Source organism: Girardinichthys multiradiatus, chromosome 13 (assembly GCF_021462225.1).
Source record: "Girardinichthys multiradiatus isolate DD_20200921_A chromosome 13, DD_fGirMul_XY1, whole genome shotgun sequence".
Lineage (NCBI taxonomy): Eukaryota > Metazoa > Chordata > Actinopteri > Cyprinodontiformes > Goodeidae > Girardinichthys > Girardinichthys multiradiatus.
Window position 1 is genome coordinate 30892800 of NC_061806.1, and position 72089 is coordinate 30964888.

Consider the following 72089-nt stretch of genomic DNA (forward strand, 5'->3'; position numbering starts at 1 on the left):
GGCAACTTCCCTTAATGACCCTGCATGAATTAAATGGATATAGAGAATGAGAGGATGAACAGATCTAATTATCCAATAAGGAAACAGTTTTGCTCCATATTTGTGTTTACTTTTAGGCTATCTCTTTACTATTTCATCTTCTAAATACATACTCTGTTGTTGCAGGAGAAGACCGCTGGCTGTGCACTCTACTACTGAAACAAGGGTGGAGAGTGGAATACAATGCAGCATCTGATGCATACACCAACGCACCACAGGAATTTAAAGAATTGTATAACCAGGTGAGTGCAGGAGGTGTGCAAAAAAAATTAATTCCAGTTATTATTATCAACTACTGATCTTGACTTGGTAGCCATTGGTAGTCACCGAAAAAACTGAATTAGAGCACGATGAATAATTACAACAGTTCATTCCCTGTTACCAGGAAGTAAGAATTAAATCCTTTGTGTGATGTGGATTAGGGTGATCTGAACACCACAGATGCTCACCTCATGATCTTAGGTTGGAAGACCTCAAACTCTCAGTTATTTTCTTCGAAGCCTTTAAAAGTTTTTCTGTGGGACTCACTGCTTTTCTGCCAAACAATAAATCTGTGAATGTGCTTGACTGATGCTCCTGTAATTGTCATCGTTGCTCATTTTAACTCTGAGTGCTTTTTAATGTAATGACTAATTTCAGTAATTGGTTAAATTATCTAAAATAATTGCATAGAGGATTTCATGTTAACAAAAATAAAAACCTGAAAAAGGACTTTTTTTAAATTTAGCGGAGAAGATGGGGGCCTTCCACAATGGCAAATGTTGTGGATCTGCTCGGCTCCACCAACATTGTTTCCAAGAAGAATCCATCTATGTCCAAACTATTCATGTTCTACCAGCTGTTTGGCATGATCTCAGCCATCCTGGCTCCAGCCACCATCTGTCTCATGGTAGCAGGTAACTGTTATTGTGTGTTTTGTGAGTTTGCACATGTAAAACCCTTGTATCCCATTAACATTTAATCAGCTTGTGAAAATATCTTAAAAAAACAATATTTCTGCTGTGTTCAGGTAGCCTGTCGTTCCTCTTCGATATATCTAGTGCTATTGCACTGGTCATATCTGTGATACCTCCTGCCATCTACTTGGGTCTTTGCTTTAAGCTCAAGGCAGACACTCAGATCACTCTTGCAGCAGTGTTGAGCATCTTGTATGCATTCCTAATGATGGTGGTGACCATGACCATTATAGGTAGCTACAATTTAATGTCTAACAAATATATTTTGTTTTTGTTGTTTTAACTCTAAAGGTTGTTATTCTTTACGTTTTCTATCAGCCTCAATGGTGAAGGAGAAAACCATTCTGACTCCCAGCAGCATTTTCATTGTGTCCATGTCCATCATTTACATCGTCACTGCACTCATGCACCCCCAGGAACTTCCTTTAGTGTTCTATGGCATTCTTTACATTGCCTGTGTCCCTAGTGCCTACCTCCTGCTCACCATCTACTCTATGGCCAATATGAACAGTGTTTCTTGGGGCACCAGAGAAACAAAGCCTGCTGCAGAGGCTGCAACAACTGCAGCCACTGTCCAACAAACTAAATCACAAAAAGGTAGATTTATACCACTCAGAGAGCACCATAAGACCAGAGTTGTTCTATGTGCAAACTAAACTACTACTTTGTTTCACCTTTGCAGCAAAAACCACCTTAAAGCGGCTCTGCTCGTGGATGAAATGTTGTAAAACATCCAACCAGAGATCAGAAGTTGAACAGCTCAGCATAAGACAGGAGAACTTAAATCCAGAGCCTACACAGCCTGAACCTCAACCCCAGAACACTATTGTGGATGATGCCTCTGACAACGAACAAGAGTAGGTTTTAAATATATGTAAAATAATTTAACTGCAAAGTAGTAGTAAAAAGCCCTGAGTGAAACTAATATTTTTTCCTTTTCTTTTAGGGAAGAGGAGACAGTTTTTGATTCTCCAGTTCAATGTAAGTGCAAGAAAATTCTTGCTTTTATACTACTATAATACCATAGTACTACACGATAATACTTCTATAGATTTTTAAGTTCTCTAATATATTTCTGCTATTCTCTGTTGTATAGGTTGGAAAACACAACTAGAAAGCATGTCCAGCGACATTCAGCTGCAGGAGGGTTTCCTTAAGGAGGTGATTGTCTTTTTTGTTTGGACAATAGAGCTTTCACTGCCAAACAATGTGCTGAAAAACAGGTTATAAATAATATAAATACTCATTTATTAAATTACCTTTTTTACCCACTCTTCTTCTGCTAGCACCTATGTGCATCAGCTGTTATTTATATATCCAAACACTTAACGCTAATTTATTTCGTATCAATGAATCATATCGCCCAGAGAGATTCTATTATAACTAGTTCTACATCTAAATCCATCAGTGATATGTAACTAATAATTATAAGAGTGCATTCACTGAATCCCATTGAGCTAAAATCTGTGAGCTTTAACTTTTAGACAACATTTAGTATTTAGCAATAAAATTAATTATATTTCTTTTTATGAACATGCATACGATTTAACAATGCCAGAACATTTCTGCACTTTAAAATGTTAAGAACAACAGTATTACTTTAATTGATTCATGGTTGCTATATTGAGTAAGCAGTAATTTTTTTTTACATCTATTAAAAATGTTTTAATTGTTATTTTCAAATCTTTATTTATGGTCTATATTTAACTTTAGTCATAGAACTTTTTTATTCCTGCAGGATGAGAACGAGTTTTGGAAGGAACTTATTGAAAGGTACCTGAAACCTTTGCAAAATGACAAAGCAAAACAGGAACAGATTAAAAATGACCTGCAAGACCTGAGAAACAAGGTAAATGTGGAGAACTTGAATGTAATGCATTTGACATTGGACATATGACATTTTTCAGGCTAACCATTGTAGGTCTTTCCCAACACAGATCAACTTTTCATTCTTCATCTTGAATGCCTTCTGGCTGGTGGCAACCTTCACCTTTCAGGCCTTCAGTGTCTTTAACATCGAGATAAATGGTGTTGACATGAACCTTAATCAAACTGGGAAAAAAATCCAAATTGAACCAATGAGCCTCATGTTCATTTTGGGCTTTGCTCTTTCAGTTTTGCTGCAGTTTATTGGGATGTTTTACCACAGGTGATTACTGATTACATATCCTTTTCTCCACAGTATTTTAATAACTAGAATTAAATAAAAATAAAGAACAGAAAATAAATCATTATTTTGCACTTTCAGAATTGTCACCTTCATTCATTATGTGGCATTTTTGGAAACTGAGCCAAAACAACAGAAATCTGCAACAAAAAAACGAAAACAGGTATTTATTATTTCTGTTGTTATTACGCAAACTTAACCTAGCAGTTGCTCATACTTCTATATGTTATATCACAAACTTATGCTCAAACAAATTTATGTATACTGGAATGCTGCTTTATTCAATTTATAGTACTAAATTACTTTAGAATAAAAACAAGTTAAAAAAAGCTGCCAAAAGTATCCTTCTGGGCACAAACAATTATTCAAATCATCTTGGGCTTATATACTTTTGCTAAAATAGTTATCAAAGATAATAATGAAAAGTTTGTGCCTCTAGTATTCTCATCTGGACACTTTGTAGGTTATGAGAATGTCCCAAACTTGTTGAGACAGGCCACTGATGAAGCTTTACTCGGACAAAATAAAAAGTGAAGTGATGCAGTTCTTAGTCTTAGACCTTCTTTGGAGACCAGGTAATTTGTGTGTCTTCAATTGAACAGTGGATTTAAAAAGTGAAATATGCTCATAGGACGGTGAACATGACTGCAAGCTTATTCAAACTCAGGATAGACATTCATGTGGAGCACTATGACCCAAACCCCCAGCAATTTCCTGCCCTACCAGTGTTCCTAAACTCTACCACTTGGTGGCGCCATTGAATAATAGGTTCAAATTTTACTCTGCATGTGTTGATGTTGATAATAATCTGTAATGTACATTTGGATTGGTTTAAATAAATACAAAACTGCCAATCCTACTTTGCAAAGTAATCTTTACTTTACTAAAACAACTTCTAATATTGATAATACACATGAAAATAAAAATAAATTTCAAGAACATTTGGTAACGCCAGTGAGCCGGGACAGGCTTACATTACTGATCTGGACAAGCATTTGTATTTGTTAGTTATTACTGAAATCTCAGGACAGTGTAAGATTTATGTTACAATTTTATTTTTTATATTTGTTATGTTAAATATTACCTGGAAAATAATTCCCTATAATTTCTTTTTGAAGAATTCATCCAGTAATTGCCTGCTGAAATTTGTGCAATGTGTTGCATCATCTTTACAAACTAATATTGCTCTGATTTCCCTCCAGAAGGACACTACATCCAATGCAGATTCAAGCTCAGGCACCAATATAGAACTGAGCACCATCACACAGGAAGAAACCGAGACTGAAATGAGTGATGAGCCGGACAGTGAAGATGAACATTCAGAGTGGGACATTGGTGAATGGCAGGCTGAGGCTTGAAACAAGACTACAAAGGTCTCAAGGTCAGGAATCAAACCTAGAATGGTTGCGTTGCGGACTATTACCTCTATATGGGATGCCTGCTCAACTGCTACACCATGCAATGCCCCTATATATTTCTTGATTGATAGATTGTTTTAAATTGTACTCCATAGTGGAGCAAATACCATGAAGGAAACCTTAATATGAAGTATTTTATTTAATCTTGTAATTTCTTTACTATTTATCACTTCTAAAATAGATTTCCTACAGCAATGTTTATGATTTGATGTTGTCCTTTTTTTTTTTTAATGAAATGTCTATGTATTATGTAATGTGACTTAGAATTAGTCATTAATATTAATTTTGAATCAGGAGTGTTCAGACAATAAGCTAGTTTATCCAATAATGATAGCCGTTGTGTGATTGATTTTTGATTTATTCTATTTATCTTTAAATTTCCATTAAAACTATAACTTCAGTTTTACCAGTTTACCTCTCCTTCAATACACTGTTTATTTTAATGTAATATCAAGGGGGAATACTCAGGGATGAATTATTCTTGCAATATGGCGTTACTGCTGTCTTAACCTAATCAATGAATTATTTTTCTTATGTGTCCTGTCCAGCAGAGCAACATTCAGTATTGTTGTCTGAGTGCCAAGAAGAAGGCCAACATATTTACTTTTACAATTGGGACATTACAGCTTTCTCTATATTGCTCCCATATATATATATATATATATATATATATATATATATATATATAAATAAAAGAAACTTTATTAGAAATTGTTTTGGGATTATTTCAAATGCTATAGAAACAGAGACAGAAAAGAAAGGGAGAAAATAATAAAAAAAAGGGAGAGAGGAGGGGCAAAAAGTTAAAAGTGAGAGGAAATAAGAATATAGGAGAAAGACAAGGATAAAGAGATACATGTCTGCTTCTACACTTGCAGAAAGGGAGAGAGAAAGAAGAAAAAACCCACAAGTACAAACAACAAATGTCACAATGGGGTTTTGGGGTGGACCGAAGCGCAGACAAGAGCTCGGGCGCAGCATTTCAATTAGTCTTCAGTTTATTCAAAAATATCAAAACGTAACAAAAACACAATGCAGGTACTGACCAGAGTCTGAATTCAAAACAACTTACTGACAATACAGGAACACAGCAAAGACGAGGGTTGCGAGCGTGAATGAACAGGCAGAACAGAGTGTGAACAAACAGAGGAACCAGCAGGAAACAAAGAGCACAGACCAACTAATATACAGGGAGACGTGAGAGGAGAACTAAGGGCAGATAATCAAAAAGACACAGAACAGGTTTGGCAAGGAGACAGGGAGGCTGAAGGGACAGGTGGAACTGATTAACCAATAAAGAGAAACAAAAACCTAAGCAGAACAATAGACTAAACCAAAACATAAGAAATCTAGAATAACCAAGAGGTAAATGACACAGAGGAACTGGAATAAAAGTAAACAATAACTCAAGCTGACCAAACAGGAAGAACTGGAACACTAGAAACTAAACATAAAGAACTAAGCTAGACAGAACAGAATAAAAACACAGAAAGGGAATAACGACGAGGAGGAAAACAACAAAACACCAGGAGGCGGTAGTGGGAGCAAAACAGGCTAATAAACATAATAGAAACATCTAGACAAAATTAAACCGTCACAGAAACCATAAGACAAGGTCCAAAATGTCACTCCGTGACAACAAACACGTTTTTAACAACAACATTACTGAAAAGTATATGGTACTAATTAATACAGGATGTATTTAGTGGCAACAACAGCTCAATATAGTGTATATCTGTGTATCTGTAAATACCTGAATCCAAACACCTGTGGGTGTGTATGTGAGCACGCTTGTGTATATGAGGTTTCAACAGCAGACCTGCCCCCCAGGATGATGAGCCCACAAGTCCTGTAAGCAATGCCAGATCAGATTCAGCCATAGATCTAGAGACCCGAGGCCCAGGGGCACACTACCCCACAGCAGAGGCCTGACAGATCCAGGAGGCCCAGGCTCTGGACACAGAGAACCACCGGCGGGCAAAAACACCAGCCACCAGCAGGGAGTGTGACCGGGAGAAACAGACCCCACATTTGATGTCACAATCACATGTTTCCACCCTCATGGGTACATACACAAACACACACACCCACACACCCAATCTAAAAACACATCAAGGAAGTTCTCACTGAGGAAAACCAATAAATCTGGTCGGATCATTACTTGAACACATACAAATCAGGTGTTAACTTGAAAACTGCTTTGCTACAAATACAAACATTGGATTAACTTTAGTGTTTCCACTTTGTTTTGTGTGACCAGGAAAGCTCACATATTGTTACACTATTTAATCCCTGCTGTTGCCAATTGAGCCTCTTCATTTTCCTCTTTAAACTGTTGAAATGTCTAATAAATATATTTATTCTATAGTATTTATGCACTTTTGTTTTTTATTTTACAACAAAAGGAGTCAACATTTGAAATGAAGACAAATTATAGGAAAGATTGGTTGACAAGGATTGAGTTATTTATTAGGAATCTGAGGGACCACACTGGTCTTATTGTTATTATAAAACATGCTGTAAATTCCTACTTATGAATGAAACATTGGGAAAACTGTTTATCGGATCAGAAAATTAGCTAAAGCAACTCTGAAACATTTTGAGAAACTTGTGAAAATTGATACACCTGTTTCAAAAAGTGTTGCAGAGGACCAGATGAAGCCAAAGGTTTTCAGCAGTATCAGTGTTTCCTGAGTCTCTATGATGTCATCTGGTCCTTTTCTTCAAAAACTGGTGATGGGCCAGAACATTTACAGGAGTCATCTGGATTAGTTTTAGATAAACTGGGAAGTCAATCACTCCTCTTGATCACAAGTTCTTTTTTTGTTTATTAAAACATAGATTCCCCCACCTTTAAGAAATTAATCCCTTTTTTTTAATATAGTTTTACGTTGTTTAAATTCTTGTATTGTTCCCCAAGAATTTTGAGTCTTTAATTGATTTGTTCTCATTCTATTTTTCTTTCAAGATAATTTGGGTTAGATCCTTTGTTTCTTTTAATACAAATGATAAATGATTTAGTAGGTTCAAATTAAATTCAGCTTTTTTTATTTGGAATGCACATGTACATAGCTTTTACACTATGGAAGCAAATCGTTACCATATTTCAAATGAAAAAGCATTTTCAGAAATGCTTTTTCATTTTAAGAATGTGGCTGCATTATTTGACCCATAAATAAAATTAGTAATCAATCATCCTATTTGCATTTGCATTTTCTTCTTCATGACTACACATTTTATGCCATAATCAAAAAGAAAACAAAGCAGACATTGCTTTTTCGTTTTCGTGGTCTGCCCGCAAAGTACTGCCCAGAACTCGAAAACAAAAAAGCATTCCGAGCGGCGGGCGCAGCAGAGTGACGTCAGCAGCCGCTCTTCCTCAGCTCTCTGCTGACCGAGCTGCCCATCTTGTTCGGTAGGGGGCGCTGTGCATGTCTGCATTGCATTACATTGCAAACGTGCTGAGAAATTGCAGCAGGGCCGAGCTCAATTTGTGGCAGTGGCAGGCAGAACTGGCAGTTCGGGTGGCAGGCAGTGGCAGCCTTATGGCAGCCTTATGGCCTGGGACATCCAGTGTGTTTTTAAGCATTTATTTATAATTTTCTGTGTGTGACAATTCAGAATAGCTGCTCGTGCTCTATAATAAACTGGTTGTGCAATAAATCTTCGTCATCCTTTCAGCACGTCACACATAGTGCTTATTATTTTCCATGTCAAGTAAATACAATCACCTTATGTTATGGGTCTAAAGCTGTTTATTAAATAATAATCAATAATGACATCATTATTTAATGGTAACAGGCTATAACAATAATGACATCCCGTTTGCCGATAATCAGCATCAGCTTCCACAAAAACAGTGGCAACCGCATTGGCAAGGTTTTACGGCCGGTCTGGCACCTTCTGGCATCCTCGCGGAATCCCCTGCCACCTTGCGCCAGGCTGTGGCAGTTCCGGTGGCAGCATGTAATGCAACGCAGACGTGCACAGCGCCCCCTACTGAACAAGATGGGTAGCTCGGTCAGCAGAGAGCTGAGGAAGAGCAGCTGCTGACGTCACTCTGCTGCGCCCGCAGCTCGGAATGCTTTTTCGTTTTCAAGTTCTGGGCAGTACTTTGCGGGCAGACCACGAAAACGAAAAAGCAATGTCTGCTTTGTTTTCTTTTTGATTATGGCATAAAATGAGCAGTCTTGAAGAAGAAAATGCAAAAGCAAATAGGATGATTGATTACTAATTTTATTTATGAGTCAAACAATGCAGCCACATTCTTAAAATGAAAAAGCATTTCTGAAAATGCTTTTTCATTTGAAATATGGTAACGATTTGCTTCCATATTACACCACTATGAATTTGAGTTTATGTGATGTATGAGTATGAAGCAATTTTATTTTATATGGACACATACTTATCAGTTAAGAATACATTTCAAATATGAAATGGTTTCAGAAAGTTGGGGTTTATAAATTCATGAAATTGTTTAACTACATGTTGGGTGGGGGATGATTAATGTAACATGCAGATATGATAATTACAGGCTGAATAAAAGATGTACTTTCTTTCAATAAGTGCATTTTAAATACACTGATATAGGTAGATCAATTCACAGACTAAATGATGGACCAGTGGAGTTAAATCAAAGTCTCAAAAAAGTATTATGATTCTTAACTAATGCTTGAGGTTCTTTATTACACCTGAACATAAAGATAAACTTGAAGAAAATGTAATTACCATGTTTTTATTTATGCCCTAAATAAATGATGATGTTCAACGATGTTTAATAAACACATCATATTCTAATGTTGTCTAAGTTACCAAAAGACCAATTCTTACAAACACCTAATCAATGAACAAGGGATTTTGTATAACGCTGTTGGATTGTCATGTAGTTGCATCGTGGTGCATACATCTAAAATAGTTAGGAAAGCTATTAAATTGAACATAACTAAAAGAAAAAAAAAAAATTTTAAACGGAAGTGTTCACTGTAGCAATCCACAGATGTTTCTTAACAAGTCTCCACTAACTAACCTGCGCTTGGATTGCCTCAAATTCTAAATATCTTACCCAATTACTATTGCCTTAGACCACAACAAATATATCCAACAAGATATTCTTACAAAATGTGGACAAGATGATGCTGCATTCATGGAAACCCAGAAAGGTGGGTCAAACAGGTGAAACTGTATAATTCTAGAATTTCATTGGCAATCCTATTGGCAGTAGATTTAAGTTGTTATACCATGATGAAGGTAGGAAGAGGAATGAAGTACAGGGAATCCAGAAGAGCATGCAAGAGTCAGTAGCTTTGGCAGAGATAATTTGGCAGGTTTTTCATTAAAACAACCCACATACTAAGCCCTGTTGCTCAACCTAAAAATGTAATTGGCCTGTACTTGTATAGCGCTTTATCAAGTCCCCAGAGACCCCAAAGTGCTTCACACTAGTTTCAGTAGTATTTATGTAAATGGAAATAAACATTCTAATGGTGCAAGCATTATAGCCAAGAGGCACTACTACAAAAAAAAAAAAAAAAATTTATATATATATATATATATATATATATAAAAATGCATTCTCATTTTTAAAAATATTTGGATGTATTCCATGTTACCCTTGAAAAAGAGCATTTCAAATACATTATTAAGCCTTAAAATTATTCTGATTCTCATGCCCACAAGGAGTGAATGTAAACGTCTGACCTCAATTGTATATTTGCATAAAGGTTCAAATTTACTTGCAGGCTACAATACAAATGTTTCTGCATGAGAGAGCCTTTAGAGCTGGTAGAAAGTAGGAAGAAGGAAATGTTGTTACTTTTCTATTTTAACCCCTCCTTTGGTCAGATAAACATTTCACCCTCCCTTATGAAAGGATTATGTTATAATACTGTCAAACAATAACCATGTGGCTACTGTAAACTATTTATTCTCAAACTAAAGCTTTAAATGCTATTTTAACACAGTTCATATGATGGCCAAAACAATGTAACAAAACCTACTGGTTGCCTAGCTTGTAGTTGGGTATGATGTCAGAGCCACTTGTCAGTTTCAGTGCTGTGAAATAATTGTTAAATATGTATTTTTTCCAACTTTTTCAAGCTTTCTTATTCCATTCCTGTTGGCTAAATGAGATGTCAGGGATTTTAGACATGTTTTGCTTGAATTCTTTTTAAATAATTGTTTGCCCTGAGAAAACAAAACAATACCAATATAATACACTTTTACAGTATGTATAAACATTAACATGAAAAAGTCCTTTTTTTGTCTTATCATTCCAGTACTAACTCAGCACTTTGGTTGTGATGTGAAACCCTGTTTTAATTTCTAATATTGGCAAAGAAACTTCTCAAGGGATTATAATTAAAAGGCATAACACCTTATGATAGAGTAATGAATTCCAAGAGTTGGTCACAGATTGTGTTTTCGTTACATAATAAAAAATTACTAGAACCTACAGAACCAGGGTCTGCAAAGTTTCCACACCTATTATTGTTTAATTTAATTACTAAATAGGTTATTTACACTTGTGCCTTCTTTGTTAGTTACATGACCTACTTTACCAGGAACTAATCATGCCAAAGAAAACTAAAAGGAAGTAAAGAACAACAAATTTTAATTATCCATAAAGTCACAGATTACTCAAATAACCTACAATTAAATAAACATTGAAACAGCCTTGGTTTTAGATTTGATCTACTTGAAACACATCAGACCCATCACTGAGTGGTTTCTGTAAAACACAACACCTAGATAGGGAAATAGAGGCAGCAGATCGGCTTTTAGAATATTACACTTTTAGAATTTCATGTATTTATTTTCTTTATCTATTTTGTACGGAGCCCGGTAAGTGTCAGCGGGTAAAAAAAACAAAGCCGGTGGAAATCTGTGAGCACAGATCACTAAACTGTGCAATCCATCTGCACTGTTTGATACACTGTGCATTCAGTTTTACAATCCGTGCGCGCAGATTACTCAGGTACATCTGTCGAGAGTTTGGAGGTGTTCGGACATCTTAGTTCAACAAAAATAAAGTCATATTACAAGCTGTGAAGTGTGCTGATTAAAACAAGGCAGTGCTTTAAGTTTATATATGACAACAGATCCACTGAACTCGCAGGTGTGGGCCACGCGTCCAAACTCAACAGATGTCACTGAGTAATCTGTGCACACTGATTACCAAACGGAGCGCACAGTTTATCAAACCGTGCAGACGGATTCCAGAAACTGAGAGCTTAGTTTAGTAATCTGTGCACACAGATTGCAAAACCAAGAGCACAGTTTAGTAAAGCGTGATCATGGATTTCCACTGGCTTTGTTTTTTTTTTGCCCGCTGACACTGCCAGGCTCCAATTTTGTGTAATAACAGCTGAAACTGTTCTTGCAGACTCTGTCCAAACAGAATCAGTTACTCCTTCTAAACTATATTAATCATTTATGGTGCAGAAATCTGATTGGCCTACAAAAAAAAACATTTCTGCAGAAATAAACAAAACAAAAAAAATGTCTGCAGATTTGATGAGGAGGTTGCAAAACATCAACATTAGCTAATTGGTTGATGAAAATAAATCAGTAATAGATCTCGATGTTTACATGTTATCCCTATGTAGACGCGTGGTCAGGAGTGAAGCGATGCAAAGGACACATTTCAAAGGATGCGAGCGATTAGGGCGAATAGAGCAAAGGGAAACCCGTGTCGAGGTAGGAAAACTTTACTGGCCGTCCGTTAACTCTTACATTACTCCTCACCTCTCATCGACTCTTTTTATTTGGCACCCCAAAGGACAATCCTCAGTCAGATGAACGTGAAGCAAATTTCTGCTTTATTCTGCAGCGGGGATACAGCGCCTGTAGTCGGTGTCCCAGAGGCTGATTCATCCCCCAACACGGGACAGATGGTCCTCAAACTGGGTCCTGCATAGACGGAGATGCCGCTGGAAGCGACCGCCATCCAGAAGCAGCTCCTGGAGTAGGTGGTGGTAAACTCCAAACTGGTTCCGTCTCTGGAGAGTCTTGGGAACCCAGGGACAGCGATGTCGGTGCCGTTGTTCGGCTTTCCATAAATAAAGCACTGTCACTCGCTCCATGTTGAGTTGAAACCGGCAAGCAGCAGATATAAGCTTCTCTTATTTGATGACGTGGGGAGAGGAGTGGGACGTTGTCACCCGTTGGCCATGCGAATTGCTGGCAAAATGTCAGGCGAGCGACAGCACGCGAATGAGACAAAACATTTTCTGAAAATAAAATAATAAAATAAACGACTGAAAGCCTGAAATACAATGAAATTTAAGCCCATTAATGTCAAACTGAGTATGCAAACCTGACCTTATCTATACAGGTCCTTCTCAAAATATTAGCATATTGCGATAAAGTTCATTATTTTCCATGATGTCATGATGAAAATTTAACATTCATATATTTTAGATTCATTGCACACTAACTGAAATATTTCAGGTCTTTTATTGTCTTAATGCGGATGATTTTGGCATACAGCTCATGAAAACCCAAAATTCCCATCTCACAAAATTAGCATATCATTAAAAGGGTCTCTAAACGAGCTATGAACCTAATCATCTGAATCAACGAGTTAACTCTAAACACCTTCAAAAGATTCCTGAGGCCTTTAAAACTCCCAGCCTGGTTCATCACTCAAAACCCCAATCATGGGTAAGATTGCCGACCAGACTGCTGTCCAGAAGGCCACTGTTGACACCCTCAAGCAAGAGGGTAAGACACAGAAAGAAATTTCTGAACGAATAGGCTGTTCCCAGAGTGCTGTATCAAGGCATCTCAGTGGGAAGTCTGTGGGAAGGAAAAAAAAAGTGTGGCAGAAAACGCTGCACAACGAGAAGAGGTGACCTGACCATGAGGAAGATTGTGGAGAAGGGCCGATTCCAGACCTTGGGGGACCTGCGGAAGCAGTGGACTGAGTCTGGAGTAGAAACATCCAGAGCCACCGTGTACAGGCGTGTGCAAGAAATGGGCTACAGGTGCTGCATTCCCCAGGTCAAGCCACTTTTGAACCAGAAACAGCGGCAGAAGCGCCTGAAACTGAGCTACAGAGAAGCAGCACTGGACTGTTGCTCAGTGGTCCAAAGTACTTTTTTCGGATGAAAGCAAATTCTGCATGTCATTTGGAAATCAAGGTGCCAGAGTCTGGAGGAAGACTGGGGAGAAGGAAATGCCAAAATGCCAGAAGTCCAGTGTCAAGTACCCACAGTCAGTGATGGTCTGGGGTGCCATGTCAGCTGCTGGTGTTGGTCCACTGTGTTTTATCAAGGGCAGGGTCAATGCAGCTAGCTATCAGGAGATTTTGGAGCACTTCATGCTTCCATCTGCTGAAAAGCTTTATGGAGATGAAGATTTCATTTTTCAGCACAACCTGGCACCTGCTCACAGTGCCAAAACCACTGGTAAATGGTTTACTGACCATGGTATCACTGTGCTCAATTGGCCTGCCAACTCTCCTGACCTGAACCCCATAGAGAATCTGTGGGATATTGTGAAGAGAACGTTGAGAGACTAAAGACCCAACACTCTGGATGAGCTAAAGGCCGCTATCGAAGCATCCTGGGCCTCCATAAGACCTCAGCAGTGCCACAGGCTGATTGCCTCCATGCCATGCCGCATTGAAGCAGTCATTTCTGCAAAAGGATTCCCGACCAAGTATTGAGTGCATAACTGTACATGATTATTTGAAGGTTGATGTTTTTTGCATTAAAAGCACTTTTCTTTTATTGGTCGGATGAAATATGCTAATTTTGTGAGATAGGAATTTTGGGTTTTCATGAGCTGTATGCCAAAATCATCCGTATTAAGACAATAAAAGACCTGAAATATTTCAGTTAGTGTGCAATGAATCTAAAATATACGAATGTTAAATTTTCATCATTACATTATGGAAAATAATGAACATTTTCACAATATGCTAATATTTTGAGAAGGACCTGTATATCTAGACTATTTGTGAAAGGTGAATAGTTTTTTACAACAATTATAAGCAATTAGGACAAGATTTCTTTATATATACAATCCATGAAAATGTTTGTGTGTCTACTCTGCCAGTAACAAGAAACAACTGTGGTGAAAATAGATCAAAAATAGATAAATAAAGTTTGCAATCAGTTTTACGAAACAAGTATTTTTTGGAGGGGATGAACCTTCTTTTACATTTCTTTACATTTTTTGTTCTGCACAAAAAAACTATTTAACACATTCACCTAACAAAGTAACAGGTCAAAACCTCTCAGTTTTGTCTCAGTTTAGTATTTCTCAAATGTTATTTCGGTTTACATTATCTGATGTCAGTATAGTTTACTTTTTGGGATTTGTTTGACCTAATCTGGCAACTTGCTTCCTACTTATTTACTACACATTGAAGGTTTTTAATGGGGCAACACTGAAAGGGCTCATGAGTCAGGCAGGTGTGTGAAAAGATTATAAATCTGTGAGAGAAAATCAAAGAGCATCTATAAGCCAGACCTACGATGGAGAACAGCACCAAGAGGAGAAGAGAGCTCAAGTGAGTAATGCATTTCTAAACTTTTTTTTCATCCTAAAATCCCAAAAATATACAAAATGAATATCCTCAATAATTATTAAATTCCACGGTGCCAGAAGGAGGAAATTGCACTCATAAAAGATAAAAACTATATCTTTATCCATTCCTCTATGTGGATAAATGTACACATTGGGTTAAAGGTTTTGTCAAACCTCCATGAGCAGAAATATCAATGAGCATTTTGATCCTAAAAAAATATTTTTAACCATCTACTTTCCTCAGACTTTGGCTCTTTATGCCTTAATTTAGGAGGCCATGGGACACCTGTCGGGAGGTGAGCACACACCGTGGAAGCTGATTAAGCTTTTAAATATAATTTCTTTGTTTGCAGTAGCTATCATTATCTTTGGACTGGCAGTATGTAGTAAGGTAAGCTATTTTTGCTATTTTTCTGTGACTTTTTATGCTAAACAGATAATAATGAGAAAAAGGTGTGCAGGTAGAACAGACCATTCAATTGCCTATAAAATGTCTGAGGCTTTTTTCATAGGATAGAATTCACTTCTCGATCCCACTCCACCCCAAAATTACTAATAGGATAGACTTGGTATTATGGTAAAATGTAACACAGTATATATTTTTATTGCTTAATTTAGTTCTGAAGTGGCAAATACAAATTACCAACAGTCAGTTGCCAAACCAGTAAATTTACAGGACTTCTTTAATTTTCCAGGCTTCTTTTCCTCTCCTCACCACCTTGTCCCACGAAGGTACAAAGACCCTCCAAGCAAAGCAGAAACACCTCATACTGCTGTGTATTGGCTGCTCTCTCACTGCACCTAATATCCTTCTGCTGTTCAAAAGCATCTGGAAAGCATATTTTAAATCATCGAAGTTGCCTAGAAAAGCATCTTCAGCCTTTGTAAGAGAAAAGCTATTATATGTTATCTCTAAATGATGCCAAAAACAATGACATGCTGTTTTGTTTTTGTGGTATTTAGTTGAATTTATCTCTCCTTTCTTTCTTCTTTAGGTTTTGTTCTTTGAGTTTATAGTTTCTGTGGGGTTGGCAGTGCTGACCATTGTTGGAATGCCACACTTGGACATTATGACCAGTGTGATGATCCTAAATGGTGTAGCTGTCCTCTCTGCCCTCCTCCAAGCAGTCGCTCAGTGCACTGTCAAAAAGACAAACGTATTTCTACTGCCTTCTATTATCGCCTTTCTTGTTATATTTATTGGATACGGTCTTTTCATTGTTCTATACATTATGAAAGACCCTACAGATGTGAAGACAGCGATTTGGGTGGGTCTTGCCATTGGTGGGTCCATGTTGGTCTCTTAACTGGTGGGAGAATTACTTTAGGGTCATCTCTGTGAAAAGCAAGTCCAACTTCCTCAAAAATCTGTTTGAAGACTTGACCAAGTGTATGCTGCACATCTTGTCCAGCTTACTCAGGATTGTGGTAACCGCCTGCGTGCTTGGTGCCTATGTCCCTCTGGCTAAAATGGATTGGAACATTATGACCTCCATCCCAAGCCGGGAAACAAAAATTGTAGTCATCATCACCGGGGTCCAGCTGATCTCCTCAGCACTCTGCCATTGGTTTGCATTGGCAGCCTGCAAGATGCATGCTATACGACGATGCTTCATACTCCTTTTGTACCTGTGTTCCCTGGCTGTGATAGCATTGTTCATTGTTCCTGTCATTGTGTACTACCAAGACTACAAATTAAACTTGAACACAACTGTAAACTTTACAAGTTACTGTACAGCTGATGTAAATGAAAGAAATCACAGCATGATTGGTAATGTGTTTCTCAAGCTGGTTTTGGATGCTACACGGACTCTGTGCTTCCTGGACATGTCCAAAACTGCACATATCGGATTACTGACAGGTAGGAATGGAATTTTTCCTAATTAACTGCAAGGAAACTGTTTAATTAAGTTTTTTATCCTTTAGTAAAGCCCCTGTTTTAGTTAAGACTTATGTCAGTGAACTGTTAGATAGGGGCCCCAGGTACATAACATTTGCATTGAGCCAGAATGTACACTGTTTCCACAATCAACTTTCTTTACACACCTAGCAGCCCTACTTCTATTTTTGTCTGTATGTTATTGTTGTTTTAAGCAACTTCCTCTTGTTATTTAGTACAATTTTTTTCCAGGTAAGGTTTCTCAGCTTCTCTCGAGGTTAATACCTAATCTTTCTTTTAGATTGATTTTAATTTCGGTTTTGGTGATAAATTTTCCTAAATGAGTTTTGTTTTTATTGCAGGCGAGGACCGCTGGCTGTGCACTTTGCAGGTTGGAGAGTGGAATACAATGCAGCATCTGATGCCTACACCAACACACCAGAAGACTTCAAAGAGCTTTATAACCAGGTAAGCAAAGCAGTAGCTTTTTGAATAAATGAATAATAAATCACGAATAAATCATGTGACATACATGCTGATTATTGTGGTGGATCTACTGGGCTCAACTAACATTATTTCCAAAAGGAACTTGTCTATGTCCAAACTGTTTATGTTCTACCAGCTGTTTGCCATGATCTCTGCCATTCTTGCTCCAGCCACCATCTGCCTCATGGTTGCAGGTCAGTATGACTATGTGTGTCTGTGAGCGTAAAAATGAACAAAAAAAACAAAAAAAACAAATTCAAATGAGTTGCTCAGTTTAAAGTAGAGAGCAATTAAAAATGACTTGGCCTGCTTTGTCCTACAGGTAGTTTGTACTTCATTTTGAACATACCTTCTGCTGCTGCTCTGGTCATAGCTGTGATACCTCCTGCCACCTACTTGGGACTTTGCTTTAAACTCAAACCAGACGCTCAGATCCCTATTGCAGCAATCCTCATGTTGGTGGTGACAATATCCATTATTGGTAAATATACATTTTATAACCATATAATATGTTTAAATTCAGTTGCTTTGTTTTAAATACCAGTTTTTTTTGGGTTTTTCTTTTTGACAGCCTCATTGGTGAAGGAAAAAACTATTCTGACTCCCAGCAGCATTTTCGTTTTGGCCATCTCCATCCTTTACATTGTCACTGCACTGATGCACCCCCAGGAACTTCTTTTAGTGTTCTATGGCTTTCTTTACATTGCCTGCATTCCCAGTGCCTACCTCCTGCTCACCATCTACTCCATGGTCTATATGAGCAGTGTCTCATGAGGAACCAGAGAAACAAAGCCCGCTGCAGGGGCTGTAAAAACTGCAGTCACCGCCCAGCATGCAAAAATAAAAAAGGTAAATTCTGGATTTCACATTTAACTATGAACACACTCATAAACCTTGAGAAAGATGTTGACAGAATAATTAATAATTAAAGTTAATATTGCTGGCAATGGTGGCTCCATCAACAAATTGGACCTTATAAATTAAGAATATGATGTCATCAAATTCTTGTACATGTAAAAGTAGACAGACAAATACTTTGGGCATTATAGTGTATTTTTCTGCAGACAATTGAAGTCAATTATGTAGAAAATGATCCTGAAAATCAAACTGTATTGTTTGCATAGGAATACAGTAGGTTGGATTCAGATAGTGAGAATGTGTTGTTTTTTCAATCAATCTGCACATTTAATGTGTTAAAGTTTTAAGCAACATTCCACATGTATTATATCTTTCTAAGTTATATGACATTATTCCATGCCCAAAATATAGTCTCACAACATGATTTTGCATTCTGTGCGTATGATGCATATGGTATGCATCATATTCAGGAGGACAAAGATTAGCGACTAACAGAAGGGACTTTAACATGAGTTCATTCTCCTACCACAGAAGAGCTTTACTTTGATGCACTACTTTTATCCAGAGGGCAATCAGCTAATTGGATCGCCTGTCCTTCAACATCATCAGCCAGCCCTTTTTTGTAAATGCCCATCAGATTCTGTCTGAATTGGCCTCTCACATCCAGCCCCATGCAGAAGTACAACAGTGGGTTCACACAGCTGTTAAAATAGGCAAAACCATTCGCCAAAGGCTGCCAGATTTTCAACACTGCATTCTTTTTATCCACCATCTTCAAGAGGAGCAGGCAATGGTAAGGACCCCAGCACAAGAAGAATGCAATGACCAGTGATGCCAGTATACGCAGGGGGCGTGACTTTCCTGAAAGGCGTGTGCGTCGGATGCCAATGCCAGCCATGATGTAACAGATAAGAATGACCATGAAGGGGAAAACAAAGCCACACAGGAACCTGTTCAAATACAAAGCATATTTGATGGTGTTGTCTCCCTCCATCTGCTTAACCTCCAAAGAACATTTGCTCATGTTGTTCTTTCCCAGGTAGACCTGTCGGTAGATGAAGTAGGGACTACTGAAGAAGATCGCTGTGATCCAGACGCAAACTGTCACCATCCTGGCTGCACATAAGGTACGCCGTCGCTTTGTAAAGACAGGCCTCCAGACACAAAGCATTCGGTCCAAACTGATCACAGCCAGCAGGAAGACGGAGCAGAACATGTTGGCGTATTTAAAGAAACCGTTGAACTTGCAGAGGAAAACTCCAAAGGGCCAATGGTCAAAGAATAGCTTCCCAGTTAGGGAGAAGATTCGTGTGATGCAGAAGATGAGGTCAGCTATTGCCAAATTCACCAGCCACACACTGGTAACCTTCAGCTTCATGGAAAACACAAAATGAGAAAGCAAAGGGAGAGAATAGAAAAGAAATGTTAAAAATAAACACAAACAATGAGCTAGTATAAACATTATACACCGATTGCTGAAAAAACTGTCATGTATAGTGAGTCAACCATTGAATGCTCTCTCCATTCCAACTAATTGGCAAGAAAGGCTTTTCTGTCCTACTATCATAATTGTTTAAATGATAATTTGTCCTTAGAGTAATACCCTTAGCTTTTCATTTCAAAGGCAACAAAAGACACCATGTCATTGGAAAATAACTTCCCTCCTATGCATTAAAAACAGTTGCACACACAGTTTGATCAGCACATTAGCCAGGCTGCCACAGATCTTTCTATGTTTCTCAGAAAGACTGCTGTCCTATTTCCAAAAAAAGGCCTTGCACAAAGCATTAACAGCAGGTGTCCCAATGAGGGTGGCATCAGTGATTTAGTTGAAAACAATTATTTCTCCATGTTGGATCTTTTTCACCCACCTAAATAAATCAAGTTAAAATCCGAATGTATCTATCATTTTCTCTGTAAGGTGATACTTCTGCAACAGATCAATCTGTTTTAACACCACTTCACCATGGCTGCAGAAAAATGTTTAATCATTTCACTCTTAGTTTTAAGTCTTGACTAGGAAAAATAACTATTCTTAGTTCATGGTCCTAGTTTTTTACAGATTAATCAGATTCAATTCCCTATACAATGGGGATTTGTCAGTGGTTTGTGGAAGTCATCCCATCTATTTAGTAGAAGAGTTGTGGAATAAATCTCTCGATTTATCTCTTTATACATCTCAAATCACAAAGAGTCACATAAAAAAGATCAAATAAAAGAAAAACCTTTCCCATGAATGTTTGTGTAATTACTTTAAATTGCTTTGTGATGTTTGGAGAAGGCCATCCTGCAATCTGTAGACTGCAAGTCATCGTTTACCATTATGAAGTGCTCTTTACATTGGACTGTCAGTCTTGAAGCATAGAACCAAGCGGATATCACAAAATGAATATTTACCTTAATCTTGAATCCTGCAACCCAGATCACCACAGAGTTCCCTGTGATCCCAAATATCACGGTCAGTGTAAGGAGGATGGTGCTGATGTTGTCCATGATTGCTTCAATGTCCACATTTGTGTGGTCATTTTTGGAGGACTCTGCAGTGCTGGGAGGCAGAGAGATGTTGGAAAACATTGTGCAGCTGGAAAAGAGATAACACATTTTACCACTTAGGTAAGAAAATAGTGTGCAGTGGGGAGAACAAGTATTTGATACACTGCACATTTTGCAGGTTTTCCCACTTGCAAAGCAGTCACCAAGTCTTTAATTTTTATCATAGGTACTCTTCAACTGTTAATTTGCATTTTATTACATGACATAAGTATTTGCTACATCAGAAAAAGAAAACTTAATATTTGGTACAGAAACCTTTGTTTGCAATTACAGATATCAGATGTTTCCTGTAGTTCTTGAGATGGTTTGCACACACTGCAGAAGAGAGTTTGGACCACTCCTCCATACAGATGTTCTCCAGATCCTTGAAGTTTTAGGGCTGTGGCTGGGCAATATGGACTGTAAGCTCCCTCTAAAGATTTTTGATTGGGTTCATGTCTGGAGACTGCCTAGGCCACTCCAGGACCTTGAGATGTTTCTTACGGAGCCACTCTGTGCACTGCAGGGCTTCAATCCATGACGGTGTAGTGTGTTACTAATGGTCTTCTTTGAGACTGTGGTCCCAGCTCTCTTCAGGTCATTGACTAGGTCCTGGTGTGCTTCTTGGCTGATCCCTCACTTCATGATAATTGATGCCCCACGAGGTGAGATCTTGCATGGAGGCCCAGAACGAGGGAAATTGACCATCATCTTGAACTTCTTCCATTTTCTTATAATTGTGCCAGCAGTTGTTGCCTTCTCACCAAGCTTCTTGGCTATTTTCTTGTAGCCCATTCCAGCTTTGTGCAGGTCTACTATTTTATCCCTGATGTCGTTACACAGCTCTCTGGTCTTGGCCATTGTGGAGAGGTTGGAGTTTGTTTGACTGAGTGTGTGGACAGGTGTCTTTTATACAGGTAACGAGTTCAAACAGGTGTAGTTAATACAGGAAATGAGTGGAGAACAGAGGGCCTCTTAAAGAAAAACTAACAGGCCTGTCAGAGCCGGGATTTTTACTGGTTGTTATGTGATCAAATACTTATGTCATGCAATAAAATGCGAATTAATTACTTCAAAATCACCCAATGTGATTTTCTGGATTTTTGTGTTAGATTCTGTCCCTCACAGTTGAAGAGTATCTGCAGTGTATCAAATACTTGTTCTCCCCACTCTATATTAAAGGTTTCTCTTCCTGTGCACAAGCTATTATCTGTGCATCTTCTGGTGCCTCGCTTCAATGGTCATTAAGCTAGTGGTGAGGTACTAGTCACAAGCCAATCAGAGGGCAACACAGAGACAAAGGACACAAGCTGTTATTTTGGCAAAACAAATATTTCATTTTGCAAAGCTGTATTTTAGAAAGCAAATATTAAAGTTTACTGGCAGATACATGTGCACATGCCACATGCAAATGTAAAAAGAGTACAACGGATAAAATATATCCATGCTATAATTTAGCATTAGTTTACATAAATCACTGTTTGCAACTTTTTTATTATAAATGCTGTTTTTCTTAGGACAGAGGTATTTTCATTAAAAATTAGGTCAAACGTCCACCATCAGTCTGTCTGATGTTAAATCTGATAAGAGCAAACTCAAAAAGAGAAAAGAGAAGAAGATTGGCAACAGATGTGTATGATTTCATTACTCAGAAATGAAAGGAAATCACAGAAATGAAGACAGCAAACCTGTTTGTTTCTTGTTTTTACTTGCTCACATATTTTGGTTGAGTAATATGATACTTAACTTTTAGGTACCATGTTTTTGACAGATCATCATTGTGTGGGATCATTATTTGTTATTTGTATTTTAATGTGGTTTACATTTTTCAACCATCTAATTTTCTGTAAATAAAACTAAAAACACAGAAATACAAGCATAAAAAACAGCTTTAGAAATGTGATACACCAACAACATTTATTAACATTTTTAAAACAAATAAAAAGACAAATAAAAAAGTTTAAAAACCTTTTTATTTGTCGTTGCTTATTCTTAACTACTTTTATTTATCTGCTTTTATAACTTCTGTTTTTGTGTTTTCTCCTAAACGTTGTTGTAATGAACTCATATGTATTTGTATATACTCCTATCTATAAGCACTTTTAGTTGCATTTGGCCGACGTGCTATAAAAATAAAGATACCGTACCTTACCTTACCTTGATGTTGGACCTAGTTTTTTAGGTCAGAGATGTGGGCATTGGAGCCACTTCCAGTTTCATGTCCCATTTGTCCCAAAGAGAAACACATTTTGCTTTTTAAGTATAGAGTGAAATTTAGCATACCTGTGAACCTCTCTGGTAGAAGAAGGTCTCGCTATTCTTCAGCCAAAGCAATGCGTAAAATAAAGTCCAACTGACATTTCACATTCTGGTGACTCTGAGTCACTCTGACTCTGAGGTCCTCTCTCACATTTACCTACTTGTTGTCACTTGCCTGTCTGAAGGTTCTGACAGATTATTTTGCTTATTTAGCTGTTATTTGCCAACATATGGGATAGAGAGGTTTGCAAGTAGTTTTTCCCAAGTCTAAGTAAAGTCTCAAGTCTTTAAAAGGTAAATCTAAAGTCTCATGTCTCTAAAATCAATATTTTCTCATCCAATGCATGTCATCCAGTCCACCAAAACACCGCATTGCTTAGGTTAGGAATTCAAACCTTTGCCCAGTTTCACACAAAAATATAAAAAGTGTCTGTTAACATTCTACGTTCAAAAAAATATTGATCATCTGCTTTCTATAATATTTATCATATTAGAAGTATAGAGTTAAACCCAACAATTTGTAACATTTTTGTTCAACTAAGATGGATATAGGCAGGCATCTATCAAAAGACAGTAACAGCATGTAAAATAATATCCCTTTTGAGCTCTTGGGCTTAAATCTACATATTTTAACTTCCTGTTATGTCTATATTTTAATGCTGTTTCTACTTTTGGGCAGTGTAAAGTGCACCTTTAGTTCTGTGTTTAAGGTTTTTTTATAAAATATTTGAATCTGTAGCTGATTAGGCCAAGTCTGTGAGGTTGTAAGAAAGCTGCCTGCAATGAATATAACTGTTTTTGTAGGATTCCCCTGAAACAAAAATAAATACTTAAACTAAAAGCACAAAATTGGCTTCATGTGTTTTGAAAAACTACACATTTATCTTATTTAAACACAAAACAAATTAGACTTTTCCTACATCACCTTTTCAAAGCACTAGCTTTTCACATAACCAAACCTATGAAAAAACTGTTTCAACACTTTCACCATCTGTCCAAATTCTTAAACAAACTTAATTCCAACTGCACCAATCAGGTTTGAGCACCATCAAAAGGAAAATTTATTTATTTTTAATAAAAACAGAAGGACGAGGAAGATTGAAGTCAGAAGGTGAACCGGGTTATTGGCTCCAAATAATATTTCTTCTTCAACCATTTAGGAACCAAGCAGGCCCAGAGCTTAAAGGGCTGCACTTATACTCATAGAATCTGGGGTTAGAATGTGTATCCAACGTTTATTTCATATGGGCTTCGCCCTTTAGGGCTATTGCTTGTGGGTTAAAGGCAAAGCATGTGATCTATGCCTCACTGGGCCCATCTGAAACGCAAGCATAAATATCTGCTATGCCAGAATAGCTTCCAGTGCCCAGCCCAGCCATGCGTAATTACGTGCTCAGAAGCCCCCTGCACCACTGAGCGACAAAGAGGAGAATAATGCTGCTGTGAATAGTGACGACGGGGTTAAGATCTGTGACCATCTAACAATGAGCAGAGCAGGTCAGCAATTCCTCGGGTGTAGGAGGAAAAAACAGTCAGCTGCTGAATCATGCATGATGACGCAGTGCAACAACTCCTGCGGGCCATGAGCACAACAGCAGAGGAAATAATTTCTGATCACAGGGAGGCTTGATGGTAATTCAGCCGTAGTGACCATAAAAACAGAGGTCACGAACCGGGGCTGGTAGATGATTATTAGAGCCTTACGGTCATCTGGTCAACATCTGCTGGAGGTGCCTTACTGTAGGTGTAAGCAATGGGGGGACCGGTCTTTTTCAGTGGGTGGAATAGTCGTCCCCGGAGTTGCGTGCCATTTCTGAACTGTTTTTATTCAAAACTAATATTAAAACTTATTTATTTAAAAAGGCTATTGACTTTTGATTTTCAGTGTTCATAAAATTCTTTTAACATGTTTGTATTTCTAGATTTTACTTGACACAAGGTAAGGTGTTGTTGGAAGGTGCTATATAAATATAGTTGAATTGATTGATTAAAAATGCTTAGTTCCAAGTACCGTATTTTCCGCACTATAAGGCGCACCGGATTATAAGGCGCACCTTCAATGAATGGCCTATTTTAGAACTTTTTTCATATATAGGGCGCACCGGATTATAAGGCGCATAGAATAGAAGCTACTGCAGTCAAACGTTTGACTGGGGTTGCGTTATGCATCCACTAGATGGAGCTGTGCTAAAGAGAATGTCAACAGATAAGTCAGTCAGTCAAACTTTATTAATACACTACAAACCATCGTTCTGATAACTCCATTCACTCTCATGGTAAGGTCTCCTCTACATAGAATTCTATTGAATAGAGCCAACCGCACGTTAGGAATGCATTGGAGTCTATGAAGTTGAAGTTGAAATCAAACGTTAGTTAAAACGTGAAAGGGAACTTTTCCCTGATTCAGTAAACACGTAAAAGAAACAGTTTGATGCACTAAATCAAACGTTAGTACTGTTAACCTTTCCTGTTTCTGTCCCCTGACCGTAGTCTGATGACACAGGGGAGACGCTTTCTCCAGGGCCGAAGTTACTAGTTTCCTCGGGGTTAACTCCCTCACTCATACGTTGCTGAGTTGAGCATGAAGAAACAGCATCAAAACACTGAGTTGTTGACGAGAGTCGGGGTTCTTTTTAATGACTTTACAGCACGTAAAAACACAGGGCTTACAGACTCATACACCGCTGCTCCGGTCGCCGTCTCTACCCACCCCACACACACAATAATACCGACGTCACTCCTTCACTCTTGATTCTCAGCTACGGCAGCACACAGCGCCACCTCTGTCCGGAGGAGTAATGTCAACATTTTCCATACACACACACGAAACATACACCCCACACACGAAACATACACCCCACACACTGAGCTTCTAATCACATAGTTCAGGCAATTCCTGCAACAGTACATTCAAACGTTATACACACACAAGTGGTGTTGGACTAGGAGTAAGCACAGTACAGGTGTTTACCGCTATTACTTCGGTGACACCCCTGACTACGGTAGCCGTAATGCTGCAAGCGGTGCGGCTTTGTAGTTTTTGACAGAGCGCCGTGTACAACCAGTATGGATCAACCAATTAACCAATTGATCCATATATAAGGCGCTCCGGATTACAAGGCGCACTGTCATTTAAAAAAAAAAATTAAAGGTTTTTAAGTGCGCCTTATAGTGCGGAAAATACGGTAATTTAATTTTACATTTAGTCTAAACATAGCATCACAAACATGTGGTACAAACTTTTCTGGAACTTTCAAAATAAATTGCATCTAATCGACTTCCAGCATAACTTCAGAAGGGGAAGGGGGGTAACAACGGACTTCCCATGATGCCACTGCCTGTATAAAACCCCCAACCTTCCCAATGGTCCGATCTCTTCCACACCGGTGATCATCGGGACAGGGGAGGCACAGTGCGCTAATATCTCTCTGCTGGCAAACAGACATAAACTCTTCAAACTGGATCCAAGGGTGTCATAAGATCACGCGATCATATGCAGAAGTTAAGTACGAATGAATTACTGTTCGTGTATCTGGTATTCATGTATAAAAAGGGGTAAATTAAGGTATAAGCATTGCTTGACTTTCTCTCTGAGGCCTGCAGAAGCAAACTGTGTTCCAGAGAAGTCCCGTGTAGAGACGCTGTCTCTATGAAGCCGAGTGGAGCGGTTTTCCCATTCTGAAGGAAGGACAACGGCACCGCATCACCGTGGTTACGGTAACGTGCAGTTTGGTTGCAGAACAGCAGCCATTCTCCGCAGCTAAGGAGGTTAGCTGTAGCTAACCGGGGCCCTTGCCTTGCCGTTGCGGCGCACTGTGTGGTGGGGGAGCGGGGTGTGGGGTGTGGCGGGGGTGCTTAATGCGGGGCTGTGTGTGGAGCTTGCACTCTGTGGGTGTGGCTTCATCGGCTTCTTGGCTATGAAGTTCACCTGTGGAGATGTGCCCCTGTTGGGGAGGGGATTCGTGCCGTTTGGGTTCGGGGGCATGTGTTCGATATCGGTGTCCTTGTTGGGGGTGGCCCTGTGTGGAGGTTCATGTTGGGGTTCACTGGGGGTGGGAGACTCATGGGGTTGGGATCGGAGCTCATTGGGGGGTTGGGACTGCTCCGTCCTGGGGCGGCTCCGGTTGGCGGGCTGGTTTGGGCCATGTGGACCCCTCTTTTTTACATAGGCCCCTCTCCGGAGGTGGTTGGGAGTTGTTGGGGACTGGGTTCTTTGCGGGGGGCGGGGGCCGTGCCGGGGTCACCCGGGGTTTGGGCGTTGCTGGCACTGTCTGCCTGTCTCTGCCCCAGGAGGGAAGGGGACCACCTCCTGGGTCCGGGGGCTGGTTGCCCCTAGAGGGTACCGGCGCCTGGACCTGGGAGTATAGAGTATGCATGGGGAGTGTGAGTGAGTGTATGACATCCATTGTTGTTTGTCTTTACGTTGGGTGCGTGTGATTTTATATGTATGCATGAGGGTGGGAGTGGGTGAATGTGACTGTGTGTGCCTGTTTTTTTTGTGACAGGTTGGGTCTTTGACTACTCCCTCTCCTGGATCAGCTTAGCCCCCCCCATATTATGGGGGGCCTATTTCCTCCCCACCACACTACCTGCCGGTGGTTGGAGTCTCTGCCCGGTGGTGTACTTGTGGTTCTCAGTGTCCAGGGCTGGGTGCTTTGGTGTGTGCTGGCTCACTCCATGCCTGGATCTGCTCGGGCGTGGACGGCTGCCGGCGGGGCCTGTGGGCTCATTGCTGCGGTTCCCTGGGGCTTCTGCACTGTCACTGCTGGGTGGTTCCCCTGGGACTCTCCACTGCCCTTCTCTGGGGGGGTTGCGGTAGTCCCGGTGGTGGTTCTCCTGGGGTTCCTGTGCTTTGGGGGGCCTTTAGATGTCTGTGGCTCGGATCTCCTCAGTGTCCATCCAGGGACCATGGGGCAGGTCTGTGGGTCCTCACACTCGCTATTGCATATTTTTGTGGAGAAAACTTGTATACAAAAGCGCGTCCACACTCATACTCACAGGTGTTAAGCTTCAGGTGTTGACAGATACACAGACGTTCTATATGGGGCTGCACCTCTCACTAAGTACATTTTACATTGATAAGTACAGTGTACTATTTTGTTAAAAAAAAAAAAAAAACAGCTGCAGGTGTATAAGCAAGCAGGGTGTAATTTTGTATTCTTTTCGTCCTTCTTTCTCTCCTCCACTCTTTCCTCCTTTTCTCCCCTTTTTCCCTTTTGCCCCATCTCTCTCTTTTTTGAGCTTCTTTTTTCCTTTTCATTTCAGTCTCCGTGTCCGTAACAATTTAAATATTCCCAAAGAAGTTTATAATAAAGTTTCTTTTATAAATATCAAGCAGAGCTTTAAAGCATTAGCTGTGATGCTCCGCTTGTGAAAGTAAATCTGTTGGGCAATTTCTTGGCACTCAGACAACAATTCTGAGCACTACTCTGCTGGACAGGACACGTTAAAAAAAATAAAATAAAAAATAACTGCTAACAGATAATGAAACACCATTAAGCCCAATTTCTCCATAGATTTGGCTCTTTTCAAAAATATTCCCTTAATAATATTTCTTTAAATATTATTTTTAATAAATAAAGGCAGCTAATGAGACACCGTTGAGAATTAATCATCCAGAAGGTTGGTTTTATTCAGCAGATCATTCTTTAAAACATTATTTTATTAAAATAATATTTCATCTGATCGTGCATTGTGTTGATTGAAATATGTTTGCCTTTGAATTGACTTATTTTTGTTAATAAATTCTTGTATTTTAAGAAATTGTGTGAATTCATTCCATGTGTGTGCAGAGTTTTGCTGTTCAATAATGTCAGAGCTTGGCTCACCCTTTTGATTTTGTCCTAATACCATCGCCTTACTGGGCTGGTATTCACAGGACAACCCTTAACAGACCCAAATATCATTTGATAAAATATTTAAATATTAATATTAAATATTAAATAATATTTTCTGATTCATAGTCACAACAAACACAAATGTAATACAGCAACATTCTTCAGAATTTTTCTTGTGTTCTTAACAGTAACTATATAGATTTACTATATATTATAAATTATAAACTGATATATAAGCAACAAAAAGTAAGGACATTTTTCATGGGCCACATTGTCAGCTATGTTGCACATTCCACAAATGCCTGTTCCCTACAAATGTAGCACTATTTAAAAGAGAAATAGAAAAGGCTTTCCAACGGTATCTGATTTATTGTCAAAAATCTTTGTTACAACGAAGAAATAATTTACCTTAAGATAATCTTGGTTAAGAAGTCGTCGAGGTAAAAATACAAAAGTAAATTGTCAACGTTTTGTTTTAAGGTTTCAATGACAACCATGTCACAAGGAAGCCGTCGTTTTCAGTGTAAATAACAAAGTCACACCAGTCACACCCAAAAATCAACATTTACTGTATCCCTGGATCTGCCAATATTATGGATTGGATGGTATCAGTGTGTGTCTTTCCTTCCTGATCACGATGTAAGGGCATTCTACATAACTTGCGACATTTGGGCTTTTTTTCCAGCACTCCAAACACTGGCTGCCCCTCAGGACATACAGGATATATATGATCCCATCAGGTGATCCCATCCATGGTGCATCAGGGTGGATAAGGGACCCACAGGGTTAGTGGTTGACCTCCCTAACCCTACAGTACTTCTCCACTGGTACGTGCTCCAAATCAAGCCCCCACCGCTTGCCAGTAGTCTGATCAGAGGGCCTCAGAGGCCTTTTGATAAGTCTTTTCAGAAGACAAAACATTATCCTGTGTGTAATTACAGTGATTAAGCATTGCAATGAAAGAAAATATATGTTATTGTATAAAGAATAAATTAAAAGTTGTTATTTAACAGAAATTCACTCAACAATAAAATGTGCAGAAATAAATTGTTTCAATACCTTTTTATTTTGTATTTGCACAATAATTTGATTTGACGTTTGGATAAGTTACAGAAATGAAAATGGAGTGTTAACTGTCTTCCATTTTCTAATTTAAAATTGCACAACGCACCAGGATGGTGCTGCAGAAGAACATTAATATTATCTAATGTAACAGAAAGTTCAAGATAAACAGTCTCCTTTAGCTCCAAGTGATGTGTAAGTACTCTACACCTCAAATCCTGCACCACTGCTTTATGAGCTTATTTTTAGGGATGGATCACCAGATTCTTGGGTTCACTTTGTTGTTCATAAAATTGTGTCATCTCCTGTGTTTCTGCATTTAGGTTAGACTGGCGTAAATAATAACTGAAACCCTTTAAGGCATAGTTTAAGAAGCAAAACTCAAAAAACATGCACTTAAAATGGTGTGTTTTGAATTTGTGTGTAAAAGTGTGTGTTCTTTTAAAAAATAGTTCTAGTTATATGAGGAAATTGCATGTGCTACTGGCTGTCACTATAGAGACTGTTGCAGAGCAGAGCGGCCGTAAAAGGGATATGAAGTTCAAAGCCATGAAGTTGGAGATAATAATAATAACAAGAAATATAATAATAATAATAATCATAATAAATTGCATTTATATACTTATAAGTAACGTGCTACAAAACAACAGTAAAAACATTTAAAAACATGAAATTACTCAAACCAAGGTAGGCCTAAAATAATTTAATTCAACACGAATGTGCTTCATACAGAGATTAAGAGATTAATGTCATTAATAATCTGTCTTGCGCACCAGGAGCGCACAGGATGGTTGACTTATTATTTGTTTTTCCTTCAGTGTCCCTTTGGCTCTATGATGGTTTTCTGGTCTCTGGTGGCTGTTAATGTTCAATGTTGTTTGTTAAATAACATGACACGACATTTTGCGTGTAGACTGGCATCTACCTTTCACAAGTGCTAAATATAGACACAAAAACAGCAATCCGTTTCAGGTTTGATAAATTGCATTGCGGGTGGTAAAGAAATACATTTGCATATCCCCATCGAATAAATTTGGGCGTTTGGGTCATTATCTTATGTTTTGCATATTCAGTATGGCAAACATGCTAAAAAGTGTGCACCCGCTGCTATGCTCATTTTATACACGCTATTCGATTTGCACCTGGTTTGTAGATAAGCTTTTCCCTGGCAAGCACTTGTGCACATGGTTTTGTACACACAAACCTTTTGAAGATCAGACCCTATGGAGGTAAATTTGTCTCAATATTATTCAATCAAACAAAAAACTAATCTCAATCAAAAAAAATCTAACCTCAATCAAAAAATATTAAGTTGTGATCAAAACTTTCAGTTGTAACAATTTTTTTTTTTTAAATGGAATATTTTATTTAGGGGAGAAAAAAAATTGTTTGATCAAACTTTTTTTGATTAAAATGACTCATATTTCTCACAAAGAGAAAAAAGTTATTTGCAAAACATAAACTTTTATTTGCGCATGTCAAAAATCTTTGGTTACGAGTCTCGCTTTTTTGGTTTTGATGCTCTCTGTTTTTGGTTGAACTCAACAAATTTTGAGTTTTGGAAATATGAACATCCTGTGCGGGGCCTAAAGATGAACGTTGTAAGACGTTACCCTATTGGTTAGCGTTGACTAAGGCGGCAGACTCTGATCCCCCGCACCTCTGAACTTCTGCTTGAACTGCAGGGCTATTTCATAATTTCCCTGTAGGTTTCTGGATAAATACACAGCTACCCCAACAAAGTATCACAAACACTTCTTTTTGGTGAGGTCGATGAGATCCTGGGAAGTGGTCTGGACAGCTTAAAGTGCAAGAGCATCCAGATCTCCTCTGACCTCTCCTGGACCAGAAACGCCCCTCGCCTGTTGAAGAAGGTACAACAACAGCTCTTCTTCATCTCCTCAGCTGCTTACAGATGTCTGCAGGGCCACGGTGGAAAGCACCCTGTGTCTCAGCATGACAGTGTGGTGAGGGAACTGCACAGGAGAGGAAGGAAGTATCACGGGTTGTGAGGACAACACACAGGATTATGGGATGCCATCTGCCCGACATGGATTCTGTTTTATACTCCACTTGGGGTAGTTGTGTATTTCTCCAGAAACCTACAGTGAAATTATGAAATACTAATTCTGGTTGTAATATAGATGACCCTCTAATAAAATCTGAAGAGATTGTGTTGTCACCTCTCATGGTTTTGGAGAAATAAATTCCTGAAAGTGGGACAAATGCATATAATGGTTGAGCATTTTGAGGTATTTTGACAAGATATTTCTCCAAAACTGTACAGTAAAATATTAAATATTTATTCTTTTACATAAAACATGAATGTGAAAGTTGTAAAAATGTAATTAATATAAATGTTCTGTAGGCTACTTTTCTGTTTTCCTCTTATTTTCTCAACCGTTGCCAGGATCGGGGTCCTTTCTGCTCCATTACCGTAATGCGCCTTGTATGCGCGACGCTAATCTTTAAGAGAGCTGGCGTCGGCTGGCGTGACCGCGTATTTCTGACTGTCGGCTCACTTGACCGCAGTTTTCTTCTGTACAGTTGATGTCTCCTCACTGAAGCGACGCTGCAAGCCCTGCAGTTCGAGCAGAAATTCAGAGGTGCGGGGGATCAGAGTCTGCTGCTTTTGTCAGCGCTAACCAATAGGGAAACGAAACAACCAAAAACAGAGAGCGTCAAAACCAAAAAAGCGAGACTCGTAACCAAAGATTTTTGACATGCGCAAATAAAAGTTTATGTTTTGCAAATAACTTTTTTCTCTTTGTGATAAAAAATGAGTCATTTTAATCAAAAAAAGTTTTATCAAACTATTTTTTTTTCTCCCCAAAATAAAATATTCCATTTAAAAAAAAAAAAAACAATCGTTACAACTCTGAAAGTTTTGATCACAACTTAATATTTTTTGATTGAGATTAGTTTTTTTTTGGATTGAATATTCCAAACGTTTTTACCACAATTTATTTTTTTAATTGAGATTAGGTTTTTTTTGATTGAGATTAGTTTTTTGTTTGATTGAATAATATTGGCACGGTGGCGCAGTTGGTAGCACTGTTGCCTTGCAGCAAGAAGGTCCTGGGTTCGATTCCCAGCCTGGGGTCTTTCTGCATGGAGTTTGCATGTTCTCCCCGTGCATGCGTGGGTTCTCACCGGGTACTCCGGCTTCCTCCCACAGTCCAAAGACATGCCTGTTAGGTTAATTGGTCACTCTAAATTGACCGTAGGTGTATGAATGAGTGTGTGCATGGTTGTTTGTGTGTTGCCCTGCGATGGACTGGCGATCTGTCCAGGGTGTACCCTGCCTCTTGCCCATAGACTGCTGGAGATAGGCACCAGCTCCCCCGTGACCCACTATGGAATAAGCGGTAGAAAATGACTGACTGACTGAATAATATTGAGAAAAATTTACCTCCATAAGACCCTTTATGAACGGTTTGAGTTCATCTGTTCGCTTTGACTTCTATGAATACAGACAGAATACTGATTATTACTGGGTTTCCTGTAATAGTTTTACTTCTTGTTTCTCCAGACATAGAAGTTCCACTTTTCCTCTGTGACTTAGGTCACAAGCACCAAAACATCTCAAACTTATTTTGGAGGAAAATGTGCATCCAAGTTAAGTAAAACCCATCGTCAAATATTTTCCTCTCAGTATTTATATGTAGATCTATCTATCTATCTATCTATCTATCTATCTATCTATCTATCTATCTATCTATCTATCTATCTATCTATCTATCTATCTATCTATCTATCTATCTATCTATCTATCTATCTATCTATCTATCTATCTATCTATCTATCTATCTATCTATCTATCTATCTATCTATCTATCTATCTATCTATCTATCTACATATACGTGTGTGTGTTTGTATATGTATACACACACACAGGTTGGTCGACAAGTAGCATGTGTACAAATATAATTGTAATGTTCATTCTTTGTACAAGATGAAAGTCAAAGATAAACTGAGCTTTAGAAGTTTTCTTCAGAAAGTGGAACTCTTGATGATGACATTTATCTGAAAAAAACATCATCAGAGCTGCTACTTCTAGGAATAAGTAGGACAGTGTGAATGTGTCTCATTCAGTGTATTCACCCTTCTAAGGTAATATTTTAAATTTCAAAGAACCATGAATGTAGACAATATATTTGGAGCCATAAGATCTGATTATTGTGGTCAATATGCCAACTGGTCTCATAAAAGACAATAACAATCTCCAACTTTGAAAGCAAAATATGATGAATTTGTGCTGTTAGAAAAAACAGCTAGATATTTTAACATATGGAATATATTCCATAAGTACTTTCTAATCTACATTTTTGTATGACTCTGAAATGTATGACCAACAGGAAGGGCTTAAACCCGAGTTCTTTCCGCCTCCACAGCAGAACTGTTTTTTGCACTGCTTTCATCCAGCGAGTGGTCATTCAACTGAGTTGTCTGTCCTTCAACATCATCACCCAGCGCTTTCTTGTAAATGCCCATCAGACTCTGTCTGAATTGGCCTCTCACATCCAGCCCCATGCAGAAGTATAACAGTGGGTTCACACAGCTGTTAAAATAGGCAAAACCATTCGCCAAAGGCTGCCAGATTTTCAACACTGCATTCTTTTTATCCACCATCTTCAAGAGGAGCAGGCAATGGTAAGGACCCCAGCACAAGAAGAATGCAATGACCAGTGATGCCAGTATACGCAGGGGGCGTGACTTTCCTGAAAGGCGTGTGCGTCGGATACCAATGCCAGCCATGATGTAACAGATAAGAATGACCATGAAGGGGAAAACAAAGCCACACAGGAACCTGTTCAAATACAAAGCATATTTGATGGTGTTGTCTCCCTCCTTCATCTCCTTCACCTCCAAGGAACATTTGCTCATGTTGTTCTTTCCCAGGTAGACTTGTCGGTAGATGAAGTAGGGAATACTGAAGAGGATCGCTGTGATCCAGACGCAAACTGTCACCATCCTGGCAGCACATAAGGTACGTCGTCGCTTTGTAAAGACAGGCCTCCAGACACAAAGCATTCTGTCCAAACTGATCACAGCCAGCAGGAAGACGGAGCAGAACATGTTGGCGTATTTAAAGAAACCGTTGAACTTGCAGAGGAAAACTCCGAAGGGCCAGTAGTTAAAGAAGAGCTTCTTAATCAGGGAGAGGACTCTTGTGATGCAGAAGATGAAGTCGGCTATTGCCAAGTTTATCAGCCACACATTGGTAACCTTCGGCTGCATAGAAAAACACAGAAGAGGAAGGACACAGAAAGCAAAAGGGGGGAAATCAAAAGGAAGGGGGGGGGGGGGGGGGGGGGTCAATGAAATAAAATTTGAATAACTTTTAACAAAAAATCTAATCTTTAATTTAAGTGTATTCATTCAATGGGAACAAAATATATTACTTTTTTTCCTATTTTTACTAAATCCACACATTTATATATACAGTTCTTATAAGATGAACACAACTAATGCATGTTGTGTAATTTATTTTTTTCAAGTTAATCTATGGGCACAAACATTTGCCATCAGAAACTGAATTTGAAATTCTAAGATTGAATTTGCACAATTTTAAATTAAATGCATTGGTTTGAAAATTAATTTCACTAAATTGAAATGAAATTTACTGGTTTGAGACTGAATTCATTTGCTTTTTATTTTGTTGTAATAAACATTTTGTTTGACTAGTTCAGTTTCAGTTCCAAAATTCAGTTTTTTGTGTCACAAATTTTGGTTGTTGAGCAAAGCCACAGAATAATTAAAAGCAGATTCACTGATTCACAGATGTCATTCGTCAAACATAGCAGTGGGGAAATGTAGACTGATGTAACAATGGTGACACACTATGCTAATTTGACATCTTTAGCAAATAGGCCCAGAAATATTTGGACAGTGACACAATCTTTATGATTTGGGCTCTGCATGCCACTACATTGGATTTGAAATGAAACAACTACAACGGAATCGAAGTGCAGACTTTAAGGTTTAATTCAAAGGGTTGAATAAAAATATATGATTAAACATGTAGGAATTGTAACTATTTTTATACAAATGCTCCTCATTTCAGGGGATCAAATGTAATTGGACAAATAAACATAATCCTTAGTAAAATGTTAGTTTTCAATATTTTGTCGAGAGTCCTTTGCAGGCAATGACTGCCTGACGTCTGGAACCTATGGACATCACCAAATGCTGGGTTTCCTCCTTTGTGATGCTTTGCCATGCCTTTACTGCCGCTGTTTTTAGTTGTTGCTTGTTTGTGGGTCTTTCTGCCTTAAGTTTTGTCTTGAGCAAGTGAAATACATGCTTAATTAGGTTGAGATCTGGTTATTGACTCGGCCATTTTACAATATTCCACTCCTTTGCTTTAAAAAACTCTTGGGTTGCTTTTGCAGTATGTTTTGGATCATTGTCCATCTGTACTGTGAAGCGCTGTCCAATCAACATTGCTGCATTTGGCTGAATCTGAGCAGAAAGTATATCCCTATACACTTCAGAATTCATCTGGCTGCTTCTGTCTTTTGTCACCTCATCAATAACCACAAGTGACCCAGTGCCATTGGAAGCCCTGCATGCCCATGCCATCATACTGCCTCCACCATGTTTTACAGAAGATTTGGTGTACTTTGGATCATGAGCTGTTCTAATTCTTCTCCAAACTTACTTTTTCCCATCATTCTGGTACAGGTTGATCTTAGTCTCATCTGTCCAAAGAATGCTGCTCCAGAACTGGGCTGGCTTCTTCAGTTGTTTTTTGGCAAAGTCAATTCTGGCCTTTCTATTTTTGAGGCTGATTAACGGTTTGCACCTTGTGGTGAATGCTTTTTATTTACTCTCACAAAGTCTTCTTTTTATGGTAGACTTAGATACTGACACATCTACTTCCTAGAGAGTGTTCTTCACTTGAGTGGATGTTGTGAATGGGTTTTTCTTCACCATTGAAAGGATGTTGTGATCATCCACCACTGTTGTCTTCCGTGGACGTCCAGCCTTTCTGAGTTCTCAACTTCACCAGCGCATTCTTTTTTTCTCAGAATGTACCAATTGTTGATTTGGCCACTCCTAACATTTCTGCAATCTCTCTGATGGATTTCTTCTTTTTTCCGCCTCAGGATGGTCTGTTTCACCTCCATTGAGAGCTCCTTTGACTGCATGTTGTGTGTTCACAGCAACAGCTTCCAAATGTAAACGCCATACCTGGAATCAACTCCAGAGCTTTTAACTGCCTAGTTGATGGCAGGTTAACGAGGGACGAGCCCCTGCAGCCTTCTTATTTTTTTGCAGCCTTCTGAGTCAACTGTCCAATTACTTTTGGTCCCTTGAAAAAGAGGCGGTTACGTATTAAAGAGCTGTTATTCGTAAACCCTTGCTCCAATTACGATGTGAAAACTCTCAAATTACAGCTGAGACTCTGCACCTTAAGGCCATATTGACTATATAATTGTATCCAGAATATGTTTTTGTAAACTGTTAAAATAACCAAACTATGTGTCACTGTCCAAATATTTCTGGGCCTAACTGTAGCTACAGGTAGTATACTTGTTACAGTTAGTCCATCATTTGTTTACATGATGCTTCTTATAGATGGTCATTTGACTTGCTGATTGACATCTGCCAAACTTCTGGATCCTGCACTGCTCCAGCTCAAAATGCCTTTTCACCTGATGTGAAAATGTAAATCAGTGATTCTGTGTTTGATTTCCTCAAGAACCCGGCTGTGTGAGACAAAAAAAAACTTAGTTTTAGTATCGTGAAATACATTTTCAAACCAATGCATTTAATTTCAAGTTATGCAAATACCGATTCAGTCTGTGCAATTCAAATTCTGTTTCTGATGGCAAGTTTCTGCCCATGTTTAATCCGTTTCTAATTACCAATTCATGGCTTTCTGTTTCCCTTGCTATCCAGCAGGGAAAATTGATGTGACAAAGAGGTCTTTCTTAGGCACAGTTTAAAACGGGAAACACATGGGGTTCACACCAATGAATAAAAACAGATGTGTCTAGTTCTTCATACATAACTTCAAATAATCTTTAGATATAATTTTGTTGAGAGATCATTATCAAAGGTTGGAGGTCAGTCTTTTCCTCATGTGGAGTAGTTTGAGTACCTTGGTGTCTTGTCACAAATTATGGCGGGATGAACCTGAAGATGGAAAGATGGATTTTGGCCATCCCCCAGAAGAGCTGCAGAATGTCGCCGGGCTTTTTTACAGGAACTGATACCCCCATGACTTTATTTTTTAAAGACGAAAGACAATGGATGGATAGATGGATCACTGACATGTCTAAACAGATCAGCCTTTTTCCCTTCTTTTAATTCTAATGATCTACACCAGTACACTAGACTTTCAAAATCTACAATAGACTAACATCCCAATTTATTTCTTCAATCTGTTAACTTAGAGAAAGCTAAACTCTATGCCAACCTGCAAACATGTTTCTATCTCCAATTTTGACCTTTCCATTTGATCCTTTTTGCCTCATTTTCAGGGATCTCAACTGCACCACACAGCCACATGGGGTCTTAACCATTGTGTCCAGCGTATTGTTCCCACATGTTTTCCAATCTGGAGAATCATTTATATTTCTCTCTCGGTCTTGAAATGCAAAACACAGTGGACATCATAAACTGTGCATCTACCTTGAGTTTGAATCCAGCCACCCAGATCACCAAAGAGTTCCCTGTTATCCCAAACACAACGGTCATTGTGAAGAGGACAATGGCGATATTTTCCATTATGGCTTCAATGTCCACATTTGTGTGGTCATCCTTGGAGGACTTGGCAGTCCCAGAAGACAGAGAGGAATTGACAAACATTGTGCAGCTGAAAAATAGACAATACAAGTTTTCTTTCAGCATCTGGCATTTAGGCAGAAGATGATGAATCAGGAGTCAACTTGGTAGTGATTATATTTATATAAAACATAATAAAATATCAATTTAAAAACCACCAGCAAGACATATATTTACAAAAATCAGACACATTTATTATTGTTAGCATGAAAGGTTTCTTCAATATAAAAGCCATGTATCCATGGACCATTTTTCTATATTTGACTAGTATGAGTACCCAGAGAAAATCTATACATGCACTGGGAGAACATGCAAACCTTAGGTAGAAAGTCCTAGGCCAAGATTCAAACCCATGACCTTCTTGATGGATGGCAACAGTGCTACTAATGTCACCACCATGCAGCCACACATGCCATGTATTTATCAAAACGTTTTATTTCACTCTGCAGATTATACAGAATCTGGCAGATTATATATGTGGAAAGAAAGTTGTAAACAGATTAATGATGGGTCATTCAACTTGATTCTTTGATAATAGAGAAACCGAGTTTTGTAAATCTACCAGATAAAGGGCATCATTGCAGAATATATCCTTATATTTCTTTCCCTTCAAATGCTTCAGTACTACATTTTCCCTGGTCATCTTCTGCCTCCATAGATTTAATGAAAACTTTGTTAAACAAATCCTGGCTTTAGGTACATATGCTTTAATGTAACTATTGTCTAGTAAGATCATATGGTGAGTCATATACTATTCAAACTGCTATATTTAAATATACAGGGAACCGTGTTGGTCAAGCTAAAGTGGAATGTTGACTTCATGTAATGGCAATAAAAAGCCATAAATATACAACTTAACTTAGTCTGTAATGCAAAGTAACTAAATAAAGAAAACATAGTCAGAGTTCTGGGCACCACAGTGTGATGATCAGACAGGCATTACATGAACTCTGACTTTAAATCATATGCTAACAAAATGAGTGCGAACTCATTAGTGATAAGGAGATAATCCTCAAAAATGACTGATGAAATAAATAGATAAGTAGAACTTGCTCAGACACAAAGGACAACTTCTGTTTAAAAAAAAAAAAAAAAAACTTAACACAAAAAGAAAACCTACCCAAACAGTACTGTACTGAATGGATTCATCAGTGATATTCTTACTCAGTAAACACATCCTAAACATAGTCTTCTCCAAATACATGCAGAATTTCCAATGATTTGACGCAAGCAGGGCATATATAATTCGTTGAAAACAGACTCGGATATTAAGATTATGTCAGTCCTTTATCTGCAATGTGTATGTCAGATTAAAAATAATCTTACCGTCTGAATAAACTGTTAGTGAGCCTCAAAGAAATATAGCTGGGAGGTTGGGTGCGCAGAAACAAAGTATCTTTATATTGAAGAGGAAATTAGCATGAAGCTGCAATACCTCTGCAGATTCTTTTAGCCTCAGATGAGAAAACACAATCTGGGCTACCCGCAGATAATTGTGTCACAAGCAGAAAGGCACCACATGCTCTCTGACTTCTTTTTATCATATTACAGAAAAATAATCTGTGACAAGGTTGGAACAGTAACCACATTTCTGCAACAAAAGTGCTACATGCAGCTAATACACTTCTTCTCATATGAAGAATAGATTATGTCAGTATTATTGCTCTCATTTATTTATGGGGAGTTAATGGACATAGAATGGTAAACATCAATAAAAAGTAGAAAATGAAAAAGCTATTCAAGTAACAGTCGTAAAGCAAAGGTACAGCAAACACCTCTAAAACCTCAAAAGAGTGACATAGAAGAAGTACAAACAAAAACCTACACTTACACTCACATTACATATGAATTTACAGCATCTGTAATTTTGTGTCATAGAGCTGAACCACATTGCATGAAAGCAGCCAGTACATACCACCAGCATAGTAACTGGTAAAATCATTATATACACATAATAACCCTTGGCTACTGCATTCTGAAATGGCTTGAATCATTTCACTGATTGTTTACATAGATCAATGAACAGAGCGTTACACTCAGCTAGCTTTCATATTAACCCTGCCTTGACACCAAATTAAGACCTCACTAGGGACCATATCTCCAGGACAGTTCAATTGCTACTAAATCACATATTGTGGGAAACCAGTGTGATGGTAAACATGTTCCTACATCACGCCTGGTATTCAGCACCTGGCCTTTTCCCAGATGCTTTCCTGGACACTCTATTACTATTCTGCAGTCATGGGTGTCATAGCAGCATCAGGATTACACCTGCCAACATCAATTTTTAAGTCTCGCCAGAGATTCTTAACTGAGGTCTGGACTTTGACTGGGAATTTCTGATCCATTTGAGAAAAGTTCTGGCTGTATGTTTAGATTCTTTGTCCTGCTGTGTTGCACCTTTCACCTCATCAATGGCTTTCTTATTGTCACTATTCTATCAAGGCCAGATTTTTGTTGGGCAAAATTCTTAATTTTCCTGTCAGCAGATTTTTTTCTCCCAGTAGATGGTTGGCAGTTGTGTCACATGCTTTCCATTTTCAGATGAATTGAGCAGTGCTCTGTGTGATGTTTCAAAGCTTGGGGTATAATTTATAAACTAACCCTTCTCCACAGATTCATGCCTGAACTGTCCTGTGTGTTCATTCTTTGCAATGCTGTTTCTTAACTCATCTTCCAATAATGTTCTAACCAACCTTCAAGGCCTTCATAAAACATTGTTATTTATGTGGAGTGGAGCTTAAATCAAACTCAGGGGGACTCTATTTACTAATTAGGTTACTTCTGAAGGCAGTGGGTTGCATTGGCTTTTATTTTAGGGTATTGGAATAAAGCAGGGTGAAAACGTCCAATTTTATTTGTAAAAGATTGTAAAAATGGTTTACCCTTTTCCACCACATCACAATTATGCACTGCTTTAGTCTATTACACAAAATTACAATACAATAAAATATGCTGAGGTTGATAAAATGTGAAAAGTAAAAAGGACCCAATGTAAAACCATAAAATGAGCCAAAACTAAAACTAACAGACCATAGACAGATAAATATGAATAGGAGATAGTAATGATTGTCAACAGTATAATCCAAATAAGATGATCATGTTTTGTTTCAGCAGTGCTACTCACATCCCTGTTAGCAGCTCATCATTAGACATGCCATTTTCCTTAGAATGATCTCTTTTTCATTGAATCATTAGGGGTGTTTGTCAGTTTCAGGGTTGTCAGTTGGTTTGATGTTAAATCTGATAAGAAAGTTGCAGAAGCTCAGCAGGAAGCCCATATGATGCAAAGATCTTGATTAATGTCCTCCAGTTACCAATAATTTTGTTCAGTGGTTCAGTGACAAGAGTGATTGACATGCAACGACAACATTATAAGTTAATTCCCAGCTTCTCCATCACATTTTGTAGCACTAAACCCCGGGTTGCCTATCAATCTGTGTTATGGGATATGGTGTGTTGAGAGCGCAGGTGGATGAATATGGTTATTGTGTAAACGTGTTATAAATTAGGATTATGACCTGAAAAATCTTCTAAAAGTCTTTACTTTTTCTCTTCCCCAGCAGCTCCATATTGCAGATCCTTTGTCCAATTCTTCCAGGTCATCTACTCTGCACCTGTCTAAATCACCTCAGTCTTCTCCCTCTAACTTTGTCTCTAGACAGCTCAACCTAGACTGTCCTTCTGAAATATTAAAATCTAACCCTGTCAATGAAAGCTTACAATTAATATTTTTTCATATTTAGTTCCCTGTCTTGTCTGTTTGTTTGTGTGATTTAAGGGACTACATTTGCATTCTCATCATTATCTAGTAAACCTTCCCTTTCATTAGATTGTGCCGTGCTTCTACAGCAATTTTTTATGCTCTTATCAGAGCATACTTTGACCTCTCCAAGCTTTCCTTAGCCTACTTACTTATCACCTTACAAATCACATTGTCACCTCTCAACATCAAAATTCCATAGGGACTTGTGCCTAAACTCATCTGTCAACCTGTCCATCAACTGCTGCAAATATACAGGTCCTTCTCAAAATATTAGCATATTGTGATAAAGTTAATTATTTTCCATAATGTCATGATGAAAATTTAACATTCATATATTTTAGATTCATTGCACACTAACTGAAATATTTCAGGTCTTTTATTGTCTTAATACAGATGATTTTGGCATACAGCTCATGAAAACCCAAAATTCCTATCTCACAAAATTAGCATATTTCATCCGACCAATAAAAGAAAAGTGTTTTTAATACAAAAAACGTCAACCTTCAAATAATCATGTACAGTTATGCACTCAATACTTGGTCGGGAATGGAGGCAATCAGCCTGTGGCACTGCTGAGGTCTTATGGAGGCCCAGGATGCTTCGATAGCGGCCTTTAGCTCATCCAGAGTGTTGGGTCTTGAGTCTCTCAACGTTCTCTTCACAATATCCCACAGATTCTCTATGGGGTTCAGGTCAGGAGAGTTGGCAGGCCAATTGAGCACAGTGATACCATGGTCAGTAAACCATTTACCAGTGGTTTTGGCACTGTGAGCAGGTGCCAGGTCATGCTGAAAATGAAATCTTCATATCCATAAAGCTTTTCAGCAGATGGAAGCATGAAGTGCTCCAAAATCTCCTGATAGCTAGCTGCATTGACCCTGCCCTTGATAAAACACAGTGGACCAACACCAGCAACTGACACGGCACCCCAGACCATCACTGACTGTGGGTACTGGACTTCTGGCATTTTGGCATTTCCTTCTCCCCAGTCTTCCTCCAGACTCTGGCACCTTGATTTCCGAATGACATGCAGAATTTGCTTTCATCCGAAAAAAGTACTTTGGACCACTGAGCAACAGTCCAGTGCTGCTTCTCTGTAGCTCAGGTCAGGCTGCTTCTGCCGCTGTTTCTGGTTCAAAAGTGGCTTGACCTGGGGAATGCGGCACCTGTAGCCCATTTCCTGCACACAGCCTGTGCACGGTGGCTCTGGATGTTTCTACTCCAGACTCAGTCCACTGCTTCCGCAGGTCCCCCAAGGTCTGGAATCGGCCCTTCTCCACAATCTTCCTCAGGGTCCGGTCACCTCTTCTTGTTGTGCAGCGTTTTCTGCCACACTTTTTCCTTCCCACAGACTTCCCACTGAGGTGCCTTGATACAGCACTCTGGGAACAGCCTATTCGTTCAGAAATTTCTTTCTGTGTCTTACCCTCTTGCTTGAGGGTGTCAATAGTGGCCTTCTGGACAGCAGTCAGGTCGGCAGTCTTACCCATGATTGGGGTTTTGAGTGATGAACCAGGCTGGGAGTTTTAAAGGCCTCAGGAATCTTTTGCAGGTGTTTAGAGTTAACTCGTTGATTCAGATGATTAGGTTCATAGCTCGTTTAGAGACCCTTTTAATGATATGCTAATTTTGTGAGATAGGAATTTTGGGTTTTCATGAGCTGTATGCCAAAATCATCCGTATTAAGACAATAAAAGACCTGAAATATTTCAGTTAGTGTGCAATGAATCTAAAATATATGAATGTTAAATTTTCATCATGACATTATGGAAAATAATTAACTTTATCACAATATGCTAATATTTTGAGAAGGACCTGTAGAGGGGGCTCAGAGCTGAGGCCTGATGCAATAATAACCCCCACCTTGAACACATATGTCACTCCTACCACAGACCTCACCATTGTCTCACTGTCAGATTATATGTCCTGCACCACTGACATACAGGGGTTGGACAATGAAACTGAAACACCTGGTTTTAGACCACAATAATTTATTAGTATGGTGTAGGGCCTCCTTTTGCGGCCAATACAGCGTCAATTCGTCTTGGGAATGACATATACAAGTCCTGCACAGTGGTCAGAGGGATTTTAAGCCATTCTTCTTGCAGGATAGTGGCCAGGTCACTACGTGATACTGGTGGAGGAAAACGTTCCCTGACTCGCTCCTCCAAAACACCCCAAAGTGGCTCAATAACATTTAGATCTGGTGACTGTGCAGGCCATGGGAGATGTTCAACTTCACTTTCATGTTCATTAAACCAATCTTTCACCAGTCTTGCTGTGTGTATTGGTGCATTGTCATCCTGATACACGGCACTGCCTTCAGGATACAATGTTTGAACCATTGGATGCAAATGGTCCTCAAGAATGGTTCGGTAGTCCTTGGCAGTGACGCGCCCATCTAGCACAAGTATTGGGCCAAGGGAATGCCATGATATGGCAGCCCAAACCATCACTGATCCACCCCCATGCTTCACTCTGGGCTTGCAACAGTCTGGGTGGTACGCTTCTGTGGGGCTTCTCCACACCATAACTCTTCCAGATGTGGGGAAAACATTAAAGGTGGACTCATCAGAGAACAATACATGCTTCACATTGTCCACAGCCCAAGATTTGCACTCCTTGCACCATTGAAACCGATGTTTGGCATTGGCATGAGTGACCAAAGGTTTGGCTATAGCAGCCCGGCCGTGTATATTGACCCTGTGGAGCTCCCGACGGACAGTTCTGGTGGAAACAGGAGAGTTGAGGTGCACATTTAATTCTGCCGTGATTTGGGAAGCCGTGGTTTTATGTTTTTTTGGATACAATCCGGGTTAGCACCCGAACATCCCTTTCAGACAGCTTACTCTTGCGTCCACAGTTAATCCTGTTGGATGTGGTTCGTCCTTCTTGGTGGTATGCTGACATTATCCTGGATACCGTGGCTCTCAATACATCACAAAGACTTACTGTCTTGGTCACAGATGCGCCAGCAAGACGTGCACCAACAATTTGTCCTCTTTTGAACTCTGGTATGTCACCCATAATGTTGTGTGCATTTCAATATTTTGAGCAAAACTGCTCTTATCCTGCTAATTGAACATTCACACTCTGCTCTTAATGGTGCAATGTGCAATCAATGAAGACTGGCTACCAGGCTGGTCCAATTTAGCCATGAAACCTCCCACACTAAAATGACAGGTGTTTCAGTTTTATTGTTCAACCCCTGTATACTTCTTTGCCACAACTGACTTCCTTATATGCTTCTTTTCCATTGACGGTTCCAGCTCCACACAGCTCCACTCGTCCTCACTCTACTAAATGCATAATTTCACCCCTGCTCAGCCCTGATGGAACCTGCTCATGAGCAGGCTCCCAAAAAAGCCAATCCTGGGTCACAAAAAATAGTAATAGATACACTTTCAAAACAGGCTGAGTGGAGTGGAGCCAGCCAAATTAGAGCCCATGAAAAAGGGGCATTACAGTACCACAGTTCAGAAACATCTTTGACCCTCTCTGCACTTCTCCATTAACACTGTTAAAGCAAAGTTGTGGCACCCTTCTGTTTGGACCCCAGCCATGGCGACAACATGAAAGGCCAGTAAGAACTTTTCTAGAACTTTCAAAATAAATCGCATTAATCTACGTCCAGCACAGTCAGAAACAGGGAATAACGGCAGACTTCCCATGACGTCACTTGCTTGCCGTGACGTTGCTTTACTTTTCTCTCTGAGGTCTACAGAAGCAAACTGTGTTCCAGAGAGTTCCAAGCAGAGACCCTGTCTCTACAACGCAGAGTGGAGCAGTTTTCCCAGTCTGAGGGAAGGATAACGGGACCGCATTACCGTGGCTTCAGCAGTAACGTACAGTTTGGCCGGCCCAGCAGAACGGGCCGCCCCACTCCACAGCTACAGAGGTTAGCTGCAAGGTAACCCTTTGCTCACTGTGGATGCTTTCCTTAACTTCGTTGCCCCAGACAACTTTTCCTCTGCACGGTTCACGTAAGAGGTTGTGTTTTGGGCAGAGAGAAGTAGTTTAGAATGAAATAATCTAAACATTTTTCGTTTTATAATGTTTGGTTTTGTATGTGTTGAAAACTCAGCCATCTTAGTGCTAGCAGATTATCTGTTCAGCACATGTGCTCAGTTTATGTCTTCTGTGTTTGTTTTTTTTAAGTTAAGACAAACTTTATTTGAAGGGTGATTTTAAACACAGAAGATCGGCCAGAACGCGCTGTCCACGTTTATGCATTGCAACCCTTTTTATTAGTGGTATTTTAAAGGTATGTGTTTGATTCTGATGATAAGCTACAAGCTTCTTTTGTTAGCTCCAAACGCTAACAGCTAAGAACACGTGTTTGCCTGCTAAATTTACATTTACCCAAAAAGGTTGTTAGTTTTCAAGCTAGGAAATAATATTTATCCAAATATTATTTTACTAAACTTGATAACTAATTAAACACCATTATGCCCCATTTCTCAAAGATTTGTTTTCCTTAAATATTTTACTATTTCCTTATGATAATATTTCTTTAAATATTATTTTAATAAATAAAGGCAGCTAATTAAACACCATTGAGAATTGGTCATCCAGAAGGTTGGTTTTATTCAGCAAACCATTCTTTAAAATATTATTTTATTAAACTAATGTTTTAGCTGATCTTGCACTGTGAATGGTTGTTTAAAGGTATACCAATTATTGCCTAAGTTGGTTCCAAGACTAACTTATCTTAATTTCCAGATTCTTCAAGATAATCCTTGGTTCTCAAACATAAATAACATTGCATGGTAATGTTGCATCATTCTTTCGGTCATGGTTTTCAACCATCTTTGATCAGCTTGTTTATATTGTTTATATTGTTTATATTTATATGATGCTGCACATCATTTCTAGCTTGATCTTTCAGCTTAACCAATTTATCCAGGTTGTTGAATACAACCACAAAAAGAAACCAATGCAAGTCTAGTCTCCTAGTACTTCTGTCTTTTGTCCTCATCTGACTAAGCTCTTCCTTTAAATACATTCATGCACTTCCTCATTCCAACACCAAGTATCCTTTTCTTGAAATACATTAGAATTCAGTCGTAAAACTCCAAAATACAAAAAACTATTTAAGGGACTAAATTTACAAAAGCATATTACTTAAACTCTGTAATTCAGCAACACACAAATAACTAAAATATAATCTAGTGATTCAAGTTTTAGAAACTCTTTTTGTCTATAATGCAATTGTGAGCTTTGCATATACAGTAATCCGAGCTTTTGTTCAAAGTTCAATATTTTGAAGTCTACTGCATCAGGACTTTAACATTCAAGTGACAGATATAACAAAATTTAATAAAGTAAAAATTTTATAAAAAAAGACTTTTTCTTTTTTGTTTTCACTTGACTTCATCATGGTTCACACTGAGGGTTTGGTAGAAATTGGATTTTCACTGTGCAGATGATATTACTGCTTGCAGATTCTGTTTCCATGTTGTCTTTACTTAAATGCAATTTAGTTTTACGTAGGCTAACATCTGCATATCATCACATGTTTACTTTATTTTATATAAACAGTTTTTGCAAACTTTACACGACTTTAGGCACTCACCACATAACACAAAAAGAACCGCAGATATACAGTCATGTTTAATGAATTAGAATATGTGTTCCAATGAGATTTGTCAGATTAAAGTAATGAACAGTTTTTAGGCAGGTATTAAAAAATCTTCACATTAAGCCCACATTTCTGTGTTGAAAATTGTGCTTTTTGCTAGTCTGATGTAATATTTTTATCTTAAATTCATGTTTTCATTAGCTGTATGTGGACAGTCCTCATAATTAATAGAAATTAAGGGAGCTGGTGCATATCTCCAGCAGTCAATAAGCAAGAAGTATGGTACACCCTGGACAGGTCACCAGTGCAAAACAGAGACACACAGAACAAATCATGCACACCAACAGCCATGTTTTGGGACTGTAGGAGAAAGCCAGAATACCCAGAAAGATCGTAGAAAGACCCCAGGCCAGGATTTGAACCAAGGACTTTTTTTGCTGCAAGGCAAGGGTGCTTCCAACTGTGCCACCATGCAGCCCTACATATTTTCCAACACTGTTAAATTCTGAAAATGTAATGGATCCGCACTGATAAAATATACTTTATTTAATTAACAGTGCAAAATCTGACTCCGCTAAGAGGGTTTGACACATATCTGACACAGACAAGGTTTAAAAAAACAGTTGTTTGGTCAAATAGTAATAGCAAAAAGTCTTTGTGGCAAATCTTGTTAAAAGGTCAAATGCAAAACCACTTAGTGGCAGTGAAGAGCAAGTAAAGCCACACTAAGCTTGTAGGATATCTGCTCCTCCCCTTCTGGTTGGTTCTGGCAGCTCATTGTCTGCATCTGCAACGCATTCTCCTAATGAGCTCATGGGCTTCTTAAGGTAGCTGCTGATACAGACCTTTGCTGGAACATAACCTCAGTTATGTGGACTCCTGTCTGTCTGCCTATCCGTCTGCCTGCCTGTCGACCTGCCTATCTGCCTACCTGCCTGCCTGTCGACCTGCCTATCTGCCTACCTGCCTACCAACATCTGGTAATACTCCCTCCTAAGGACTGCACTGTAAATATTCTCATCACCAGTACTCTCTATCTCTCTCCTTGGATTCCTGGGTTTACCTCCTCCTCTTCTGGCTTCTGGACAACTCCAACTCAAGATTCCTTAAACAAAGTCTACAGTAGAAATAAACCTCATTTACCGTCTTATCCTGTGTGCTGAGTCTGTTTCATCCTCTGGTTTTGTTCTAATTCGACTATCTAAGCAATTCATGATAGTATGTTCCAGCCATCTAACATGTCGAAGAACAATTCAGATGATGAACAGACTTCCTTAAAGGAACGCCTACAATCTACTGAAACCATGCTTCAACAGCTACTGCAACAACAAAGGACTACGGATTCTCATCTCACAGAACTTGGTGGTGTGGTTCATGCTTTAAGCGAAATCATAACCAAACTCTCACCTGCCTCTTCCAATCCTCCAGCTCGTTTAGAGAATCCTCAGCCACCCACAATTCTATCTTCTGGGATCCGAAAGCCTGACTTCCGTCCGTCTGAACTGTTTGATGGTGATCCTAATAACTTTGGTGGTTTTTCAATCCAGTGTGAATTAGCATTTAGTCGTTCCCCCTCCCTTTTCCCTACTGCTGCCTCCAAGATTACTTATATTGTTACCTCGCTAAAGGGATCTGCTCTGCGCTGGGCGCACGCCTATTTGGCATCTAACCCTGTTGAGTCTCTTAGTTATGCCATTTTTTTCAGTCACTTCAAGAGAGTCTTTGATCAACCACTCCAGCAGGAGGCAGCGGCTAAGAAGATACTCACCCTCAAACAGGGAAGGAGAGCATTGGCTGAGTTTGCCATCGACTTCCGGGTGGCAGCGCAGGAGCTGGGTTGGGATGAAGCGGCACTCAAGGGTATTTTTGTTAATTCCCTTGCAGATCAAGTAAAGGACCAGTTGGTTTTGAGAGATGAACCCGAAAGACTGGATGAATTAATCAACCTATCGATCCGCATTGACAACCGTCTAAGAGAGAGACAAACAGAAAGGAACTACAATTCACAGTGGCAGCACTCTCTGGCGCCTCGAACCACTTTCCTCGACGCACCCACTTCCTCTTCAGAGGGATTTGCGGAACCGGAGCCGATGCAGATTGGTCACACTCGACTCTCCCCAGAGGAACGACAATGCCGCTTTGAGGGTGGTCTTTGCCTATATTGTGGACAAGGAGGACATTTTATCACAAGATGCCCCAAGAAGGGAAAAGAGAGGGCTCGTCAATAGGTCAGGGGACTTTGATGAGCATATCCCATTCTTCCCCTGTCTCTCGTCTGTGTTTTCCGGTCACTATTATTGTTGGCCAAGAGAAGTTTCCTGTTGACGCTTTTATTGATTCTGGTGCTGAACAGAATCTTATTTCCTCGGATCTGGTTGATAAACTTCAAATACCCTCTCAGCCTCTCAACAATTCCCTTTCTGTCACTGGCATCACTGGTCAAACCATGTCTCAAGTGAGATTTAAAGTGCCTCAGCTTTACATCATCACCTCTGGTAACCATCATGAATGGGGTGAGTTCTTTGTTGTCTCTTCCATCTCTCCACAATTAGTTTTGGGGTTTCCCTGGTTGCAGAAACATAATCCCGTTATTAATTGGGGGGAGGGCAGAGTAGAGAGATGGAGTAATCTCTGTCTCCAGAACTGCTTAAAGACTGCTGTCTCTCACTCAAACTCAAACCTTCTGAGCCTGTTGATCTGTCCAAAGTTCCACCTGAATACCACAATCTCGCACCTGTGTTTAGCAAACGAGGGGCTCTTTCTTTACCTCTGCATCGCCCCTATGACTGCCCTATTGATCTCCTCCCAGGCACTCCGCTACCATCCAGCAGACTCTTTAATCTCTCCGGACCCGAGAGAAGGGTCATGAAAGAGTACATTGAGGATTCTTTAGCATCTGGGATCATTCGTCCGTCTATCTCCCCTGTTGGCGCCGGATTCTTCTTCGTGGGTAAGAAGGACAGCACATTAAGACCTTGTATTGATTATAGAGGATTGAATCAAATCACTATTAAAAATAAATACCCACTACCACTTATTGATTCCATACATGAACAATTACATTCTGCCAAGATCTTCACTAAACTCGACCTGCGCAATGCTTACCATTTGGTCCGGACCCGAGAGGGTGATGAGTGGAAAACAGCTTTCAAAACCCCCCTAAGACATTTTGAGTATTTAGTTATGCCTTTCAGGTTGACTAAAGCATCTGCTGTTTTCCAGGCTCTTATTAATGATGTTCTTCGTGACTTTCTCAACTTCTTTGTTTTCGTTTATCTGGATGACATTTTGATTTTTTCCCAGGACATAGAACAACATCGCCAGCATGTCAGAACAGTTCTCCAGAGGCTTTTTGAGAATCAACTCTTTGTTAAAGCCGAAAAGTGCGAATTCAGTGTCACATCTGTGTCTTTTTTGGGTTTTATTTTTGAGACAGGCAGGTACAGAACTGATCCCGAGAAAACCAAGGCAGTGGCAGAGTGGCCTACTCCAACTGATCGCAGGCAACTTCAAAGGTTCTTGGGATTTGAAAATTTTTATAGGAGGTTTATAAGGAACTACAGTCAGGTCACTGCACCTCTCACTCAACTCACCTCCTCTCTGAAAACGTTCCATTGGACTCCTGAGGCAGAAAGGGCATTTGGGGAATTAAAGACTCTATTTTCTTCAGCACCCATATTGACCCATCCTGATCCATGTGCACAATTTATTGTAGAGGTTGATGCTTCTGACATTGGAGGTAGGGGCTATTTTATCTCAACGGTCTCCTCTGGATGATAAAGTACATCCATGTGCCTATTTTTCTCGTCGCTTGTCTCCAGCAGAGCAAAATTATGATGTGGGCAACCGTGAACTGTTAGCCATCAAGTTGGCGCTTGAGGAATGGCGGCATTGGTTAGAGGGTACTGAAGTCCCTTTTCTCATTTGGACTGATCATAAGAACCTCTCCTACATTCAAAATGCCAAGAGACTTAACCCCAGACAAGCCCGTTGGTCTCTGTTTTTTGCTTGTTTTCATTTTTCTATCTCCTATAGACCCGGTTCCAGGAACATTAAGCCTAACGCTCTCTCTCGCCAGTTCTCTCATTCTGACCAACTCAAGACTGAAGCTTCCATCCTACCGGATTCTTGTATTGTGGGCGCCCTCACCTGGGCCATTGAAAAGGACATCAGGGAGGCACAGAGGTCCGAACCTGACCCAGGTACTGGCCCAGTGGGCAAGCTGTTCGTTCCCAACTTTGTCGTCAATAAAGTTCTGGATTGGGTGCACAACAATAAATTGACTTGTCATCCTGGGGTGACTCAAATGATCACATTTACCAAAAGGTATTTCTGGTGGCCGACTATGAACCTCAACATCAAAGATTTTGTTGCAGCTTGTCCCACATGTGCTCGAAACAAGAACACTAATCAACCCCCTGCTGGTCTTCTTCAACCTCTGCCCACCCCTAGCCACCCCTGGTCCCACATTTCCGTTGATTTCATCACTGGTCTCCCGCCATCTGACGGTAACACAGTCATCCTTACTGTTGTTGACAGATTCTCTAAAACAGCCCATTTTGTTCCTTTACCCAAGCTTCCGTCTGCATTGGAGACTGCCCAACTCCTGGTTCTCCACGTTTTCCGCATCCATGGCATACCTTTGGGCATTGTTTCTGACCGAGGCCCGCAGTTCATCTCGCAAGTTTGGAAGGAGTTTTGCAAAGCTCTTGGTGCCTCCGTAAGTCTTTCGTCTGGATACCACCCCCAATCTAATGGACAGACAGAAAGATGCAACCAGGAACTTGAAGTTGCCTTGAGGTGCATAAAAAATGACAACCCCTCTTCTTGGTGCAAACATCTCACATGGATCGAATATGCTCACAACACACATACTTACTCTGCTACTGGTTTGTCCCCCTTTGAGGCCTCACTGGGCTATCTACCCCCGCTGTTTCCCAGAGTTGAATCTGACATTCTGGTCCCCTCTGTTCAGCATTATGTTTCCAGGTGTCGTAGGATCTGGCAACAGACCAGGAGGACCCTCCTACGCACCCTGGAACAAAATAAGAGGTTCGCTAACCGTCACCGTTCTGCTGCACCTGTCTACTGCATCAATCAGAGAGTCTGGCTTTCCATCAGGAATATTAAATTAAAAGATACTTCTAGAAAGTTGGCCCCCCGTTTCATTGGCCCTTTTCTCATCGAGAGGATCATCAACCCATCTGCGGTGAGACTCAAACTACCATCTTCCATGCACATTCACCCTACTTTCCATGTTTCCCAGATCAAGCCAGTCTCGGAAAGCCCCCTGAGTCCTCCCACCAAGCCCCCTCCTCCTGCTCGACTCATTGATGACCATCCTGCATATACGGTCAATCGTATCCTGGATGTTCGGCGTAGGGGGCGTGGTTTTCAATATCTTGTGGATTGGACAGGATATGGACCTGAAGAGAGAACCTGGGTTCCCCGTTCTCACATCCTGGACCCTGCTCTCATCACGTCCTTTTACAAACGCCATCCTGAAAAGCATTCTGGATTGCCTGGAGGCAATCGTTGAGGGGAGGGTACTGTAGGATCTCTGCTCCTCCCCTTCTGGTTGGTTCTGGCAGCTCATTGTCTGCAGCTGCAACGCATTCTCCTAATGAGCTCATGGGCTTCTTAAGGTAGCTGCTGATACAGACCTTTGCTGGAACATAACCTCAGTTATGTGGACTCCTGTCTGTCTGCCTATCCGTCTGCCTGCCTGTCGACCTGCCTGTCGACCTGCCTATCTGCCTGCCTGCCTGCCAACATCTGGTAATACTCCCTCCTAAGGACTGCACTGTAAATATTCTCATCACCAGTACTCTCTATCTCTCTCCTTGGATTCCTGGGTTTACCTCCTCCTCCTCTGGCTTCTGGACAACTCCAACTCAAGATTCCTTAAACAAAGTCTACAGTAGAAATAAACCTCATTTACCGTCTTATCCTGTGTGCTGAGTCTGTTTCATCCTCTGGTTTTGTTCTAATTCGACTATCTAAGCAATTCATGATAAAGCTAAATCAAGAAAAAGGAAGCACATGTTCTGTTCATGGAATTGTTCTACTTAGAAATATGAATTCATTGACAGACGAGTTTATTATAAAAAATGCACTGATGGAATGGATTTTTACATTTCTTCATAGTTACTTTTAGCCCTTTTTTTTCCAAATGTAGAAAATAGTTCTCTTTTTTCTATTTATTTTTTACCGCATCCCATAAACTTGAACAAATAGGACTTCAGAGGAACTACAATGTTTCAACATTAGTGCACATCCTGCTACACAGACACCCTCATTACTTTGGAAAAGAAAAGGTTTATGGTTATGAAAGAGGTTAGTTGTTGGTCGCAGTTTAATAACAAAGTTGACTTTGTTTTATTCTATTCTCACAAGTGCTTTTGCTGCTTCAACAAAACCACAAGCACTTATCAATAAACACTAGGAACCATTTTTGTATATTGAACAATAGAAAACTCTATAAGGACTGGATAAACCACAACTGTGATGGGCATAATTCAAGGAGTCAAGCACACTTATAATTACTGCAACATTTTCGGGCATAAATGAGAACATCAAACAAACAATAAATGTGTCAAAGGTTAATCTGATGAAACTCTTACCTGCAGGATTTGAACAGCTGTGACTGCTCCGTCAGATGCTTCAGAGGAAATAAAAGAGGCAGAAATGAAACCTGTATACAGGATCCCCCACATCACTGTTCCTTTAGGTGGTTTTTATTGCTTAAAACACGTGTGTCTGTGTCCTCTCTCTATCACTCACTCACTCACTCACACACACACACACACACACACACACACACACACACACACACACACACACACAGTCACTTCTCTCTTTCATGTATCATGTTTGCTACTTCATCTTAGTTTCTGCCAGACTACTTCTCTTTGCCTGGTTTCTTTCCTTGCTAATGTCACTCGAATCTAAATTTTACTTGTCATAAACATAAATTTGTCAAATAGATGTTCGAGTTGTTAGTCTTTTCCGCACTCCAAAGGGGTCAAAAGCAAAGCGTCCTTTCAGCATAGTCCATTTTTTTAAGGTTTTGATTAAAGTCTTTAAACAAAATTTCTGTTCCTTAAAATAACGTGACTGTTTTGATGATTGTTCACTTATTTGTCTGCTTTATTTTCTGGTTGTTTGTGTGCATGCACATTAATTCAATCATTTGAGAAATGTGGTATTATTAAGATAAGGACAGTTGTAAAAGATTGAGTGTACCAGAGACATTGTTCAAACTGAAATGAACCAACACTTGTTGTTACCACATGTTTAACACTTTGCTGCAGTTTTTGGTAAACATGGTCATGATTGGCTATTAATAACTTCTAGAAAAGAAAAGCCATGACAGAAATTAAGGAAAAAGAGTGGCTTCTGATGCAACCCCTTCATCTGGAGTAATAAAAAATGTACATATAAAAAAGATAGCAGATGCTGTTCTAGACCACTGTAACTGAGCTAAATGTCACATGTATAAAAAGATGGAAAAGCCATACTCTAAAGTGAGTCAAATATCACTTTATTAACATCAAGTTGATGACTTTTAATATGTATTCTCCATTTTCTTTTCTGTTTTCTAGTAATGTTGAAACTGTTCAGCTACTTCCCTTTTTGCAGCTTCCTCAGAGTACTCGGGTCATTGCAAAAGGGGTTTATGAACTCTAAATGCTGCATTAGGTTATGTCAAGAAGCATCATCATGCAAGCAGAGTTTTTTTTAGCAATTTATTTCTGCTTCTCGTGTCCTGTTGTGGCATTCCAGGCGTACCGTCTGGAAAAGCTGGTTGCTCACATGTGCCAATGTGCCAAGTCGCCTTTGTTCTACAAAAAGGATGTCTGGAGATGGTATTCTAATTGCGTGATTGATGTTATTAAATCAGAGTTGCATCAGGCATCAATGTTTGCATTAATAAAATATAAACGTTGGTTTATATGACCTTCAACCTTATGATTATTTGTATGAGTGCGTGTGTCATCTAAAATTGGGAAGATGATACAATGTTGAGAAGAGTAGAAACCTTGCATCACTCAGCACCTAACAACAGCAAGGGGCAGGTAGCCCTGACCAAAGCTAGGCAGACAGACACCAGGCACCCCAATAGACTACCCAAATGTCCAACATAGAGGCAGGTCAGCAGCTAAGCACAGGAGTGGCAGGGCCTAGGCCAGACAGCCACAGGGAGAGATGCAAGGTACCTACACCCCCTACCCAACCCCTCCATCACATCCCCCATAGTAGGTAAAGCCAGAAACCCAGCCACTGTGGTAGCCAGGTTCCTGCACAAACCCCCAGCAGCAGAATCGCCCGGCACTAGGGAGAAGGTGGAAGACTTTTACTAGATGATTTATCCAAACAGAAATGAAGCCTTGTGTGTTCTTACCACCTGTTAAACTCTTCAATGCAAGATTTGGTAAACAGGATTATGTTTGGCTTTTTATAACTTCCAATAAAGGAAAGTAAAGACAGAAATTGAGGAAGTAGAGTGGCTTCTGATGTAACTCCCTCATCCACTGTAATAAAATATTTACATATAAATAAAGACAGTAGAGGCTGTTCTAGACCACTGTGACTGAGCTGAATTGGCACGCAGAAATGATGGATAAAGTAATGCTCTGAGGTTGGTCAGATATGTAGAGGTTTATGTATAAAGACTTTCAGAAACAAATAATAGTAAAATGCAATAAAACAGTGTTACAGAACAAGTCTCATACAGCTCTAGCAGCTTTCTAAGGTACAACAGCAAACTTTTTCACATTAGGGCAGACCTGCCATTCACCTTTCAACCAGCAGAGTGTAGCAAAGCAAACCTTTTGTTTGTTCAGTTTCTAATCTGGTTAAATTGGAAGAAAATCCAGAATATTACTTTAAAAAACCAACACTCTTCAAATATCTGTTTTTTTAACAACAAATTTACTTCTTTTGTTATGTATTCTTGGAGGTTTTTACTGTTCTTGAGTAATGTTGAAACTGTTCAGTTTCTTCCTTTTTTGCGGCTTCCTCAGGGTACTTAGTCATTGTAAAATTTGCTCATGAACTCTGAATGTTGCAATAGGTCATGGAAGGAAGTCTTTCAGCAAGATTCAGTTTAAATATAACCTGCATTAGCATTAATGTGAACATAGCTCCATGTTTTTCCATATTTTACAACTAGGTCATCTTCTTAAAAGTTACAGAAAAAATAAAGCAAAACCTTAAGATCATTACGTTGTCTTGTTGTAGAAAAATTTGTTTTTACCAAGACAGAAACCAATGATTATCACTCAGAATCAGCTTTATTATAATCTTGCAAGAGAGAAGGATTTTTTACAGCACTGGAGATGCGCTCAGTAGTGCTGCCAAATCGTTCTGCCTAGACAAAGCAAATGTTCTCCTTATAAGCTACAACAGTTTTCAAGGTAACTCTCATGAGACCCACAGAGATGAGGTGAAACCTGTTGTCCCAGACATAATCTTAACAGTGTGGCATACATATCATCTCACACAGCTGCAAGCAGAAGGCTGAGAAACCATTACTCTTAGACTATATAAGAGAAGAATGGAACAACACTAAGGGGTTCTAAAACTTTTGTCAGTTCCTGTAGAGTATCAACGAGCAAATCAAGCAAGGCACTAAAAATTTCCATAACAATCCACCCTCTTCGATTATAACGAAAGTTTCATGTTATCGAACACCCAAGAAAATTTTTACTGAATGACAATGAAGGAAAATACAAGAAAATGAATTTCAAAATGTGAATTGATTAGTAATAAAATGAATAATAAAAACGAATCAAAAATTGATTAAATGAAACGAGTAGTAATAAAAATTGACTAAATAATGTAAAATGAATAATGAAACATTATTACAAAGCTAAACACTACAACAAATCTACAATAACTGTCATCCTGTTTGTTGGAAACAATTTGTCACTCTGATGGAAACAAAACATCTCTCCAATCAACAACCTTTTAAGGAATGATCAGATAAAATGAATACACAAATAATATAAAGAATTCAAACATCAAAAAAATTAAATAAAGAAAATATAGTAGAATATATTAGTACACCAATATACTAGCAAAATGAAATCATGAGTTATTATCTACAATGTGTGTGTTCGGTACACATCTACATCATTAGAATTAGGAGGATTATTTCAGACTCATCAGAGCAATCCAAGGGTTCCCCTTCACCTGTGAAGAGGGCATCTGATATGACCTAGAGGTAATCAATCTATTAATTAGAGTACGCAGGCAGGGCACAGCAAATGAGGATACTTGCGAAGGTGGCAAAATAAGTCATACCTGCAATAATAAAACCCTTCCATTTATCAAAGGTAGCAGTAAACCAATCAGACAAAGAATCGGCACCAGAGTCAAGGTACCAGGGTGCATAATCCATCCAGAGCTCTGGTTACTGAACCATCAGGACCTGTTATTTGGAATAAAAGTACAACATAAAGGACCAAAACATGGCACAAACACCTCCCTTTTCAGCCAACAACATGTCTAAAGCAATTCTGTTTTGCCAAGAAATGAGAGAACTGGAGGATAATTGGTCAGTTACGCTGACCATTAGATCTCTTGTGATGTTTGCTAAGCGCTGCATATTGTAGTGGACATAATTACTGCCATCAACGTTTTTGTTAGGAGTAATCTAAAGAAATATTGATTCAAACCCATTGACTACAGGATTGGCTAACTTATACTCATCTGGAACACCACGTTGGAGAGTAGTGAAAAGTTGTGGTCTGGCTGAAGAACAGGCAATACACTCTGTCATGTTATTGCTTTTAGCGTAAATGTTATCCATTCTAACCAGGTGTTTTTGTCAGAAAATCCAGTTTCAACCTGCAATATTACTTCAGGTGATGAGACATTTAAGTAAGTGACCAATGCTTGAGGAGGTGTGGTTGGGCTAGGAGAAGAGCTAACACCAGTAATATCTAGAACTTCATCAGGAGGTTTAGGTTGATCCACAAACTGAATTCGAAACAATCCCAGTGGGTCTCTTCCAGAGACATCAGCTCCTAAAATCAAAACAAGTTCATTAAGTTCTGCAAGATTAACAGTAGGCCAGGGATTCTTCCACATTTCTCTGACAGTTATTACCAGGGGATTATATCTAGTAGTGTCAGCTCGTTGGGTGGACTTGTCTCTAATCAAACGGATGTGTTGCTGTAGGCCCTGTGGAATATTGTTAGAGTCCGGGTTCACATAACCTTTTGGATTTGAATTCCAGTACACAAATGTACACATCTGCATTCTGAAACCAACTGTCATAACCTCAGCAGGGGACCACATCACAGAGGTCAATCCTTGCTGCCACTGTGGTATTCTTAGGGTTACCTTTATGGTTACCTGTCTCAGTTGTTCTGATGTGGAGACAGCTCTGTCACACCTGATAAGCTTTGATAAAAAAAAAAAAAACATGGAAAGAATAAACCAACATAACATAACAATGATGAAGACAGAGAGCAAACATGCAAAAGTCCCATCTTCTGTACATCTTCAATTTGGAAGACTTGAGGTAGATAAAAGACATCTTCTTCTCATCCGTGATCTTATTTAAAGCAAATGTTGCACTGCCCAAGGGATTATTACGCCCATTGTAAAAACAGTGTTCTTCACCCACCTCTTCAATCACTCTCCAGTGCTTAGCTTACAGTTTGGCTTGTGGTGGGCCGTTGTCTTTCATGGGGTGATCTCCTTTCTTTACATCCTGTAATGGTTGGAGCAGGCCTAGTGCTCTAGCCTGTTGGCTTGGGCCGACGTCCCTCAAGAGTGGAGTCATCTGGTGGATTAGGAAGCTGTCTGTGGTAAGCATAATCCATTTGTGGCTCTGACCTCCTCTGTGTCTGTCTACTTCACAGGTGTTTTCATAATGGATTAGAGTACACTCAAGTTTGTATCTTTCATTATAGGACATTGATGAAAACACTTTGGTGCCACAGAGCTGGAACAGACGCAGATGCTTATTGAGGTTTGGTCCTTAAAAGTGTAGTCTAACAGATTATTATACTTTTAAGTGTGTAGCAGTGTAATAGCTGGACATTTTTCCCATTCAGGTGAAGAGGATCCGCCCACCTTTGGAGCTCATTTGTCCTCTGTAAGAAGTTAAGGGTCGTCTCATGACTTTATATGCAAAACAGTAGACCATCATATGAAATTGAAATGTTTTTTCAGTCCCTAAAGCTCCCTGTAAAACAGCTGTACAATGTGTATTTAAAAGAAAACAGAAAAACATGTAATCAAAAAGGAATATCAAAAAATGCAGCTGCAGAAAACACAAATTGAAATCCAACTGCAGTTAAATGTGGGTTAGGTGGATGTTTTTTTTAACAAAATATGTCTAACTTTTGTATTTTTACTTGCAGGCTATACAAAACAATTAATGAAATGCAAGGACTGTTGTCTTTAGTTGGGGAGTGATTGGTAAATCAGAAATTATTATAACATATTGCATCTCTAACTGCTCGGCCATCTCTTGTCAGAGACGTGATGTGGTGTTGGACCCCAGGTTGCAGACAGGCAGGAAGCAATGTGGCGTGGTGAGTAAACAGATTTAATAAATAAAATTCACTTTAGTAGTTGGTGGCAGAAACAGGCATGGACAGGCAAGCAAGACAGGTTTGGCAGAGCAGGCTTGGCATAAACACATGAACTGAGAAATTGTAATGTATCTGCGAGGAATGAAAAGAAAAGCAGTGTATATATGGAGCATGGTGCAGGTGAAACAAGGAGACTGATTGCATGGTGCAGGTGGACCGAATGAAGCTGTTTATTGGCTGACAGAGGTAGGGAATGGAAACAAAACATGGCTGGAGCAAAACACATATTCAAGAACATAATCAAACCTTAGAAACATAACTGTAACAGAATATAATCCAGAAAGCAATATGAACAAAATACAACAATCAGAAGAAACCAAACCTAAGCAAACACAGCACCACTTCTTAAACAATAAACAGAAGCAGGTTCCAAAATTTCAACTGTGAGAACAAAATAAGCGAAAAGCCCAAAACAAAAAACCAAACACCCCAACCCCAAATCATAACATCTCTCATGTAAAAGGCATGACCTACGTCATAATATGGAACAATTTGTTCATAAACAGGACAGTTGTTGCCTCTAATAGCTGCTATTAACAGCAGATATTATCTTCACAGTACAAAACTACAATTAGCCGCTAGAATAATGTTTAACTGTCAGCTCATCTTCTGATAGGTTAGTGGTTTCACCCAGTCAGAGTGACACATTATGGCTATCTGTGCAGACTCCATCGAGATGTTGTGACACTGTTGAATGCAGATTGGTTAAAGGTTAGCTTTGTCTGCAGGGGGATTACAAGATTTTTATCACAAATAGAAGGAAGTGTTAAATTAAATATGGAGGGAAAAAGCAGGAGGGAAAAGCCCAGAAAAGAATTTGAGAGGACAGTGTTACTCCACCACAAAGAAAATTATTGTCTAATGTAACATTTGTCTTTTCCAATTCAAACAAAGCTAATGGATCAATAACTGATGATAATGCAGGCTCAAAAATAGAAAGTTTCCATGACTGCCATTTCTTGGTTCATCCTATGATTCACAGATTGTACAGCCACCCTTCACAACAATACTGTGTAGCAGTGGTTTTCAGTATGACTCTATGAGTGTCTTACATTTTGGGTCACTCTTGTTTCCATGCCTCAGTTTATTGAAGCTTTGTTATGGTGTTAAATACTCATTAGCATTTCAATCAGTTTGGGGCCTGGACTTTGTCTGGGTCATTGAAACACCTTGATACGTTTTTTTAGACATTCTGTTCTAAATTTGTTGATCATTGTCCCGCTGTTGAACCAGTATAGGTCAAGCTTCAGCTTTCAGGCAGATGGCCTCAAATTTCACTCTAGAAGACTTTGATGTATAGCATTTGGTTGACTCAATGACTACAAAATGCTACGGTCCTGTGGTAGCAAAATACGCCCTCGTTATCACCCCTGTTAACCCGTGCTTGACAGTTAGAATGAGGTATTTGTGGTAATAAGCATCTTCTTTTTTTTTTTTATTTTGGCAAAGGAAACGGTAAGTAGCTATTTAAAATGTGCTTGTGCTGAGATCAAATAATCCCTACTGATGGGGAGACTGTAAAGTTCCAAAAATAAACTCAGGTTTTCACCAGTGGCGAACATGGTGTGGTCCATTATGGCCAGAATTATCCATTGTTGTATCATATAACCAAAGGCATTGTTCCATTAATATTATGGTTTATTCAAATACAACTTACACATAAGTCTTATTCCTATTAAAGAGAAGAGCCTTTCTCCTTCAAACCTAATCAATAAGCCAACTGTTCATTTTTCTCTTCTTGCTTTGTTAGATTGGCTGATTTGCAACTGTTATTCATTTTTTCCACTTGGGAGTACTGTTTCTAGCTGTAGAATGATGAACATAAGGTTATTAACAATCACATAGATTTTTTTAAGGGCTTTAAGATTCTTTTTCCCATGACCGTGGCTCAGATTGTTTCATGTGTTGAATCTACCCTCTAGTGGGATGGACAGGCAACTACAAATGTTAGAAATAAAAGCTGTGAACAGCAGCAACACAGAACATGCAGATTCAGAAGAGCCCACTGACCCTACAGACTAGAGAACAGCTCTCATTAGCAATGTCATGGGGCAATTAAGACTTTCTAATAGAATTTATTTTGTTTGAGGTACCCTTTTTTATAAAATAGATGTCTTTGATAACTGAAACAAACTAATCTTCATCAATAAACAAAAAGCATTTAATTGTATCAACATACATATATCCATGGGCATCAAACAAGCTTCACAAAAAATGGTTTTCTAATTTATAAGTAAATGATAGACCCAAAATTATTTTAGTTAAATATTAATCAAGTCTATTAGTCATCAAGGAAAAAAGGGTTGCAATGATTTAATAAGTATATTAGATCAAGCTTTAACATTTATAGAATGGCTTTATTGCTGATTATTAGGAAGAGTAAATATAATGTATAGTTAAATAGTTCTTCTAAACAGCTGTATTAGTGTAACATCCATTTTGGTAGAGCAGTGATGCTAGAGCTAAACATCGTGTTATAGATTGCTTTAAGATCATTCATCCAAGAGACCTGAATCAGGATCCTCTGTCTCGGAGATGTGCTGCAGACCACGCCTTACCATGCAGAATCAGCCGGTGAACACTGTGAACTTTATTCAGAAAATCCAGTTTAACAAATGATGATTCATCATCTGCTGATGTAGGAGCCTGCAGAGAGAAATAGATAGGAATTAGAAATCAACTAAGACCATTGGTTGTCTAGACTGTCTGTTACTAATGCTTCCTGCTAGGAAGATGAGTGATTAGGTAACGTGAAATTCTGTGTTTAAGTTTGAGGAAAGATTGAAACAAGATAAACTGCAGTGATGTGGCATGACAATGCCCTCCACAATTAGAGGAACCCCCAGTAAGTAAGGGGAAACAAACGTAACTAATTTAAGCTTTTAATTGCTGTAGCATCATCTTACACAAATCTAACTTTTAATTTGACCACATTAATTTAGTAGAGAAAAAAACAATCACACATTTAATTTTGGCAAATTCACAGGTGCTGTTCTTTTTGACGGCCGTAATATTTTCTATAAAATAAGTGTCCCGGAAACCGTTCTTTAATTTACACTTAAATTCATTCAGTTGATCAGAGTTTGTAGGAACTTCTAATTCGTAATTCACAACTTCTTGTTTCCCTGCCTACACATTTCTCTTGGCCACTCCTAAAAATTGGAAACACAAGAAAGGCAGATGTGTGTTGATCTTAATATGTCAGGATATGACTACAAGAAAAGTATAGGATGTTAAAGGTGGAATAAAATTATCCAAAGACTCACTATTATGCCTAATTAATACCTCCTATAAGTTTTGCCATCTCTACCCGTTCAACAGGGTCAGCTACGCGTCTTTGCAGATATCACCTTGCAGCCCAGAGTTTTTTGGATCGCCTCGGCTGTCCATACTAGCAGAGAAAATCGCCCTTCCAGTCAGAGGGTAAAACAATACAAAGGTTCTTTTAAAATGAAACAGTGAGAAAACATTTGCTGTTGTCCCACTTTGTATAATTTATCTCTCAGCGACAACAAGGATACATAAACTTTCTATAAATTTTGTAGAGAAATCACTTTATTCTTTCTTTTTGATTCTTTTCTTTTTCTCATTTCCTGAGTAGAGAGTGTATCAATCTCAGCATTATTGCCCAACAGGAGGTGGTAAAGGAAACCATAAATCTCTACGTGGAACCTGGTTGTTCAGATGAGCAAAAACAGTATAAACAATATGATGTGCTTGTCCATGACGTCCAAGCAACTCGCTCGCAGAGATGTGAAGAGGTATGTCAGGTTCTTTACAGAACTTCAGCAAAGCATGGCATCTTGGGTCACAAACTCTCCATAAAAAAAGCCAACTGGTTGTTTAGGGCACAACCAAGGAAAAAGCTTTTTCTGTTCTACTATTACAAACATCAACATGTGGAGTTTTCTAAACTTTACCGGGACATGACCCATAACCATGTACTTTGGTTGGACTAGAGTAGACTTAACTAAATGACTCCTCTCGGGTCTTATGTAAAACAAGATGAATAAGAGGAAACGCATCTCAAGCCATCTGTTAAGAGTGGTGGAGGACCAGTGATACTGTGGATGTGTCTCTTTTGTAGGTCATGGTACACCAGACCCAAATTAAACCTTCTCCCAAGACCATTTCTGGTCATTTAAAAAATATTGCAGCACTCCTGTTTGATGTAAAGTGAGAAAGTTTAAAGGTGATGTAAGGTGAGACAGTTTAAAAAACTAATAGGACAGAGAAAAAAATACGGGGTTGAGTAGTAACATAAAGTACAATACAGTGGGATGTAATAATGGTTAAGACGTTGAGTTGCAAAATGAACTTAAACAGAATTATATGTTTTCTGATCTTTTTAATGTGTCACAACATCTAATGGTACATTTGTAAGATATTCAGTTCAATTTATTTAAATTGCATCAATTCACAACAAATGTTGTCTCAAGGCAAAAGTAAATTTAATCCAATCATACTGTTAGGTTCAAAGTCGTCAGCATTCACTCCTCCTGGACAACATGCAGCCAGTGCTGCACATGTCCATAAAATAAAATAAATAAAAACATGAAGTAAGCAACAAAATCCCATATCTAAAGTAAAACTAATAAAATGGGAGCAGTTATCAGAATAAAATATACAAAAGCAATAACTATAAATAAACTCAATCTGATAGTTCTGCGCAATTGGAATTAAAATCCAAGTTAAAAAGAGGAGTCTTTAAAGGTGTTTTAAAATTACTTCTATAAGATGAAATAGACTGCTTATAGTTTGTAGCATGGCTATGTGTAGGAGAGAGACAAGGTTAAATGAAACTTCCTTGTAAATTAATGTTGATAAAAACCTTAATCAACTATAAACATTTAAATTTAATAGGATATCCTAGGGGTGCCAGATGTTTATATTGTAAGGCTCTGTTACCAGGGTTGCCAATAAATTTGGAGGGTGCAGTAGCGTAAAAGTGAAAGAAAGAGGCATAGGGGTCAAGATAACTACATCAATTACACATTTCACCAAAGGGTAAATAAACATTATGTTGAAAAGCCTCTAGGCAGCTTGAAGATGTAAAGAGAGGAGTGTCTGGTATGTTGAAGCTGAGTCTGTGCCAAGGTGGCAGTAAAAAGAGAAAATTGTTCCACTGAGCACCAAGTGAGCCTCTAAGAACTTCTAAAGGGCTATGTAACTGGTTGCAAGGAATCCTGTATTAAATCTTTATGGGAAACAACATTAGTATTTTCCATCTATTATTTAAAATGTAATGAGAAGCATATAAGGACACAATTTTTTCATATGATATGATGTATTCTGTATTTTATACAGAATCCAGTTTAGAGGGTAAATGCTTTCAAATTGCATCACTATTATCTCAACTTGAGGAGCAAAAAAATACCCACGATTACACCAGCTATGAATATATTCTGTACAACAATCAGAAATTTGAGAATGTCCCCGAATGAAAACAAAACTAGCAAATCCATATCCTTAAATACAAACTCAATTACATTGACCCCACAGAGGTCTGATCACACCTCATACTGATGAGGCTGTGTGTTGAGTTGTGATACAAAGTAAAAGGAAAGATGGAATGCTCTTTTAGTTTCATTCTCTTTTCTCTGTAAACCAGAAAATGGTTCAGTGAAACACAAACTAGATAAACAAGGAAGCCAGGAGAGCTGAAGGAAAATTAATAAACTATGAAAAGTACCTAATTACAAAACAAGTTAAGGAAGGTATCAATATTTCAGGTGGCTTCCAGTTTGTCACAGTTATGCTTTATATTAAATGTTTTGTGGCGCTGGTCTAAATACTTGAGAAGTTCAATTCTAGTGGTAAAATAAAACAAAAAACCATATTTTCAATATGGTACCTTCATTGAACATTGTTTCCATTAAAATTAATGTCTAACCTGTGCATTCAGTGTTTTTTCCTAGAAGTCTTAATAATTTTGTGTTATAAAATCAAGAAGTTGTGCAGTTTAATAATTAGACCTATCTACAAAAGCATTTCAGTTTTCAAGCATCTCAGTATGGGGTTGTTAAACATTCCTTCTGTGTTGTTTATTCAACTCCTTCCAAGTGTTTTCAGGAGGCTAAAGGTAACCTTCTGCTCATAACATAACTTGACAGGTGGGTTGAAAACAGACAACATGAAGAATGGAGGCCCTCCACATACATCTGATAAGCAATTTGGACATGCGCATTCTGTCTCTGTCTAGTCTCAGTCTCCTCACTTCACTGAAACATGCAATACTTTCTTCATAGCTCCAACTGACTGCAACAGGAAGATGCAATGAGTAATGTTAAAATGTGTGAATTGCGGTTTTTCCTTTTAAGGAACGTCTCGCTTCTATCTCACTCTTGTCATGCCTTCAAAAAGATAGTAAATTATACCGTATGTTCCAAAGAACTATAAGTAAACACATTTGCTTGTGTTCTATGAACGATAAGTGAGCTGAATAATTTTCTAAGAAACAGCTATCACAAGGAAACTTGACTGTGCTGAAGGAAACCTGAAAATGCTGGTTGCATATTAAAAGTAAAAGTTGGGTATCTGTCTGCATTAAGCTGTTAGTTTTTGCTATAATATGGAAATTTGTAGCACCAGGTTAGCAAGTTAGTAAGTTAGTAAGTATACTTTTAAGAACAACTCAGTAAGCTATAGATGTCACTGCTACTTGAATGTATTGTATTTATATTGTCAAGAAACTCAAAAAACACAAAAAGCATAGGCCATCTTTTACCCTAAACATTTGAATCTTGTTTGTTAATTTATATATATAGCAAATACTCATACTCATCGTCTTCTGCTTATCAGGGACCGGGTCTCGGGGGCAGCAGACTAAGTAGAGACGCCCAGGCTTCCGTCTCCCCAGACACCTTCTCCAGCTCCTCTGGGGAAGCCCAAGGCGTTCCCAGGCCAGCCGAGAGACATAGTCCCTCCAACATGTCCTGGGCTCAACTCTTTCTTCACCACAACAGACCAGCACAGCATCCTCATTACTGCGGCGGCTGCACCAATCCATCTGTCGATCTCCCGCTCCATTCTCCCCTCACTTGTAAACAAGACCCCGAGATACTTGAACTCCTCCACTTGAGGCAGGAACCTCCTTCCAACTCGGAGAGGGCAAGCCACCCTTTTCCGGTCGAGAACCACGGCCTTGGACTTGAAGGAGCTGATTCTCATCCCAGCCTCCTCACACTCGGCTGTGAACCGCCCCAGTGGATGCTGTATGTCTTGGCTAGAGGGGGCCAGCAGGGCCACATCATCTGCAAAAAGTAGAGATGACATCCACTGGTTCTCAGCATGACCTCCTGGTCTGGTTTCTGCCTGGAAATCCTGTCCTTAAAATTTATGAACAGGAACAAAACTCTGGCTCATATTCTATTTCAATTCAGTTTAGTTCAGTTCAGTTTATTTTAATTGTGCCAATTCAACAGTATGATCTTAAGGCAATTTCCCCAACAAACCTTTCCAGTTCTTGTCCAGTTATTTAAAATCCCATTCAGTTCAAATTTGGCGAAGAAGTTCTTTTTGTGGAAAATAAGAACAAAGAGAACACCGAGCTAATGGCAACAACAAGTAGGTCAAAATCTGGAAACATCCTGAAAACAAACAAAGCTCAGCAAAGATAAAGTAAGCCAGGAGAAATTTCTATTGAAAATATAAACAGAGAGCTTGCAAGGTTAATGGCAATAGCAACTCAATTAATGGCTTCATCCAGGGAAAAGAATCAAATAACAGAGGAGTACGAGGCCAGGGGTACGTTCTATGGGAAACAAAAAAAAACAAAGAGAGTGAACAAAGTTACTAGTAGCAGTAAGTCAGGTGATGGCTTCATCCTGGAAAAGGGCATAAGCTAAACACAAAAGTAAAGCACCAGGGATACTTTCTATAAGAAAGAAAAAGAAAAAAGGCAGCAAGCTAATTGCAGCATAGGAACATCAGTGTTTTCCTCCTCTAAAGAAACAAACTAAACACAGAAGCACTTGCCCAGGAGTCCTTTCTACGGGAATGAAAAACAAAGACAGTCCCCAAAGGTAATAGCTAAAACAGCTTAATTAAAAGCTTTGTTCAAGAAAGAAACACAGCTTAAAGCACAAACACTGAGTTCTTTATATGGGAATGGTTTTCTATAAAATGTTGCCTTCAAATACATATTACTTTTTAAAAAATAAGAAATGTTTTCACTCTAGATGGAACTGTCTCAATAAAGTAATTCTCATTCACAGACACTGAAGATGTTCTGGAGAACATGTATGAATAACTCTCAGTTGGGGTAGTTGTGTGGACACTGCTGTGTTTTGGTCAAAGCTTGTCAAGAATGACAAATGACTCTGTGGACTCATTCTGTTAATGTCTATAGCACATGTGTCTGAACACATCCCAAATACTGATGCGGACGTGGAAAACAACACAGAGGTCAGGAGAAAAGAGAATGATACAGCATTTTTTTAACCAACGTGCACTTTTAAGCATTTGCAGTAAATGTTTCAGAGCATTTACTCATACTTTGTATCCTCCCATTGTCAGTGTTCCAGAGATACTAGCTGGCCAAAAGAGGTCAAGACTTTCAGACATCATCGGATCCACTTTCAGAAAAAGAAAAAGAAAGTTTATATAGAGGAAAGAGGATGCCTGTTCAAGTTCAAACATGAGTTAACATGTCTGGACCTGCCCAATTTAGCTGAAAAATGAAGGTTTTCCTTCCGTTTGACATTTTCAAACTGGCATTCTGAAATTCACAAAGTGAAATTCTTTATTATTTGATGGAGGTTGCTGTGGAAGGATGTGGTGCCAAAGACGTTTTAAAGGACTAGTCAGAGCTTATACTGTATTACCATAGGATTAGAACAAATTTCACCAATTCTTGGTGAAATTTGTTCCAGTATGTGCAGTCAGCCAGGCCTGCCATTTGCCCAACTATTCTGTTTGTTGTGTTCATGGAAAGCATCTCAACCTGGGCCCCATGGTTTCATCTCCTCTTTTTGTGAATGATGTGGTTCTGTTGTGATCTTCAACCCATGACCTTTAGCATGCAGTGGAGCAGTTTGCAGCCACATGTGAAGCAGCCAGAATCGTATAAGGAGATGGCTCTCAGCTGGGAAAATGAGGGCTGCTCTCCTTGGGGCAATGGTAAATCTCTGCCTCAAGAGGAGGACTTCAGGTTTCCTGCTGTGTTGTTTAGGAGTGATGGTAGAATGGGGTGCGAGGTGGCAAGATGGATTGGGGCCTCAGCTACAGTAATGTTGCTACTGCTCTAATCTATGAGAGTGAAGAATGAACTTTTTAATGTCACTAGGGTGCATGGGGGTGGTAAGATGACTTCCTCTAACTAACATTAATGACTTGTTATGCAAATGTCTCCAGCTCCATCACTTTAGTTTTTGACAGCAAAGACAGGCAGCAAATAAGTCATGGAGGAACTAACCACCTGGCAATTTATTTGCAATGCACAAAACAAACTGCTAACCTAAAAATTGGGGTTTTGCTGTTGAATAGTTTGAAAGAAAAACATAGTCAAAATTGGGACCCAAATTGTATGTTGGAGAATAAATCAAAAGTAGTCTCAATGGCCCAACTAGGCTTTACTGATTCTTTTTCACAGGATGAAAAAAGAAAATGTTCGACGATTAATGTCTGCTGTTAATGTTAATGTTAATGTTAATGTCAATGTCAATGGTAATGTCTGTGCATGCTGTAGGTCTGTCAATGTGTTATGATTTGGGGTTGTTTGGTTTTTGGTTTCAGGTTTTTTCTTATGTTTTTCACAGTTAAGGTTTTGACTCGTTCTTTTGTTTATTATTATTATTATTCTTCGATTTTGAATCATGCTTTTGTTTATTATTTTTCTGGTCATGTTTTAGTCTTGTTCATGTTTTGTCAAGTTTGGTTTTGTTTGTATATTAGAGTCTCTGTTTTTGCCGCAGCCAGGTTTTGTTCTGTGTGTCAATTAAGTTTAACTTTGAGCAGGTGAACCGAATAATCTGTCTCCTTGCTCCACCTGGTTTTCACTCCATATATACACACATGTTCAGTTAGTCGTCGCGGAAACATTTCTCATATCATCTCTTGTTTTTTGATCATGCCAAGCTTGTCCGTTTGTTGTTTTGTTCCTGCCTCCTGCTGTGAGTTTTTGTGTTGTAGTGCTAACCATAGCATGCATGCAAACAAGAACAGGTGGATATTTTGTTCAAGGTTCTGTTTGCAGGGATAAAGAGTTTCCCTAAATGATTCTATACAGACATTCAGAATACAATGAAGGGAGGATCTAAAATCAACTTCATGATATGTTTTGAAGGATGTGATTACATGGTTTTAAGGTTGCTCTTTATGGTAAAACTAACCTTTGCTTAATTTTTTTTAAAAGCCAGAACTGACTTGAGCAAATGAACACTTTGGAGAAAAAGTGTATTTGTGAGTTAAATGGGTTAATAGGTCATCTCAGAAAACTAAAAGGCTTTACAAGTTGAAGGTTAATATTAGGCGGTGAAAATTGTAACACAGGAAAGGAATAAGGTCGAAGTCATCAGAAAAATAAGCTGACAGAAAGATCTAGGCTCAAATTAGCAAAGCACCCACTTTCATTCTCTGCTGGCCTGCGTATGAGATTTTAACTAGGTAAATGGGTTCCAAGTAGCTGTTGTGACAAAAAAATCCTTGTGTCACATCAACCTCATTCATTCGCTCTGATTTACAACCAGAAAGGCTGAGGCCAGCAGGTCTTTTCATCTGTTATGAAAAATTACCGGTGTGAGTGATATTTTATGGGTTGCTTTTAACTTTCAGACAAGCTACAGAGTGTCATCACCCAATCAGCAAAAGTCGTACCGGAGTCTGCGCAATGCTTGCCGAATAGACTGATTCACTATTACTGTTCATCAAGAGTTTGGAAAATTTGACTGAAGTTTGAAATAATAAAGTAAGCATACATGAATAAAAAAATCCCTATAAATAAAAATAAAAAAACCGCAAACATGTTTTTTAGCCTCCAATGTAATGTCTTTTATTTTTTTATTTTTTTATTTTTTTTATCAGGAAACAGTTCTGTAGCAAAGATCTCTGCTTAGGGGCAGAAACACTACCTGCTTCGGGTTGTTCTATATGTCCAAAAGGTTCAAATACTTCAGCAAACAAACAGATAATTCATAAAGTATTCATGAAAATAATTGTGACAAAGAAAGAGAAATTCTCCTCATAGGCATTGTGTTGCCTCGTAGCTGACAACTATAATATCACATGTAGTGTACTGGAGTGCATTTGCATACATTTTGTTATGGGTTTGATCAGAAGCCCCCAGCTCCCCCTATATACATTTAAG

At 39.0% G+C, this 72089-nt stretch overlaps 2 protein-coding genes across 4 annotated transcripts in view; one reads left to right on the plus strand and one right to left on the minus strand.

Annotated features, from left to right (window-relative positions):
• LOC124878714 (chitin synthase chs-2-like) overlaps positions 1-4703 on the plus strand; it is a 9481-nt gene extending 4778 nt beyond the window's left edge. Inside the window, exons 11-21 of the mRNA XM_047382807.1 lie at positions 166-281; positions 767-935; positions 1049-1228; positions 1314-1592; positions 1678-1852; positions 1942-1976; positions 2092-2156; positions 2734-2844; positions 2933-3144; positions 3244-3325; positions 4365-4703. Coding sequence (XP_047238763.1) covers positions 166-281; positions 767-935; positions 1049-1228; positions 1314-1592; positions 1678-1852; positions 1942-1976; positions 2092-2156; positions 2734-2844; positions 2933-3144; positions 3244-3325; positions 4365-4520 — 1580 coding nt within the window. The 3' untranslated portion in view covers positions 4521-4703. The remainder of the gene's footprint in view (positions 1-165; positions 282-766; positions 936-1048; positions 1229-1313; positions 1593-1677; positions 1853-1941; positions 1977-2091; positions 2157-2733; positions 2845-2932; positions 3145-3243; positions 3326-4364) is intronic.
• A 10982-nt stretch (positions 4704-15685) lies between these two features.
• LOC124879940 (C3a anaphylatoxin chemotactic receptor-like) lies at positions 15686-54921 on the minus strand. 3 transcript variants are annotated; one of them, XM_047384800.1, is made up of 3 exons: positions 54794-54876; positions 20734-20917; positions 15686-19708 (listed from the first exon to the last, which is right to left on the minus strand). In XM_047384800.1, the coding sequence occupies exons 2-3, from the start codon at positions 20908-20910 to the stop codon at positions 18875-18877; spliced, it is 1011 nt and encodes a 336-aa protein (XP_047240756.1). In that variant the 5' UTR covers positions 20911-20917; positions 54794-54876; the 3' UTR covers positions 15686-18874. The 3 variants fall into 3 exon arrangements, with proteins under 3 accessions (XP_047240756.1, XP_047240754.1, XP_047240755.1); XM_047384799.1 differs by lacking the exons at positions 15686-19708; positions 20734-20917 and adding exons at positions 34105-35262; positions 38671-38854 and having other exon boundaries at positions 54794-54921; XM_047384798.1 differs by lacking the exon at positions 54794-54876 and having other exon boundaries at positions 20734-21042.
• Positions 54922-72089: the final 17168 nt, after the last annotated feature.

Bases quoted from the DNA above. Each gene is read 5' to 3' on its own strand.
- LOC124879940 (XM_047384798.1), bottom strand. From the start codon at position 21,000: ATGTGCAGTGTATCAAATACTTGTTCTCCCCACTGCACACTATTTTCT. The intron at 19,709-20,733 runs GTAAATATTCAT...TTTTCCATGAAG, and splicing joins TTGCAGGATTCAAGATTAAG to CTGAAGGTTACCAGTGTGTG.